Below are 72,089 nucleotides of genomic sequence, written 5' to 3'. Positions count from 1 at the left end.
TTGGTGGCTACGAGGATGGCTTCTTTTTGTTTGTCGTGGCTAAGAGGGTGGCTTCTTTCTGTTCCAGGAAGGCAGTGAGGGTGGCTTCTTTCTGTTCCAGGAAGGCAATGAGGCTGGCTTCTTCCTGTTCCAGGAAGGCAATGAGGGTGGCTTCTTCCTGTTCCAGGAAGACAATGAGGGTGGCTTTTTCCTGTTCCAGGAAGGCAATGTGGGGGTGGCTTCTTCCTGTTCCAGGAAGACAATGAGGGTGGCTTCTTCCTGTTCCAGGAAGGCAATGAGGGTGGCTTCTTCCTGTTCCAGGAAGGCAATGAGGGTGGCTTCTTCCTGTTCCAGGAAGGCAATGGGGGTGGCTTCTTCCAGTTCCAGGAAGGCAATGGGGGTGGCTTCTTCCTGTTCCAGGATGGCAGTGAGGGTTGCTTCTTCCTGTTCCAGGGTGAATATGAGGTTGGCTTCTTCCTTTTAACAATATGAGTGATGACCACTACCTATAATTTTACGTGTGCCACATCCCTGGTACTAGGTATTAGATTTACAAGTGAACAAACAATTTTTGGGACTTTAGAGGCACCAAATTCTCAATAGTTAGTACAACAAACAATCTTTAATTGATAAATGTTATACAGAATTTTTTTGTTAAAAGACCAATATTTCCTAAAAACATGTACTAATACATATAGCACAAAGTGTGATGCTGGATCCTCAACGCGTTTCGTGGAACTAGTTCTTTTCCTCAGGATTAAAAAAGCCTCCAACAATAAAAAAAACATTTTTCGTATGTATATCAACAATTAAAAATCCTTTAATACATTTAAGGTACATCAAATATATTATAATACATTTACAGATACGCATATAAAATCCACATGGATTCATGGTTACCCGAATTTTTCATTTACCAAATGGCCGGAGGTGAGCAGTTGGATGGATCTCAGTCCTACTGATCACATTTAAAACCTTCCAACAACTCTGACAAAAAAAATAACTAATCAAATATCCAAAAGTGGGGAAAAAAGGAAATCCCCTAAAAAGTTTACACTTTGACTACCTTCAGTCAAGAGAGAGTGTAAATTACTAATATACCCAGTGTATCATTAAGACACCTACTTTTGAATTTATTAAAACAACTATGTGGAAACTCATCCCATGTGGTCTTTTATATGCGTAAGTGTATATGTATTATATTATATTTGATGTTATTTTTATTTTTTTTAAAGTATTTTGAATTGTTGATATACATATGAATTTTTTTTAAATTGGTGTAGGTTTTTTTTCCTGAGGAAGTCGACTAGTTCCACGAAATATGTCAAGGAACTAGCATAACACTTTGTGCTATATGTATTAGTACATGTTTTTAAGAAATTATGGTCTTTTCTGTCTTTTAACAAAAATTTCTTTATAGCATTTGCCCCAAAAATTGTTTGTTCTCTTGTAAATCTCATATCGGTGGCTTATTCCTGTTCGAGGGTGTCTTTTTTTTTTTTTTTTTTTTTTTTGCTTCTTCCTGCTTGAGGGTGGGCTTCTTCCCATTTGAGGGTGTGCTTCTTCCCATTTGAGGGTGTGCTTCTTCCCATTTGAGGGTGTGCTTTTTCCCTTTGGAGGGCGGGGCTTCTTCGCGTTGGAGGGCGGGTCTTCTTCCCATTGGAGGGCGGGTCTTCTTCCCATTGGAGGGGGGGTCTTCTTCCCATTGGAGGGGGGGTCTTCTTCCCATTGAAGGGGGGGCTTCTTCCCATTGGAGGGGGGGCTTCTTTCTGTTTGAAGGTGGCTTCGGAGTGGCTTCTTTCTGTTCGAGGGAGCCACATCATAGCACAGACTAAACATACTTACAGCTGTACTATAAAGTAGGGAGCTACCAATAAGCCATTCCTTTCCTGACATACTAAAAAACGAAAAATTACTTCTTCCTCCAATCATACTGACTGACACCACAGCTTATAAAGCAACCCAAAACGCAGCATCAAATCTTGTTAAAAATCCAACAGAACTTAACTGAACTTTCAGCTTAAATCAGATAAATCTGTCCCAGGTGCATAGAAAAAGCTGTGAAAACTCCTACTGTTGTTTTTGGAAAGTAGCTGCAGATCAGTAGAAGAGCCTCTTCCTGCCAGCATGCTGCAGTAGAGGATGCTGATGAGGAATCAGTGGTCTGTTCGCAGAATTCAAACAAGGGATGGCAAACCTTAAAACTATGCAAAGCTCCTGTTTTGATGCACTTGGAATGTCAGCCAATTGAATCTGTTGTATTTGGCTGTGAACTCATCTATACCATTATGAAAAGCCCTACACAGGCCCTGATCTTATAAATATTTCCACCTGTAGGAGGCATTGGGATCCTATCTGCATTATTGTTCTTCACAGAAAAGGTTAATAAAATGGGTTCCTGACACTGGGCTGGGTTTGTACCCCGTGGCCGGGTTCGGATATGCTCAGAATGCTTTGCAGGTCACTTTATATAAATGCTCTGTTATTAACATTCTCCGAGCTCTCTGTTGAAGTTCCAGAAGCTTCCCAGAACTAAGGATGAGTAAGATAACGAAGCGACATTTCAGTGAATTGAATGGCAAATGTGCAGCTGCTGAACCTTCCAGTATTATGTATACGGGAAAAGGAGTATCAGAGATAATATTTATCTAGATGATAAATGTGGAAACACTGTAACAGCTGATTGGCTGAAAAAAAATTGAATTCCTATCAATGAATTCTTATCTCCCAGTATACGAAAATACATTTATTACCTACTAATGTTAATGTATTGCATAGTAAAGTTCAGCCCATTTGTTAAACCCAATGAAAAGAAAATGAAATGAAAGCCTGTAATATTGCGTTTTAGTGCTTACAGATATGCTAATATCCCTGCCAATGTGTCCAAATGTTTTTTTCTTTTTGGGGTTTTCTTTTTTATGATCCTTGTTTCATCATTATAAGTTTGTGTTTTTTTTTTTTTTTTTTATTTCTAGGCTTATGTTAATGGAGAACGTGAACAGGCCTCAGCTCTGGAACATCTTCAATCAAGTCACCGTCCATTCCCAGGATGTGAGACACCATCGCTTCTGCCTAAGGCTAATGCTGAAAAATCCCGACAATCTCGCCTTATGTGTCCTCAGTGGTCACAATGCCTTCGTGTCTGGAAGCTTCAAACACGCTCTTGGTAAATATCTTGGAATATCTAAAGAAATTAATTTTGTATTTCAAAAGTATCCGCTCTTTTGTGCCTGTATGTTCCTTTATTGGCAATATTGTTTTGCAAACATTATTTCATTTCTATGAATCTATACACAAAATTTAGGAAAGGAGGAAAAAAAACATTTTTGACCAGATTTTATTCTATTATTTGTCCCTTCATATTTTCATGCAGCACATAAAAGAAAATAATATTAATTAATATTACAAAATGGTGAAATTAAAATAAAAAATTAGCATAAAATTAGCAGCTAAGATGAAGGGAGGTGTAAAGAAATGTGTATCTGGCCAGAGATCCCGTGCCGTAAACCACCATAATGTAGCGTGCCCTGTTAATTCCCTCTGGTGGCATTGCTTGCAGCAGCAAAATGAATCAAGGAGTTAGCGGTCTATTCTCTGCAGCTTGCAGCTTCCCTTTAGCTGTGCATATGCGTATCTCAGCATCCCCAGCTATGTGCAGCTCAAGGAGGTCTTAGAGCATGTGCTGCAGCCATTGAGCGCATTAGTTGCTGGCTTTGATCCTGCCCTGCCATTGGCTGCTAGGCATATAAAGCTTCTGAGGTCCCGGGCACTAGTAGCCCGTTTAGCATGGCTGACCTGCTAGTGCTGCGGTTATGTTTGTGCTACCATTTGTTGACTGACCTTGTGATTGTCTATTGCTTGGACTAACCTTTGCTTGTGACCCCCGACTCTGCTTGTCTTTATCCTTGGACTCCCTGTTTTGCAAATGGACTTGCCTGTGTCTAACCCTTGGTTCTCTTTCTTGGACTTGCTTCAGCTGGACCCTGCTGTGCGTTATCTGTGGATCACCTGGTTACTGACCCTTGGACTGTCTTGAATTTCCATTGTGGGCTCCTTGTTCTCCATCAATCCTTCCCAGACCCCATCCTTTGTATGCAGAAGTCCTGTTGGCAGCCGCGTGCTAGGATGGCGCAATTAGCCTCCCGAGGCTATGCGGGGGCTTGCTATAGGCGAAGAAGAGGTTAGATTGGGGGTTTGGTGAGCAACCGGCGCTGGACCAGGGACTTACAGCAGGAAAGAATTAATTCCAATTAGGATTTGGGACATACTCCAGCCTTCAGGAAATGAGTTGGGCTTTATCTGTTGGGATTAATTGGCTCCAATTAGGATTAAGGACATTCTCCATCCTCCAGGAAATGAGTTGGGCTCTATCCGATGGGATGAATTGGGTCTAATTAAGATTTAGGACATCCTCCAGCCTTCAAGAAATTAGTTGGGCTCTATTTGTTGGGATAAATTGGGTCTACTTAGGATTGGGAATATTTTCCAGTCTCAAGGAATTGAGTTGGGCTCTAACTGTTAGGTTGAACTGGGTCGAATTAGGATTTGTAATATCTTCCATCCCCCAGGAAATGAGGACATCCCCCAGCTTCCAGAAAATGAGTTGGTCTCTCTGTTGGGATGAATTGGGTCTTATTAGGATTTTGAATATCCTCCAGCCTCCAGGAAATGTGTTGGGTTCTTTCTGATGGGATGAATAGGGTCTAATTAGGATTTGGGACATCCTCCAGGAAATGAGTCTGGACCCTATCTGTTGGGATAAATTGAGTCTAATTAGGATTTGTAATATCCTCCAGCTCCCTGAAAATAAATTGGGCTCTTTCTAATGGGATAAATTGGGTCTAATGAAGATTTAGGGCATCCCCCTGTCTCCAGGAAATGAGTTGGGCTCTATCCAACTGGATTTTTGGTAGCACATTTGTAAATAATTCCACTATATTTAAGACGTGTATCGCATGAATCCATTTCAGTATGTGTTCAGTGTTCTCCCAGGGCTCATTTAGTCGGACGCACCACCTGGCACTTTATAGTAACCACCCAGCCTACAACCTCTTCCCACCCAGCTTAAAAAAATACTGGGCAGAATACTGATGTACTTTCTAAAAACAATCAAGTAAAATAGTTTTATTTCATATATGGTGAAACGAAATGTAATCCGCTTGCTTTTTTTTCTTTTTTTATTCATATTGCAGCTCAGTATGTTCAAGCCTTCCGAATGAAATCAGATGATCCAATGCACAGCCTCTGTATCGGATTAACATTTATTCATATGGCGTCACAAAAGTTTGTTTTAAAAAGGCACGCGCTCGTTGTACAGGTATTTTTCTTTTTTCACAAAAAAAAAAATTTGGCTTAGAATTTTAAATGGGTGACAGCCCCCAATTTAAACTACATTCATATTTCATCAAGTATAATCCAATATTTTTTATTCTAAAAAATGCCAAGAAATAAATATCATTTTATACTCAGATCACCAGATGGCGCTGTGTTCTCATGTAAAGTGTATAACAAATTCTTGGCGTACTTTATATCACTTTACATAAGGACACAGCGCCATCTACTGGTGGTCCACAATAATGCACAAAGATCATCTTAGAGCGAGTGACCTATCCTAACAAAAAAATCTAATCTGTAAAAAATGGGAAATAGATAAACAGGCCAATGTGATTTTATTATATTCCTCTTCTTAATTTAAGTTTTTAAAAATAGCACACCATAAATGTATTTATCCACATTCATTTTATTGTCATTTCTGTAATTACTGTTTTGAATGTCAGCTGCATTTTGTACCCTGGGTTTATACTTGAGTACTTATACTTGATCTAAATTTGCTTTCGGTTTATATACGAGTATTTGGCAGTTGCTGAAGGAATATAGTTTGCTTTGCCATAGAGTCTGTATTTTTCTACAGAATTATCTTTAAATTGGAATGTTCATTTGATCATTTTGAGCAATTTGTTTGTGGTTTTCTTTGTGGCGGCATCCCATAAATGCCCCTCTTGTGTATCTGTATCTAGGCAGAACCAAGTTTTAAGCTCTTACAAAGAAATACATCTGTGAAAAGTTCATCCAGTAGTTATGTTGCTTTGTTTTTTTAGCATGTAACTCGAGGAGTATGTTGTTGTTCGTCACTCCATACTTGGGGAGTATTTATTAATTCAATAGTCTGGGAAATATTGGGCTCCTGTGCAATTAACCTATAGTTGGCATTTTTAATTTTTGTTCATTTGATGGTAAACTCCTGAACACAGGAGATGAAGGTTACAGTTTGATCCAACAGTGAGTTCCACCATTCTTATTCTGCAACCCTATGCTGCAAGGGTTGGCAGGGTTAACAACAGCCCCCATGTTGTCCTTCATATCTGCTTAGATATTAGAAAAAAATACATTTTGCCAAAATTTGTATTGTTTGTCATAGAGCTGCTTTTCTCAACTGAGCCACCTCCAGACTTTGCCTTGGTTGAGAAAACGTGGGCTGAACCAGCCATTTTTCACCATGGTTCAATGGAACTTCAGGGTTCTTCCAGAAATTCCCTGGTTGAGAAATCTTGTGCTGAAGCAGCCATATTCCACCAGGGTACCATCCAACTCCAGGGTTCCTTTAGGGATTCCTTGAGCTGTGGCTGATTGCCCTCCCAGAAGATGGCGCCTGCACAGTACCAGAGCCAACATCACTTGGCAGAGCAATCTGCATGAACCCAAGGACCATTTTAGCTGTTTATAAATGTGGCATTCTGGCCACTAATGGGTGAGATCAGGATTGTTTCCCACTGACAACAAATGCAATTAAATTTTCCCATTAAATAATTATAGCAGGGGTTCTCCGACCCGTATTGGGTGTAGTCCTTTGATAAGGTGACATCTATATTGTGAAATTGCTGTAAGCTTTCCTATGTATTTTGAATTTGCATACATTTAATTATTCTTGTTTTTTTCCACCTTCAGGGATTTTCCTTTTTGAATCGTTATCTTGACTTGCGTGGACCTTGCCAGGAAACCTATTATAATATTGCACGGGCCCTTCACCAGATGGGTCTGACCTACCTTGCCATTCATTACTACAAGCAAGCACTGGAACTTCCACCACTTCAGCTAGAGGTACAATGATAAATGTGTGCATTGTTATTGTTGGAACAAATGCAAAAAAGGAGCTGTTATTCTGGCCAATGTAGGGTTGAAGTTGACTCTTGAAAAAACATTATTTTAAAATGAGTTCATGTGCATCAAATTTGGGTTCCAGTTTTATTGAGTGATCAAAAATATCTGAAGGAGAAGTTGCCAAGTGGACTAACATGCAAGACAGAAGTTAGCGTAGTGTAAGTACTTAAACCTAAATGTTCCAACCTGTAGATGCTCAGAGTACAGTAAATAGAGATAACAGCCCAAATACCAAGCCAAGAATAAAAAAATTCACAGACTGATTCATAAACAATCAAAAGACAGATCTGAATTCAATGCACAAGCAAACAGACAACCATGTTGAATATGTCAAGTCTGAATGTCTAGCAGTCTAAACTTTCTTGATAAGAGCGGGTGTGCGCAGAAGAAAACTGAGCTGCAGTACCCATTGACAACCAGCAGATGGAGAATGCTCAATGCTTATATTTGCAATTTCAAATACTCTACTGCAGGGGTCCCTAACCTCCGGTCCGCGGCCCACTAGGAGAAGGACCCCGTTTGGGGGGGGGCACCGGCCAGAGCTGCGGACCATATACCCCGTACGGACCGCAGGCTCAGGGTGGTGGGTGGGTTCTGTCTCTGGACACAACCTGCCCACTCTCCTGTCGCAGGCACAGACCAGCGATGGAAGAGTGGGCGAGTTCTGGCATCATGACATCACTCTGGAGGAAGTTTCGTGCATTAATGGTTCGCGGACCAGAAAAGTTTGGGAACCACTGCTCTACTGGTAATATAACTGAATAAAATTCACATAACAAACAATGATTTTGTGGACTGTCCCATATTCAGTGAAATCAGATATATTTTTATAGCATTGATGTTTAATGTTGTGTGTAAGTCATGCTCAGCCAGGCAACATTGTGGGTCTAAAAATATGTCATATATTTTACCTTTTAGGGGATTGAAGAGGACCAAGTGGACCTAAAGCGAGACATTGCCTTCAACCTATCGCTTATTTACCAGAGCAGCGGCAACATCGAAATGGCTCGAAGGCTTTTGTATACTTACTGTATCATATGATGTATTTTTGTAATTTATTGTATGGAAATCTTTTTTGATAATAAAATGCAGCAAACAAATTGTTTGTGTGTGTGTGTTGATAGAATAATGTTGACCACTGAAGGCCTGCCATATTTAAAATAAAAATGGAACATTTACCTGCCAATGATGCATAATTCTCTACCCCTGGTCCAATGAGACACAATCGCCCCTTGCCCTTCGTTCTAAGCTCATCGCTGTCATGTATACCTACCTAGCCACCCATGCTACCAACCTGTACTTTTCTAAGATAAGCTGTTGGAGCCTAGCCAAGGGCAATGACCTCATGGCCTGTGTTTGGGTCTTTTGATTGGCCTCTGATTTACCCAATGGATGTCCAATGCTTGCTCAGCTACAGAAAATAAGCCGTCTGCATTTCCATGTGTACTCTGTTTGCTCTATTGCGTGGTAAAATGTATATTGTTTGCAAATTAGATTCCATCACAACATTTTCTTGTTGGTTCTTGCAACTCAATCTAGTCAACAGAGTCAGTAAAGCTGCACCCATAGGGATAGTGCCTCAATTTTTATATGGCTTTCACAATACCAAGTAATTTTGATTTTATCAGAGCAGTGTTCTGTTCAGATAAATTAAAAAGATACCTCTTCTGTTTTTATTACATTCAGACCATAAGTCAGGGCATCACCAGACTTGGTGCAAAACAACACCGTGTCTTAGGGTACCGGCAGGTATAAATTACCATTGGGAAAATACCGATCTTATGTATGGCTTGAGTTCCTGGCAATAGCCAGCTTCCTGAAAAAATTGAAGATTGAAGCATCTTGGAGACCTTAACAATATTCACTGCTTTGCCCACTTTAGGATGGGTAATGCAAGAGTAACAGGGTGGCCTCAAGCCTGTGACAAATTTGATCCAAACATTGATCATTTGGCAAAAACAAAGCCAATCATTGCCAATGATAAATTTTGGCATAGACGTCAAGTTTAGCATGGGTGAGCCAATTGAGTTGGCTGGTATAGGCAGCCAGCCAGATTTGTAAAGCCATAAAGGTTTGAAACTGCTTAAAATTAAAACCAGACTTTTTAATAAAAAGAAGGAATGGGGGAAAAAGCATGGAGACACTTTTCCTTTTGACAAAAAAACGAGACCTCCACCGGCGCCTAAGAGGAAAGAGGGCCATTGTTCGGGTTGATGGGCCTCATCCTCACAACCATACTTCTGTGTTCCCCTCCAGATAACTTCATACTCCCCTCCAGATAACCCCCTTCTACCCTGGGAATGAGTAGGAGGTACATAATATCTCTCAACCATTCATAATCAAGAATTTTCTGATATTACTCCTTAGATTTTTTTTTATTAACTATTACTCTTGCAATGTCTTGTCCCACGACCATTCCAGCATCTGCAGCTTTAAAACCCGTACCGGCTGCTTATTTATCTACACTGATAAAAGCTCTGTCCACCTGGACAAAGCCCTTGTCAATTGTCCAGCTTGGGACAGCTGTCCTAAGCTGCTTTCATGTGTCATTGGCTAAATACATGGATGACAAAGTTGACATCATCATTGTTTTCATTCCCTCAGCCAATAATAGCAAGAGGGCAGCTGAGGACAGCTGTTCAGCCAGACTGTCACAGTCCATGTTCTAATTGGCTGAGCCATGCTGTATATATTTTTGGTAAAATGTGCCTCTATGATTGACTTCAGTTTTAGATTCAAAATCAGCTCTGCACCAACCTGGACATTGGGGTCAATTCGGTTAAATGGTCAGCAAAGCAAATTTGACCAACTCTAATATCTAATGTCTACACCAGATTTCATGAATACACTCCAGTGTCTTGTTGGTTTGGGAACAATAACTGTTACTTCAATGTAATTCTAATGTTTTTGTGCAGCTAGTTTAGTTCATCAAATTACGAGAAAAGAGTGAGTGTGGGCTATCAAGATATAGCAGTCAATCAAACAAACCAAAATAAGAATTGATATCCGTTATTATCGGCATACTTCCAGTCTATCAGCTACTGGCCGGATACACATCTAGTACTGGTTCAAGTTTCGGATATCTGACTGGGGTTTGCTCTCAGTTGTGGTAATCTTCTCTGTGTGCTATGATAAACATAACTTCTTCTCTGACTTGTGTAGAGACAGCCATACAATCATCGTGTCAAGACAGAACAATGTGCAATAGTTGTATGAAAAGTGTTACAAACCATGGCAATCTTAAAGCTCAATGAAAACTTTATTATGGTTGGGTGGTTTACTTTATTATTATAGCCCCAACACCTCACACAGCACTTTACAGGACCCATAGTAGTTCACAATTCAATCCACCTACCATAGCCCTAGACATTTTTTGGGGAGGGAGGAGTAGCTAATTAACCTACACAAATATTTATAGGGTGTGGGAGGAAACTGAAGTCCCTATTAAAAAAAAAATGGGGAAAGTATAGAAACTCTATTAAGATGGTGTCCCGGCTTAGTCTCACACCTGGGACCCTCAAGTGTCAGATACTGGTGCCTCTTACAAACTGATCTTTTATTTGACAAGTAACTATTGACTTGAGCCTTTTCTGTACATTTTGACAAACTCAATAAAGTTGCATTCTGATCAGTTTTATTGATTTTTATCAAATCAGTGATTCTCAAACTGGGTTATGTAAAACTGTAGATTTCCTTCCTGGATTTTCCTTTGAGTTGCTAGGGGCTCCCTGAGCAATGAGCAATTTGTGACTCTCAGGTCAGTGTGTAAAGCCGCATACACACCTGCAATAATAGTCGTTGGAAAGGATCTTTCACCATCCTTTCCAACGACTAGCACTGCACGATGCATGAACAAGTGCTGTACATACAGCACATAGAGAGGGGAGGGGAGAATGACGGAGCGGTACTCTGCTGAGCGCTCTCCCCCTTCCCTTGCATTAGGATCATTAGTTGTCCATCGTCTGTGGATCTGCCTGGACAGTTGTTTGGACGATGGGCGACTGGCGCTGTACACACACCAGATTCTCGCCCGATATCAGCCCTGAGACGATTATCAAGCGAGAACCGTTGGACGTGTGTACGTAGCTTAAGTTACACCAATGATCTCTTTGATCTGTTTTGCAGGACTACGCCCTTCACTACCCTTTAAGTGTTTCTCAACCAGGTTGTGGATCCCTAGGGTTCCTCCAGGGGTTGCTAGAAGTTCATAGAGCAGCGAGCAGGAACAGAGGCTATCTTTTTGGCTATCTTTAAGGGTTACATTCTTCCCACTGGACAGCAATGGACATTTAAACTGACCTGAGATGTAAAAATTGCTCATTGATTAAGCAAACTCTGGAGGAACCCTGGGGATCCCCAAAATCCTGGTGGGGAAACACTTAGAGGCTAATGGAGGGAGTTGTCCTGCAAAACCTTACACAAGAAAACTTTTTCAATGTTTTTTTGCAGTTCATATGTCTTGAGACTGTGAATTACATTTTCTATTGTTATTTTAGAATGAGATTTCCTGGAAGTCAACCTCACAGAATACATAAATGAAATATATTGGCACGTGATGCACCTATGGCGCCTATGCATGCAATTACGCTATTATATACCATAACCTTCATTTAACCGTAGTTGGCAGAAACATGTCAAAAGGGATGTCTGAAGTCTACTGACTTTATCACCACTTTCCACGGCTTCCTGTAAGGGCAGAACACACATTGGGCTGATAAAACATTTTCAAGCAGAATAGAAGAGAAGCCTATTTTAGGTTTCCTGAACAAGGTGACTCATTTTTTATCTGCAAAAGACAATATTCTGAACTTTTTGTGAATGAAAGAAAAATGTAATCATTCTGGGAAACAGAACATTGGTTTAGGCAGCCAGATGGCTAAAATGGAAATGTTTAAGTGTAAGGCATTCATTAAACTTTCACCAGCAATATTCATCAAAATGTATGAGTTTAATTAGCCAATTGGTTGTTATGAGTCAACTCTTCACACAGTTCTTAGTTTTGGAAAATAAGCTTTGGATTCCTCTACATTTTGATATGACTGAGTCTGGTAGCTATGGGAAAATCGAAAAACCTTCCACTATTTTTATATTTGGTGGTGGTGGGAGGGAGTGATAAATACCTGTTCTATACCTGGATACCTCCTCTACTTTATTTTTTGCCAAGGTGGAAATGACGTAGACTCTCTTTCCCGGGAATATCCACATCATAGAAGTCTTCACTCTTCCAGTTATTGTTGGGTGCATAATGGGCCACCATGTGCACACCCAAAGGTTGAAAGGCCAGTAAGCATGTAAATATATATAGGAAGGAAGTAGTATTAGGATGATGGAATAGAAGGTCACCACCTACCCATTGACCCTTCACACAACAGCTACCTCACACAGTAGATTTATATGCTTGTCTTTGTCCCTCTAGCAGATTTTCCCTCATCTACCTGGTAAAAATCAAGACAATAAGGAGGAAATTTCTCTTACTTCTTGGAAGAGAAAAATTTGACGGGTCCTAAGGCCTCAGCACCAACACTTTGCCTGGACATACACTTTAATCAATGTATAGACTTATGGTATGCATCATATGTTTACCATTTAGAGCTGGCACCCATGGAAGTTGTACTTTTGAAGGTTCCTTGGAAGTTAAAGCTCATTCTTGGTCCATGTTTCTGTTTCTGAAAATGGGTACTAAAAGCTGATGGGATGCAGTAGTAATCTATGCAATAAGCAAGTTCCCGGGCAGCAAAGCCAATGGAGAGATGATGTGGTATAGATTAAGCCCAATTCCTGTCCAAAGCCACCACCAGTCCATTTTCTCCACCTATGAAGTTTTTAAATTTTTGGCAGATGCCATTCAGTCCAATCACATGAAGTTGGAGTCCTTTTTCTCGGTGGTGGACATTGAATATACTCATGTAATGATATGACTCTGTCTTGAAGGCCAGGGTGGCCTTAATACAGAACCAAATCATCCATTTGGCAACCTAAACAGTAGCCTTTGGTCCAGTGGATGTCCAAGGGTCTCCTGCTACAATTATTTTCTAGCAGGCTAGACCAGGGAAACAACATGGTATGGCTTTATATTGCTATTATTATTTTGTTAGGGCCTCATTCTGGCTTAAGATGTCTTTGGCTTGATGATATACCTCCAGTTGGGTGGGAAGAGTTATTGATACCATGGCCTCAGAGGTAGTGGGTTGAATGGCCCTCGGCAGAAGATGGAACCTTGTGTCTTCAAAGGACAAACCAAAAATGGAAGCTAGTACTACAACACGACCTGAGCTTTATTTATTAAAGGCCCAGGAAATTTTTTCTTAAATAATTATAACTGAAATAGAGATTTAAAATGTTTCTTCGATGCATAGCCTACCGGGGGACTTTAGAATCCCCACAAATTTTTACTGAACCAAAATCTAAGAATTGTGAAAATACAAGTGTTGACAGTTATAAATGATTGCCATTAAAACCCAGAGAAAAAGCCAAAAACAAAAAAACAGCTCTCAGTGGAAAGTTAAGGGCAACACATGGTAATAAAATTTACTCAACTGGATGTTGTTTAACCACAACACAACATAGCAAGCGGAACACAGACCGGGACATTAACCACAGATATTAGAACCATCTGCTAAACATCAGGCGGAGACCTAACACGGGGCTTTGTTTATTGGTCGCTGGTGTTTGTAGAAGCATGTCTGGGCTTCTGCCTGAAGTTTAAGTGATTTGATCTTGATATCTTTAAAAAATTCTTACATCAACCAAGCCAAAAAATATACAATGAAGAGCAACATGTACAAACTAAAGAGAAACGGCAAATGTGATATATTTCAATGACACATTGGTTGGATGGGGCCCTTCAAGAATTTATGACATGTGAATAGGCGACCTATCTTCATAAAGCTTTGTATGGGACACAGAAGGCTTCACATGGGCAATAAATTAGCAATGAATAGTGGTAAAAAGTAAAACAAACAAAATATGAAATTGACCAAGAAAGGTCAAGACCTTTACTGGGAGGTGACCCAAAATTTATTACAAGCCACCATAAACTATAAATATAAACACCAGTCCTGCTTTTACAGCAGAAGCCAAACATTGGAACCATTGAAGGTCACAAAAATTTTAACTCCATCCAAGGATATGGTTAATAACCATCTTCTTTATGAGGCCATGACCACACATGGGAAGCTGGTGGGTAGTTCCACTAAGGTGTCTAAAATGAACATATATGCTACACATTGGTTTTTGGTTCCTTTTGTACCTTCTTACCATAACATTTACGGTATAGCTTCTTGTTTTGCCCATATAGTGAGCTGATGATGGTAAAAAGTCTTGCTGTACTTTTTTTGCTGTTGTTTATTTGCATTATTTAAATTTCAAGAATTTTTTATTAGTATCTTCAACCATTTGCAGCCTTTCTCAAACTTTTTACCCTTTAGGAAACTCTAATATAATTTTCAGGTCACCGGCAACCCATCGCAGGGAGAAAAGCCTCTTAAACTTGTGGTCATTGGAAAGGGTTCCAATCTTATGGTGATGTACAACCTATAAACCTAATAAGTGTCATGCAGATGGCTCTGCCAGAACTATGTAGGCATTATCAAATGGGGGGTCAATCAGCTAGAGTTTGAGAACCCCTAGAAATCTCTGGAGGAACCATTGAGTTCCTCAAAACCCTGGCTGAGAATGGCCATTCTAGAGACTTATATGGTCTTTTTTACCTTATCCCAGCATTTCACAACCTTTTCAACATGGGTGAACCTATGAAACACCTTTCAGGTCTTAGAGATCCCATGACAATATTAACAGTATCCAAGATCACAGCATGATGAACGTTAGCTTAGTGGAAAGTTGCGAGAATGCCATCCTTACATTAAAAAAATACCACTCTTACAGTAAGAAACTCAACCTGCATAAAACAGAACTCATCATCATCCCCCCTCAAATTCCAAATCCCCCCCTGACATATATCTAACTGTTATAACACTGTTATTCGGCCCTCCCTTCAGGCACGTTGTCTTGGTGTTACCTTTGACTCGGCCCTCTCATTTACCCCCCATATTCAGAACATTTCCAAGTCCTGTCATTTTCACCTACGCAACATCTCCAAAATCCGCCCCTACCTGTCCCCTGACACCACCAAACTCCTTATACACGCTCTTATCATCTCCCGTCTGGACTACTGTAACCTCCTCCTCTCTGGTATTCCAGTAACCCGACTCTCTCCTCTACAATCTATTATGAATGCTGCAGCCAGACTCATCCATCCTTCCCTCCGCTCCTCTTCCGCTGCATCTCTTTGTAGTTCTCTCCATTGGCTTCCATTTCACCTTAGAATCAAATTTAAGCTCCTGTGCTTTGCCTTCAAATCCCTACACAGTTATTGTCCCACTTACATCTCTGACATGGTAGGAAAATACTCCCCCTGCCGCTCTCTCTGCTCCTCCAATGACCTACTAATGACTTCCTCACTCATAACCTCATCACACGCACGGTTACAAGACTTCTCTAGAGCTGCCCCAACTCTCTGGAATGGTCTTCCTCGTCCTATTCGGCTTGCTCCTACTTTCTGCTCATTTAAAAGAGCGCTCAAAACCCATTTTTTCAAACTTGCCTACCCATCTTCTTCTGTCTTTTGAAACCTTCACTACTTCCCACCACTACATATCTCCCATCCTATTGTGTGTGAAATTCCCCCACCTACTAGATTGTAAGCTCTTTGGGGCAGGGTCCTCTCCTTCTATATCACTGTCTGTATTAGTCTGTCATTGGCAATCCCTATTTAATGTACAGCGCTGCGTAATATGCTGGCGCTACAAAAAATCCTGTTTAAAATAATATTAATAATAGGCCAAAAAGACCAGTGGAGTCAATGATAACTGAAACTGAGTGAAACATATTGCTCATTACACATGGAACCCCTACAGACCTCTGGAGGATTCACGGGGTTCCTCAAAACCCTGGTTGAGAAACACTGGCTTATCTTATCTAAAGTCCCATTCAGGTTTCTCCAAAATTTTGTTCTTACAGGAAATGTACATGTTTTCTATACACACCTTACCAGTCTACAAGACTAAGTCTTTCTCTTTAAGTTTTCCTTCTCCAAGTCCCTAATGAACTTCAACTGAAGCGTTACCAAATGGAGGTCCTTTTTGCCCAAAATGTGATATGCACTCATATGATTTTGTTGATTTCTAGTGGAAATGTCAAAGACTGGAAAAAGGAGCCCTCTGGTTGTTTTAGCCATAACATTTCTAATGTCATGGTCTCGTAAAGTACATAAAAGCCTTCTATCACCTGCCCTCTACTAAAAACACACATTGTCAAGTCCTAGATGGAGTCTGGATGGTTGCAGTTGACCATAAACATACAGCTTCTGTTGGTTCTGCTCACTGCTTTCGTAAAAGTTGAAGAATAGACCTAGAAAAATGGCAGATACACGTTGTAGTAGACATGGTGGCCATTACAGTAGACATGGTTTGTAGAAGACAACTGGATCATGTTGTGGCCAAATGGTGGCCATGACCAATGTTTTTGACTTGTATGCCAATCAACTAAAAATGAACAACAATTATATAATAGGAAGACTTTTGACTCAACTATGGACAGCATTAAAAGTTACTCAAGTATTGTCCCCACCACCATAATCAACATCCTACAAGGGTTCAATGCTGAGATATATGATGAAATACCTACCTTCTTTACCGCTTGTTTGGTCTCATCTTTCTGAAGTCTTGTTGAATTCAATGATTCTGCATTCTACACGAGTCTGCCGATAACTCATCTACATTTTGGTGAATATTGAATGGTGGTGGTGGGTGCTTGTCTAGATAAGTATCTGTGGGAGGGTACTGCAAAGGCTCAAGATTTTGAGGTTGGCTCTCAACGGGGCTCAATACCAAATCTTTGCAGAATTCTGCCCGGTCTTGTGGTTTTTGTGCCTAGCTCAACCTGAACACCATCCCCCATCCCTAATATTTAACCCCAATGAAGGAAGGGAGCCATCGGCAAAACCAATCTATAGGAAGGAATTTTTGAAAACCTAATGGCCCAACGCCAATCGCATGGGTCCAAAAACAAGTTGTTTTTGTAATAAAGAAGGAAGCTGTCTCTGCAATTATTTGGATTCATTTGGCCAAAATCCACAATGAGAAGCTTATGTTCTTCTCTTGTTGAGAAAACAGATTGTGCTGGATTTTCTTGGAACAAAAATCCCAACTGAAATGTCAACAACATTTTACTTGCTGGAAATTACAGGACAGTCTTATTCATTTATTAAAAAGGCTACAGCCATAGTAGAAAAATTTGGGCCCTGCTGCCATTCTACATAAAATGATTTTATTTCTAAACAGTGCTCTGTGCTGGCAGAGCTGAGTACCAGCCACACCCCTGGTCACATGCTTCTTTACACAGATTTCTATTGCATGGGAAGAAAAGGGGGTGTATCAGATAGGGAATGTTACTAACTACTGACTGCCCTAGATCAAACTGGTAGCTTTTGATCAGCATAGCCATGTTTAGATTTCTCCGCAGAATTTCTGGGGCTTGAAAGATGGAGGGTAACAAATTGTTTGTTTTATCTGAGCGATGATACAAAAAGTAGAGTGTATGAAGGAGGGGTAAAACTTACCTTATACCTTGCTCTACCAACAGAGGGCGCTCTTCTATGCTCTGGGCAACTCTCCCATATTCTCCTCCTAACTCCACCCACTACAGAGGCAGCAAGTTGGGTTTGGCTGCACCCCTAGATGTATGAGCAATCATCCCTTACAGTTGGGGCAAAGCTCACCCCATGGCTACCCATGACTTTTGACTGTTCAGCTTTAATTAAAAAAAAAAAATGGCGCCGCCAACTAAGTCTTAAATGGACTGGAAACTATTTCGATGTGATCCTGGTTACCAAGCATCTGTGATAAAAAATAAATAGGAAATTAAAAATATTTTGACAAAAGAGGAGTGTCCTGCCAAGCCGGCAGTGTTACAATTAGCAGGCTATGAATATCACACAACCCTGCCTGTTAAATAAAACTTTTATTAAAGACAAAGAAGAATTTTAAACTGTTTTTAGTATTACATCTTTTATTTAGTATTTTTTTTTTACTGGCAGCTATTATAAGTACCTGTGTTGTTTTGGCTTTGCAGTAGAGCTCACAGTGGGGAGAGAGAAGCAGCACAAGGAGCCAATCAGGTGTGGTCCTTACAGGAGTGCCTGTAGACAGGAAGTGGGTGCAAAGAGGCTGCAGAAGACACATCATAGCAGTTCCATTTTGCAAACCTGGCTGTTTATACATCTGCTGCAGCCAGCTTTGTGCACATTCTTTATTCACAAAAATGGGAATTATACTGTCATTGTATAGTAACCCCCCTCCCTGTCTTTTATCCACAGTCCTCCCCCGTCCCTATCCCCCTCCTTTCTAAATCCCTTCTCTTTTTTTGGAACTATCCATCCTGTCCTCATCCACTATTTCCTCTCTAGCAGTGGCGGTGTCCCCATGTTATCAACGCTGTCTGCAATGCCGACATGCAATGGAAACTCCAAACATAAGAAAAGAAAATATGAAGCGGAACTCCAGGCTGTGAAAGACACACAAAGATACAACAAAATACAAAATATTAACACATTTGATTGCAAACTGGGTAAATCTGACACATTATTACCTTACCTGTACAGCAAGGCTGGGGGTGTGAAGAAGGAGCAGCATGAGAAGCTAATTTTTTTATGTGCTGATAAGAAGCATGTGCATGGCAGGAGAAAGCTGAGTGACAGAGAAATGGGCCCTGCTTTGGCTAGGAAGGGTCCAGAAAGACCTGGGCTCAGAGTATGTTGATTGAATGATGCTGGCCTTTTAATTGGGGACATCTAGTGGTAGAAAAGGAGTACTGCAGTTGAAAATTCTCTATTGGCCGTGCAACAAAAGCTGTTTTTTATCTTTTTTTTTTAATCTCTTTATTTTTTTGTGGAGTGTATTGTGATTAAAAAAAAAAAGTCCAACCAAAACTTTTGTCGATTGATTAGTAAAGCAATATAATTTAGGTTAGATTTCAGTGCAATCTGTAGCCCATCGGCCATTCCCTTCCCCGGGGGGGTGATTCACCTCTCTGTTGGTCACCACCAGAATTGAAAGTGAGAATAAAATTTAGAACAGAGGTAGAAGAGAAACTTTGGACTCTTGGGGTGACAACTGCCTTTACCTTGCTTGAGTTGTCTACAATGCAGGAAGTGGTGGCTCATGGAATCAGTTGTAAAAAATGCTGCCGGCCTTCTTAGATACTCGTTTATTTTTAACATTTTTTACATTTTTGATTCCAGCATCTCTCCAATCTAATGTTCCTTTTGTTGAGCCCTGATGAAGGTCCATTGGAACCCTGAAATGAGTCGGATGATTTCCCAAAGATAATGAAATAAAGATATTTGGATACAGCTATTGGTGTGGGTATATTGAATTTTCTCCGAAACGCCCCAATGAACTTTTTTGTTCCTTGTTTCCACCTTTTTTCCCCACTGATCTCCTCCAGCTTCCTCTTTTCTACATGCACTTCCATGATGGCTGTATGGTATTCCAAAGGATGCTTTTCCTAATGGTGACAACAGCGGAAACACAATGTGTATTTCATCAATCACCTTTGTAGGTTGACAACACAGGAGCACTATTAGGAGACGGGGCAGAGCGTTGTCATCCTACAACAGGAAGTTCCTGAATCCCGTTATATCTGGTCTCATTATTTTATCCCATTAATGTAAACATTCAGATTTATAAGTCAAATAAAAAGACAAGATTGCTATAAAAATTTATTCACGTGCGTCAGTAAATTGCAGACTGCAGCAACTCGCACACTATGACATTCTTGCTGACATTCCTGACATATTTCACCTGCTGCATAAACACGAGTCTCGCCGTGTCCCGTTCTGCTTGATATTGCAGGTTGAAAATATTCAATTTGACCTTTTTTTCTACCTTTCAATTGGCTCTGATAATCTCCTGCAGCCATAGTGGATGAATAAGTGAGGGTCGGGAGCAATTGCTGTGCATTCCTATGGAGGAGAGCACAGTGGGGTACTGGTTGCTCCTCCTCTTATTCTCTCTCCATAGGACAGGGCACTGCAGAGGTCTGACTCTCCTAAGTGCTGACAGCGCCGGGTATCTTACTCCTTTCCACAACACTTGTTAAAAAAAAAAAAAATTGGATGTTTTCAGGAATTTGCAAAAATATGAAGTAGCTGAAGGAAACACCATTCATGTACTGAGCATAATAAAATACAATGGCTGCCAATGTTCTGGATATAATGGCGTCCTCAGTGTTTAATGGGAAAGCAATATCATCACCCCAATTTCCTGGTCTGCAACACAGGAATCGGCTATAAAAGTCAGGAAATGAAAAAAAAAAAAAGAACACAAAATTAGGCTTGCTTGCTGGCTTGCAGGAGAGGTATTGAAAATCTTATAGATTAAAATCAGTCAGTATTTTGTTATCAAGGTGGATTGTTTTTTTTTTTTTTTTATTTGTTTGAAAAGAAAAGATAAATTCCCCTGGCATGTAAAAAAAAGCAACAATGTATTCATGTTTGAGCCCCTCCCCCAAGCACCATTTCTGTTATCAAGCTTTTCCTTCCCTGGTTCTAAAGATTAGCCTACACAATAGCAGCCTCTGTCTCTCTTCTTGCTCTTCCCCATAGTTCCCCCCTCCCATGACCTAACAAACACCCTACATCAGCGGTCACCAACCTTTCAGACCTCACGGATCACTAAATTCATTATTTTAAATCCTGCGGACCATTAATACAAATTTTTGTAAAAAGATAAATACATTTGTAAAATAATGATCTTCCTAATGGTGCTGACAAGGACTGTGGCGGCTCTGATTCATTTATCAGCTCACGGTTAAGTGAAGTATTACTATTGTTGCTATTATCATTAGTTGTATTATCTTTGGTATTACTAAAGAAATACAAAATATTAGTTTGCTTTTTCTCACTCATTATGTGTTTATTTCATTCTAAGACCAAACAAGAAATGATAATTATCAAAGTCAAACTATTTGATGCCAATATATATATCAGTTATAGAAAATACACAGATAAGGTCATACTTACTTAAAAGAGCATCTGAGAAATAAAATAAAATAAAACAATTGGATGTGAATCGGTATTGGCGGAGCGGGGTAATGTTGTAATGGTGGAAACAATACTGAAGCATACGGCTTGGTAACAGTCGCCTAATATTACACTGACGTCACGTTGCACCTTCCTTGTTTTTCCGTCTCTAGTACAGTCCATGAATTTAGTGCAATATAAAGGTGAAAATTGTCATTCAGATTATAAGAGTTTATTGGAGTAATATTTTTTCTTATAATAAAACATAAAATTTGCAAATATTTTCAATGGACAACCAACATTTTCTCGCAGTGTTCCATGGACAGCCATTTGGCAACTTCTGTCCTAAATTGTTTCCACCCATATCCCCTCTTCACCCCACGCAACACTGTATCCACCAGCGTCCACTTTTCACCAGATCCCAACTTACATTCCACCACTGTATCCACCATCTTTCCCTGTTCACAGACTACAACCTCCTGATATATGTTCCCCATAGCGATCCAACATCACCCCACCACAATGTATCTATCACCTTCCCCCTCCATTACCTAGCCTCTTCTTTCCAAATGCCATTTCACACAACTGATACATTTACTTTTGCTCCAAAATCCCCCGTCAACTGGTACCAATAGGAATGCATGTGCATAGATCATGCTCATCTACTGTCACCTTGGCACCCACCTTCATACAGCACCCTCATATTACTGTCCACTTCTTTTGCCGCATCCAACAGATCACCCATTACAAAATCCAACTCAACATCAATTTCCACTTCAAACTCAGCATGCCACTCCATGGAACTGAACTCATAGCCTAAAGTATGCACAATAGGCGCTTTTCTCACCGCACCCCAAGTAGCTTGTAATGCTTTCAAAACCAGGGACTTATAAGACATAAAACCTAAACAACATTGGCTTTTAGCATCAGAAGACTGTAATTAATAAAAAAAATAAAATAAACAAATTGTCTGCTTTGTACAAAGCATGCAGCAACCAGGACTCATTGATGGTCTGTTTGTACACATGATACTTTGCCCACTGAGTCACATCCTGAGCTGATTGCAGCTGCTCATAAAGAACTTCCGAAAAATTGCCTTTTATCAAACTAGTCTTGAACCCATGAACTTACTTATGCAAACTGATGCATCTTGTTAAAAATTCAGATCTTACTGGATAAGGAAATCCAACACACAACCTACATTCAGAACACTGACTTAGGGGTCAAAGTTTTAAAGAAACCATTAGATTTCAAGGGGTTAAAAAAAAAGGTAAAAAGTTTAGAATGTTAGCATGTTGCTACCATTAAACTAAGCCCACCAAATACCTGATTGAAACCCACAACCTTACCTTTACAGAGCGGATATTTACCCACTGCACCCCCTTTCTAGGGGTTAACAAATCTACCAAAAAGTCACCAAGAATTATTGTACCAAATTTGCTGAACTTAAAAGGGAAACCTATTGAATTCTACGGTGGGAGAATCTTTTATTTAAATTCTTGAAATGTTAAGCTCATAGGCATGAGGGGCCCATAAAACATGAATGATGGACTATGTTAGAAGTCACCAAAAAATAAAATAAAAAAAAGGTTTTCATCTTAGCTTGGGGGTAACAATAAAATATCAAGCTCCCATTAATATGATATAGCAGTGTAGAACTGGCCAGCGACGGGACATTTTTTTTTTGATGTTGTGGGCAATAAAAAATGAATATTTAAATAAGACTTGTTAAACCAACACATGCTTTTTCCCCACTTCATTTCTTTTCATCAGTCTTTGAAAATACCAAATGGAATAATTTAGATCAGGGGTGCCCACACTTTTTTGGCTTGCAAGCTACTTTTAAAATGACCAAGTCAAAATGATCTTTCAACAATAAAAACTTAGACTTATTAACTCCTGTGCGCGGTAGAGTTTATTTTGGAAGGCAGGGCTCCGCCATCCACTCGCGTTGCCTCTGTGATCTACCACCCATTGGGCACCCCTGATTTAGAGGATTAGTGGGAAATAATACTTTATAAAGGTTAAATATTACATTTTGTCTAGAGGTGAATATATCTCCAAAAAAAAAAAAAAATAGGAAAAGGTGCCACCGGGACAAAAAAGAGGAATCTTTCAATCAAAACACTCATTCTGGGTGGCAAGTATATAAGAGGGGAATTTGCTAACTTCCTGTTGAGATTCCAGCAAAGAAAGTGAAGGAAAATCTGCCCTGTGGTATACAGTTTCAAAAAAAATAGCAGGTCTTTTAACTCCTCATTTCCATATAAAACCTAAAACTAACAAAATACTTTTGTCTATGCATTTGCTTATAGCTGAGCTCTGTAATAGGAAAATATTATCTAAATACAAGAGCTATGTGTGTTTTATTGAATCTTTTGTGCATTTCTTCCAGATTTGTGTATTAAATTAGCATGACACTGTTTCTCTACTCAGGAACTTCCTGTTATAAAGACCAGCCACTGGTGCTCCCTCTCCTCGTGCAGGGTGGCTGGTCTTGACTCCGCCTCTCCTATAGTTTTCTGCAGGCAGCCTGTAGTGAGTGGAACTTATAGGCCCCTCCCACAACTCTGCTCAATGCACAGCACGTTGATGATGTCACATTTACTTCTACAGAGCTTGCAAAGGAATTTATATCGGTTGTGTCTATTGAAGAATGTATTTTAATGATTTTTGTGCCCACAATTTACTTCTGGAAACAAAGGTAAATGCAATACAAATAAGTTAAAAACTACAATAAATTATACAAGGTAAATGGACAGTTGGGAGCTTTGACTTTTCCTCTTAAATCTTATTCTTTACACTAATCTCTGTATGAATAACAACTGCAAAATTGTGTTTTCTGCCTGCAGCTACCTCTTTCTGCCTGCCAATCCCAGCAGCAGAGAGAGGAGGGGTCATTGCACCAAGACGTGAATGAACTGGAGAAGCCTCTTTCTTCATGAAGGACGTAACATAGCTGCAGAGATGGCTGGTGAGTTTCCAAAGATTACCTGTTTTCAGGTTCTACAAATTTACCACTGAGGTGCTTTAAATGTGAATCTGCTTGTGTTTTAGGAGGACATTTCATTCTGCTGTTGGTGGTCGTGAACTTGTCTTGGTCCTTCCAAACTTCTGACACAGGTTAGTGGTGTTTTGTAACTTTTACAGGAAATTCTTTAAGCGCTGAGCCAAGCAGTAGCTTGGAGTAACTCTGTATATTCCATGGCCGTGGGTTTAGTTTTTTTTTTGGAGAATATTAGTTGATGGGGATGCTGCTTGCGTCGAATTTCCCTTCATAATGTGCAAAAAAATCGATTTAGTTATAGTTATAGAAAGGCAATATGAGCGTTGTAGATATTCTTGCTGTTGATGCAAAAAAAAAAAAAAAAATATATACAAAACTTTCAAGCCATTAAAATGCATTTCGACCAATAATTAGATGGGGCAAGGTATTATTTTATAGAACCATGGTCCTATAGATCAATTATTAATTGAGAATTTTGTTAATTAAAATGAAGGATTGTTCAGTTTTTTTTTTGTTGATCGACAATAGTATCTAAAGAAAATTGTGTAGCACAAAGCCAAGAGGGTGGGTTTGGCATGCTCAAAAGCATCCAAATAGGACCAAAGAAACGCAACACAAAGCAAGTCAGCCTTGGAACGGTCACCTGTATTGCTCCATTGGCAGATCTACGTTTGAAGTGTGCTTTAAATGCACTTCAAATGCAAAATCAAAAAAAAACAAAACACATCTGTCTACCCAAACTTAAAAGAAAACCATTTGCCATTGCCCTATGCATTGATAAATAAAACTTTTCTGCAGCTTCTCTATTACACAGGGAAAGTTGCATTAATGAGAAATACATTACAATACAATACACAGCTTTTGTAAGTAAATCTTAAAACAATTACAACAAAGTTTACAGCACATAGATAGGGAAAAATGCACGGATGAGCAATGTATTACCTTTTGCATAATTCAGCTGGTATATATTGCAGCTTCACTGTAAAATTACAATAAGTGGAAGGTGAAAATGGTATAGATGAGGAATATGTTACCTTTTGCATAATTAAATTGTAGCTTTGATGTCATATAATACAGGAACAGTAAAAGTTGCATGGATGAGAAATAAAACTTTTTGCATAATTCAGCATCTCGGTGTTGATGCTTTTCTGTAATAATACAACACACAGATGATGAAAATTGCATGGATGAAGAACACATTACCTTTTGCATAAACAAACTTTTTAACATTGTAGCTTTGATGTCATATAACACATGGCTAGTAAAAGTTGTGTTGATGAGCAATAAAATACAATTTAATGTGATTCATCTTCTTGGCTTTGCAGCTTCTCTGTAGTAACATAACACATGGACACATTGCTTTAATAAGAAATTAAATACTTTTGCATATTTTAGCATCCCAGCATTGCAGCTTCTCTGTAAAAACACATGGACAGGGAAAGTTGCATAATAGGTAATATTGTGTTATAACGGTCATTTTTGCTCCATGTAACTCACTGAAAAAGCCTGCACCGTATAAATCTACATTTATAGGAATTCCATGTGAGAGATTCTTAATATTGTTGATGATTTTAGGCAAACAGTTTATATATAAATCTTGTACAATGGTGAGAAACCTAAAACTGGAAGTTATATTTAATACGACTATAGGTTGTATAAAATATAATATATTTATATTATAAAGTTATAATATATTAGATTATATTTAATACAACTGCCAGTCTGGTGCTCTGCTGCTTTTACATTTTATATATTTGGGCTGTGTGCTTTGGCTTTGATAGTAACCATTTCTTTGCACAATGTTACGTTGGAAAGAAGGGACAGGGGCAGTCACATTAAAATAAATGCAGTTCCTTCACATACAGTGTAACATGTTCTATATCACTGTTCTCAGTATATACCTTTACTCAGTGATAGGTGTAACCAAAAGTGGGCCCCTGGGTGAAACTGACTTGGGGCCCTTGTTGGCTGAGGATGGTCCAGGGTCCTTATGCAGCTGTACACTTTGCACCTTCCTATGTTCAGCCCTGTCTACACTTCCTTCACTTCATCTCCTTGACCACATCAAATTATGGCCTGGTCACACTGGGAAGATCCATGGGAAGGTTCATGTTTAATAATGTGATTGGTTATCAGCATCACTCCCTCAGTCCATATTGATAAATGTAATAGTTATTGTATATACTCAAATATAAGCCAAACCAATTATAATCTGAAATATCTACTTTTACCCAAAAGAAAAAAACAAACAACGAAAACTACATAGACTCCAGTATAAACCTAGGGCACATGATAGGTATTTTGCTTGTAAATTATCTTTTGGGGATTTTTGTTTGCCACCAGTTGGTGGCTCTGTGTCATGATGTAAAGTGTTTAACAAACTTTAATAAGATTTTAGATGATAATTTAGCGCCATCTACTGGTGTGACATATGCATACTTTTTTTAATGGCATAAAAAAGCTAAAAAAAAAATTTGTTTTATACTTGGTATATATGGTAGTATTCTAATCTTACACCATTTTTATTAATTTAGAGAGATCTATTTATGATCTCACATTTTGGTTCTCATACTACCATCAAGGACCCACCTTCTACAACACATCAGAAGCCTTAATTTGAGAAGATTACTATTTATATTTGATTGTACCCAAAAGCCCCAAAACTGACCCATATTCAGAGCTGGCACTCAATACCCCTTTCTGGTTCCTAGCAGCTACATAAAAGGTTATGTAGGTAGGCCAGAGGAAGGGTGAAGTAGCTGGGTCAGCACTAAAACTATTAGGACACTTTCAAATTAGAGTTTGCTGACACGGTATCTTTAATAAGGTTGCCACTTTACCGAGTCTTCCATAAGACAGGGTCACTTTGGGACAAGAGCACTGTACCAGAATGAGGAACCATTTAAGGTTAAAGCATCTTCTTCATAAATTATGGAGATCTGATGGCCACTGTCCACCGCCCTTTGTACTTCATCCCTTTTAATATATATTTGGTTATAAAATAAACCAATAAATGGGCCCATTGAGAAACCTTTATGTGACCCTTTGTATTCCCCAGAAATCTAACACGCAGTCCTAGGTGGTCATTTCTTCCAGGTTGGTAGTTTTGGTTCCTCCATTGACTTCAATGTAATTGTTACCTTGGCTGTTGATTAACTTGATACAAGTAAAATCATTATCAAATTTTATTTTACTTGCAAATTTTGGGAAGAGACGGTAGAGTAGTTGCATTGTATCACCTCTCCTCGTTCCTGTGCCAACATGATTTTAGAAATGTGTTTTCTGTATGACCATCAGCTGTCATTTTCTATTGGGGCTTATGAGGGTAACGTGATGGGTTTTTACCACATTTTGAAGCATTGATGTGGAGATTCATTGTGCTTGTCAATGGAAACATGTCATGGACAGCTATTGAGTGACACTTCCAATGATCTGGAGTGTTACATAGACCAATCTCTGGTATGTTATTAATATGCTAGTGCCAATGCTTTGTGCTTCTGGGACAAAACAAATGCCTACAAAATGTTAGGACCTAACAGTGGTTTTATTTGTTCTGGCTATGGAGGCTTGAAAGCAAAATACATACATACAAAATTGCATATTGATTTAAAAATGAATGGGTACAAAAAAATGACAAGTGACAGACGTCAGCGATTCAACAATCAGTGATGGGCCCCCAGTGATAACCTAGGGACAGAAACCAATTGATCTATCTTACTGGCAGGTCCCCACTGTCTAAATGCAGTGAACGACCCTCAGTGATGTATTCTTATTTATAGACCTGCAGTGGCATATACCCATTGGCAGATCCTCATGGTAGACCCTCAATGAGACCTATAATTACACATTATCATTGACAGACCCTCAGTGACAGATCCCTAGTTAGAGTCCCCATCTACACATTTTCATTAACAGATCCTCATAGACAGACCCCACTAACAGACCCCCCAGTGACAAATTTACAGACCTCCAGTTGCATATCCTCCTTGGCAGATACTCATTGAGAGGTCTTAGTGACAGACCCACATAATAAGTGTCCCCAGTGATAGATCCTCTTTAAAATACCCCCAATGACACATCCTCATTGACTGACCCCCAATTACAGACCCCCCTTTAGTGACAGACCCCCAGTGACATATCCTCATAGGTAGACCCTCATTGAGATCCTTCAGTGACAGACCCCTAGTGACAAATCCTCATAGGCAGAACCTCATTGAGATACCTTCAGTGACATACCCCCGGTGAAAGATCCATTTAGACAAACCCTTGATTGAGAGACCTCAACGACAGACCACACTTACAGACCCCTAGTGACAGATCTTCATAGGCAGACCACTCATTGAGAGACCCCAACAACAGACCCCAAAGACGTTTCTTTATAGACCCCAAATTAAGAGACCTTTAGTGACAGATCCCTAGTGACAGATCCTTATAGACAAACCCCTCGATAAGAGACCTCAATGACAGACCCCACTTACAGACCCCTAGTGATAGATCTTCATAGGCAGACCACTCATTGAGAGACCTCTGCAACAGACCCCAAAGACATATCTTTATAGACCCCAAATTGAGACCTTCATTGACAGACCCCCAGTGACAGACCCTCATGAACAAACCCCTCAATAAGAGACAACAACAACAGACCCCACTTACAGACCCCTAGTGATAGATCTTCATAGGCTTACCACTCATTGAGAGACCTCAGCAACAGACCCCAAAGACATATCTTTATTGACCCCCACATTGAGAGACCTTCAGTGACGGACCCCCCGTGATAGATCCTCATAGATAAACCCCTCGATAAGAGACCTCAATGACAGACCCCACTTACAGACCCCTAGTGAGAGATCTTCATAGGCAGACCACTCATTGAGAGACCTCAGCAACAGACCCCAAAGACATATCTTGATAGACCTCAAATTGAAAGCCCTTCAGTGACAGATCCCCAGTGACAGATCCTTATAGACAAACTCCTCGATAAGAGAGCTCAATGACAGACCCCACTTACAGACCCCTAGTGACCGATCTTCATAGCCAGAACACTCATTGAGAGACCTCTGCAACAGACCTCAAAGACTTTATAGACCCCAAATTAAGAGACCTTCATTGACAGACCCCCAGTGACAGACCCTCACGGACAAACCCCTCCATAAGAGACAACAACGACATACCCCACTTACAGACCCCTAGTGACAGATCTTCATAGGCTTACCACTCATTGGGACCCCACATTGAGAGACCTTAGTGACAGACTTCCCAGTGACAAATGCTAATAGACAGACCCCACATTGAGAGACCTCACTGACTGACCTTCAGTGACAGATCCTCACTGACCAATTCTTTTAGACAGACCTTCTCATTCAAGCTGCCTATTACCTATCTGTGCTTCCTTTCCTCCTAGCTTCATGCAGCCACTGCTGTCTCTCTCCTGTGCCTCTACTCCAACCCCTATCTCCAATGACTGGTCTGTGCTATGTGGCAGAGCTGTTAAATCTCAGGACTGAAAAGACAGAAATGCAAATCATTTAGTAGACAAAACACTTCTCATATTTATATATTTTCCGTGTATTTAGGTATTTGTCTGCTGTAAGCTGATAGAGGTCTATCTAGAACCTAAAAATCCTTGATTACATTTTTGCCCAGACTCGCTGTCAAAGGAATGTGTCTGGACATTGTCTGTGATCATCCACTAATGTGTACAAAGTAAATGCAGTTTAAAGTAAACTTGTCAGAAGCATTGGTATTGCAAGCTGAGCATATGATAAACTTTCATAAACAAGGCTCTCCTGCAAAAATAAGTGTATTTCAGAATGATGAGTGAAATGCAAATTCTGTCCCTCTTCATAACTCCCAACTGCCCCTGATTTGAAGGGACTGTCCCTCTTCGTGCCCCGAATTGCCCCTGATTTGGAAGGACTGTCCCTCCTCATACCTCCCAACTGCCCTTGATTTGGAGGGACTGTCCCTCTTCATACCCCTCAACTGCCCCCGATTTGGAGGGACTGTCCCTCTTCATACTTCCCAACTGCCCCTGATTTGGAGGAACTATCCCTCTTCATACCTCCCAACTGCCACTGATTTAGAAGGACTGTCCCTCTTCCTACCTCCCAACTGCCCCTGATTTGGAGGGACTGTCCCTCTTCATACCAGGGACTGTCCCTCTTCATATCCCCCACCTGCCCCTGATTTGGAGGGACTGTCCCTCTTCATATCCCCCAACTGCCCCTGATTTGGAGGGACTGTCCCTCTTCATATCCCCCACCTGCCCCTGATTTGAAGGGACTGAAGAACCAACAGTTGGAAAAAATTGTGCAAAAATTTCAACTTGTATCGTATCTGGTCGGCTCATTTGAGAAATCCAGCCAGATTCAGAAATTCCAGGTTGGAATACATATTTTTTTTAATGAGCTGTACTAAACCAGTCAATGGCAACTATATTAATATTAGATCAGAACTCATCAGAATCATTTCTCAAGTTCTAAGTTCCGATCCAAGGTCAGAAAATCTCCAAACGCAACTATGAGACCACCACCAGTTGGTATTAATGAATGTTGGGGGGGAGGGTCTGGCAGTGACTAAATGATAATGATATACTAAAAAAACTCCAAGAAAAACACAAAAACCAGGAACTTTTTCATTTGCTTTGACTTTGTCTTCTTCACCCTGTTAAAGTGCTGCACAAAGCTTTCAATCATTTTGCTTCTGGGTACTTTACCAGCCAAATAAATGCATTTTAATCCAAATCTAAAAAACGATAGGCCTCTTCAAACGAGATTGATTATTTTTTTTTGGATCAAGTTTTTCCAAAAAGAAAAAAATGTTTATATTACTAAGTAACGTAATACAATCTAGGTGTATAGGAAATGACATCCCATCCCATCTGCAGCTGATTAAAGTTCCCTTCTGAATGGGAAGTTACAGCAACATAATGGTTCTTTGTAATGAGTTATGCAAACACCGTCATTCGAGTGCAGCTGGATTTTACTATAGATGATGTCACAAAAGTCTAAAGCCTATTTAGTTTACAATCTGGTCACATTGTATATCCTAATACTGATTCTCCTAATGCTGAAGTCCAGGTTCAGAAACATCTATAAAAAAACATTTCTTAATATTTACCAGAAATATAAAACCATTATGGTGCACCAAATGCCTTTGCAAATCCAGATATTATCTTGTTAATGTAACAAGGACATAATTTCTGAACTGTGCAGAAAGAATAGCTATGGGAGGGGCCTATTAACCCCACCCACTACAGGCTGCCTGTAGGAAACTACAGGGGAGGCGGAGACAAGACCAGTCACCCTGCACTTAAAAAGAGAGCAGCAGTGACCATTTTATATTACAGGAAGCTCCATCCCAGAAGGATTTTTTTTTGGAAGGAAATGGTAATATTAACATTATATAGGTTGGGGGTTGCTTTGTTTAGGCCTAGGGTGCATTCCTCCGCTACTGATATACATAATATTTGTAAAAATAAAAATGCTGATTTCCTAAGTTTTCAAAGTGGTCTCAGCTTTAATATATGCATGCTTGGACTGTACCTTTCACATTAGTTTATGTGAATATAAATTTGATTACTCATACACACGGAGGCTGGGGAATCAGATATGCTGTGTAACTGCATGTTGTGTTGTCACAGCTGCTATGGACAGGCTGTTACATGTCTCTTGTTGTGTTAATAGCACTGTGACTGTGTAAGTGAGCAGGAAGAAAACAGCCTACAAGCCCTTTAAGAACATTACTTGCATAATGCATGCTGTCTGGATTTACTTATAAACTATTCACTGTGTGAATGTTTCAAACTTCTCATAAAAGTTGCAAATAACACTCTTTCAAAGTTTTGTTTTCAGTGCAATTTTTAACTTTTATGAAGCCGGGAGAACGTGCCCTGCTTGTGCATGCTTGGGTGTAATTTTTATTCCTGGAATCATTTTTTTAAATTATTGCTTTATTTAAGGTTGGGTGAATGTTCTTTACAGTTAGAGGATTAATCTTTGAAGTTGTGGGAATGCTTTTTAAAATTGGGTGAATGTTCTCTGAAGTTTATTAAACTTGAAACCCCCAAAAAAATCCAAAGGAGATGAATCTTTAATTTAAAGGATACTTCCCCCACCTTTTAGATTGTAAACTCTTCTGGACAGGATCCTCTCCTCCTCCTACTGTTTATTAATAAAAATAATAATAATAAGAAGAAGAACAAGAGGGATGATATTTTCTCTTCTGAATGAATGTTTTTAGTACCATGTACCATGTACACAAAGGGTCTGATTTATTAAAGCGTGTGCATAACTTTGCAGCTGCAGGAACGCATGCATTTACATACATGCTCTTGCAACAAATACATGAATAATTTAAAATTGCTTTCAATATTAAGGGATTATTTTAGGTACTAAGAAGTTCTCAAGAACAAAGTCATATATGATAAAAATTGAAATAATACCCTGTGGACAAAAGACTATTCCTAGTGTATTGTTTAAATGTGATGTTGTTGCTTTTATTGAATAATTGTTAATGGACATTTTCAATTGTTTGTGGAAGAGAACCTCATATCACCTGAAAACTCTCTCTAAATGTGATATAAATTGGGAATGTGGTACATTAATTATTAAGACTTCTTTCATTTTCAAAGGAACAAATACATGTAAATGACCCCTTAAAAACAATTTTCAGACTTTCAACAATCATTGAAATAAAGGTGTGTTCACTAAAATAATTTCAAGATTTTTTTTTACCAGATTTTAAATTTGCATTTTACCATGTGTATAAAAAAGGCTTGGGAGCAAAAGGGTTAAGTAATGACCTTGATGTAATTGAATGAATGTGGCTCCTAAAATAGTGAAGCCATTGGATTGGCATGATTGGTTGTTAAAGGGGTAGATGTCAGTAATAAGAGCTCATCCAAGCCCTCCCTACACACCTCTGAGTATAAGAACATTTACATTACATAACATACTGCTTGCACAGCAATTTTTTTTAAGTTATATTGAAATTGTATATAATTCAGTCCCAAAATGTAAAACATCTGTCATAAATTGCATTGCCAGGATAAAAGCATAAGTATCAAATAGCATCAGATGGACCTGTAATGAGAAAAAACATAAAACAACCCATCCCCCCTTCTCCCAGGAGCCCCTATTAACTGCACATAATACAGAGAGCAGGCTCTATTCTGGGGGAATTTCTGAATTGCAAAGCAAAGTTCTTATTAAATTTGTACTTACCGGTAAATGAGCTGTAATCCCTAAATCTATATTTCATCCTGTTTGGCTCACTACATGCAATTTTGGAAAAAAAAAATGTGAACTTGTTACAAAGTTTCTTACTGTGGGATCCTATTACAGCGTTCCAGCCCACGTCACCCACTGACACTGTCCTGGCATAATATGGAGACAGTTGTCTACTTTTCCCCACTTCCTTGCCCCTTATTCAGAAATAATATGGTGCATTTCCCTAGGCAGCCAGCAGGTGGAGTGTAAGCTCCTTTTACATGTTTAACAGGCCAATTAGTCTTTTTTTTAGTTAATTGGTAACATTGGGTTCCTTTGGAGTACTCAATATAAAATGTTTTTAAAGTTTAAATTCATGATACTGCAGCTATACTGCCTTTAAATTTATTATACAAGAAGGTGACTTTAACTAATGCTGGACTCTTAAGATATACAATAATTCAGCTCTGTATTTATTAAACCATGTTTTATTTTTCTTAATTTTTTTAATAAAATTACAACATATCAGAAAAGTACATGTGACAAACATACATAACAAACATAATTTAACAATATAGCATCAGAATCCAACAAACATCCTAAAATAAAACCAGTTACAGGCCCAAAACCTGGTGCCTTTAGACATATCGCATTGCCCCTCAAGACTGAAAGAAAAAAAAAATAATATAAACACACCTAACAGTGGATATACCAATAGCGAAGGGCATCGTCAACTTGTGAATATATACATTAGAGCCTCTTATAGTCTGGACCCTTAATTGAGGTTGATAATTATTATTAATCATAAGCAGAAATATAACAATCAACAAAGTAGCCCTAGAGTGGGGCAGGACCAAAAATTCTATGACCAACATGTCTTAAATGTATAAGACATAATGTAAATAATGCATAAATGTAATTGAATCTGCGGGGATTCCATAAACCAGTCCCATGCGGACCATGTCAGCTTACATTGTTCTGTGCGGTCATTATCTTCTGCCCCTAGCATATCCATATGACGAAAACCCAATCTCTTATGGAAGGAACCCTTACTTGTTTCCAAGATCGCAGGATAAAGGCCCTAGCGGCCGTGAGTGAGAAAATGGCGTAGGAGGCCTTTCTTATTAAGTTTAAGAGAGCCCGGGATCATTGAAAGAAGTGTCATTTTGGGAATATTCGGGACCGAGGACCCGGTACACATATCATACAAATGGATTACTGACTCTCAAAACTGAAATATAAGTGGGCATTCCCACCATATGTGAAGTATTGTTCCTCTTTGTGTATGGCAGCGCCAGCATCTATCGGACTGTTGAACGGAAATACGATGTAGGTCCACTGGACAACAGTACCATCTAGATAGAACTTTATAGTTTGTTTCTTGGGCTTTACACATCAGTGCAAGTTTATATGTAAGTACGAAGGATTTCTCCCACTCCTCATCTGTTATCGACCCTCCCAAGTCACTTTCCCAATATCGCTTCTATATAGGAGGGGAAAAGCTAGAGTCCCCAATTAGCAGGCCATATAATACCGAGATTACAAACAAATGATGTTAGCTGTCTATATGAAAACCACAAAACCATCCTACCAGTATTAGGTGTATTCAGGGAGGAGAGGAGGAACCTGGCCATTGAGCAATATATCCTTAAGATATCGGTCATCCTAGCCCAACCAGGATAGAAAGTTAGATGTACCCATGGCTGGCAGGAATGCCAGGCTATCAAATAAAGGTATCATGGGACCAGGTTTTGTAGATAAAGAGCCTGATTTATTAGAAACATTTCAAACATGTAGGAGATCAGAGGTGAGCTTAGGCAATGGGGCAGTCTGAGATTAAAGGGAACAATCCACCCAAGGTATGGACTTAAGGTCAATTGGTGGAAGGGAGTTTTCTATCCTCACCCATTCTTTAGAGTCACTATTATGGAACCAATCCACCACTCGAACTAAGACCGATACCCAATAATAAAAACATAATATCAGGAACCCCTACCCCTCCTCTGACCTTCGGTTTGGCCAATATACGAAGTGCCAACTGGGGGCGCCTCGACTGCCACAAAAAATGGCGCACTAGACTGCAATTTATGTAAATAATTGGCCGGTATAGAGATTGGAACTGTTAGAAACAGATACAATAACTTTGGAAGTATATTCATTTTAAGAGTGTTGACCTGTGCAAAACAACCAAGCGGTAGAGAGGTATATTTCTGGAGTTCAGATTGGGGTTTACTATAAATGGGGGAGTAATTGTAGGAGAACAAGTTGGAGGGGTTGGAGGTTATCATCACACCTAAATATCTAATCACCTCTTTGCATATTCTAAATGACCCTTGTCCTGTTCCATTCTGAATATAGAAATAATTGGACAGAGAACCATTAACCCTCACTCGAGCCCTTGGTGAGAAATAGAGTGCTGATATTCTCGCAATCATAGTAGGACCAAGACCTACTTGCCTTAGTGATGAGTACAAGAATTGCCAGCTGACTCTATCAAAGGCTTTCTCCGCGTCAACCGAGAGTAGGCACATACGGGTACGGGTGGCATGAGCATATTGAGACAATAGAATAGTTTTAATGGTATTATCTCTCACCTCGCTCTTATATATAAATCCTGTTCCTTATGAATTAAGGATGGCATGTAATGGGATAACCTATTTGCTATTATTTTAGAAAACAAAATTAACATCCACATTTACCATGGATTTAGGTCTGTAGTTAGAGCATGCGGGTGCAAACCACGCGCCAATAGCCTGCCACATTTATCGCCATACTGATAAACCAGTTTACGGAAGCGGTATCTGTAGCCATAAAAATTCAAGCAGATGCGTCCTAACTGCTGTCAGTTCCAAAAATACATCAAGGGGCCATATTTTGCTTATGCAACTGCTCCAGCAAGTGTATCTTATCAGACGTAAGTTTGATGTCCTGAGTCCTAATCTTCTTAAGTCTAGCTCCGTGCTGTATTAGGACCCCCCTAAGGACCGCTTTCATAGCTTCCCATTGCGTGGTGGTGTCTGAGAAATTATCCCTTAGGAAATTAGCTATCATATCTAGGACTGCTGCAGCACATGGAGAGTCCTTGAATAATGAGTTATTACACTTCCAGGTCCATTTGCTAGGTCCTGCTTGCGGGTGTTGGAGAGTCAGCGTCACCGAGAAATGATCAGACCAGGGGCAAGAATCTATCAGTTGGGTGCCAATCAAGTGCTGGGTGACTCACTAGTATATAGTCAATGCGAGAATACATCGAGTGCAAGTGGGAATAAAAAGTATAATCCCTAGTGGTTGGGTGAAGTGTGCGCCAAATGTCCATTAACCTAAGCTCATACAGTTTGGATTGGAAAGAGTTTAATTTAGAGTAGGACATAGAAGTTTTCCCAGAGGATGTATCCAGATGGGGGTCAAGTACAAAGTTTACATCACCTCCCACTATGATAGTGCCTTCAGCCACTCCTTTTAACATTTACAAATATTGAGAAATGACCGTTGTGGGTTGCTGATTAGGTGCATAAAAGGAGGGGATAGTTAACGTTAAGGAATAAATATCTGCCCTGTGGGTCAGAATGGGTGTCTATTTGAACTGCTAGCAATTTAGAGAATTGCTATAGAGACTCCTTTCATTTTAAAATCGGGGTTAGAGATATGGAACCAAGTAGGATAATATTGGTTACGGAGAGCTGGGATCCGGTTTGTCTGAAAAAATAATATTTGTATTCTAGCTTTAGGTTGGGCATATAATAGTTGGGAACGCTTGTTGGGGCTATTAAGGCCCTTGGTGTTGGGAGAATGAAATTTCAAAACTTGTGGATGTGTAGTGGGTGGCGACATGAGGATAAGGAAAGGGAAAGGGGTCACCAGACAGGCGAGATGGGGTAACTTCTCGCTTGTGGGGTGAAAACTAAGGTGGGATCAAAATGTCCCAAACTACCGTCCGAAGTAGATGGTGGGCCTATGTGGGAGGAAGTGTCGGTCTGTGGCAGGAGGAGGTGAAAAGTCAAATCTAATCCTGCCCGGGGGAATCCGTAAGACCAAATGTATACAAAAAATATCAAACCAACATACCACAGCATTTAAACAACATCAATAAAAGACCATAAGAAAAACCAAACATGGGGCAAGAAAGATAAAATCAGAGATCCCAAAAGAAGCTTCCGAGACTTTAACTAGGTAGGTATATACTAATCAACATCAACGCATGCACATGAATCAGGTGGGCCCAAGGCCTACCAAAGCATGTAGGGGAGGAGGATGGGGCATTTTACACAACATCTATCCACTGGTAATCTCGGTAATATCCGCTCAAAAAATTGGTGGTTGAAATGCCAACTAATGGCTCTACTAAATTTCTAGGATGCCAGTGGAGAGAAATATTAAGGAACCAAAAGAGTATACAAATATGAAAGAAAAAGCCATATCTACCAATACTGGAACCCGAATGTTCAAAAGGTAGCCACTCTTGTCCATGTTGCTGATTCTAATAACAAAAACACTGCGAAAAAATAGGATAGGAGGGACTTGGGAATCATGCTGTTCAGTAGAGTATAAAAACACATTTCAGAATGGTGAACAGGGGAAAGCTTCCAATACTGGCAAACGATAAACAGAGCTGGAGTGTGATTATGGGTATCCAGTCACACCCACATTGTAAATTCCAGTAGTGAAATTGCGGCGACTGTCTATTGATATGGAATCAACAAATTAAGTAAAATTGAGATGTTTTCAGCAGGATTTAAAGATGTCATGAAGGGGATGGCTCTTCCTGGAGGCCAGAACCAGCCATATGATCCACTACGGCTTCTGGAGGTATAGGAGGTGTAGAAAGTAAGAGATGTTGCACATCATAGGAAGAAGCTACAGAGGGGCTTCTATGTAGGGAAGGCATTGCTGATGGCCATTCCAATAGAGTAACAGGAGGAAGCTACAAATCCATCAGTAGCTGAGGAAGATCCGTAGGAGATCGATAAATATGAATTTTGCCACCTTTGCGTATAATCAAGTGAAATGGATAATCTAATCCCCATCTATTGGGTATTTCCTTCTTTCAGAATCGCAAGTAGAGGCTTGAGGGCACGCCGTTGATCCAATGTAAAATTGGACAAATCTGATAGCAATTGAAGGCATGCACCTGCATATTTAATGGGCTCTGCATCTCTAGCTTTGCGCATAATATTTCCTTGGTCCTGTAAAAATGAGTCCTGCAAAGCACATCCCTCGGTCGCTGGGGATCTTTACTCCGTGGGCCTAATGTCCTGTGGAGTCTATCAATCTCTAGGTCCACATCGGGGGGTGCCCCTAACAGGGAGGCAAAAATAAAACAAACTGCAAAATGGAGACCTGAGTTAGGAGCAGATTCTGGAAGCCCCCGTATGCAAATATTGTTGCGCCTGCTACGATTTTCTGCATCATATTGGAGTAGAAATACCATATTAAGTTGAGCTTCATGTCTTTCAAGTATGGTACTGTGGGTTGCCACTTGATTAGTAAGATGCAACAGGCATTTTGCAACAAAAGCATGGTAACTGTAACTTGCTGTATAGAGCGCTGCATAGCCTGGAACTCTGATTTACAGCTCACTTCCAACCTGCCAATACTTTGTTCTAAATCATGTCTAGTGGGTAGGGCCCTAAGGTGAGCCCTCCAGTCCAGTTACAGAAGAATTCATGGAGAGAGATACCTTTTCTATAGAAGCAGGGGTAGTCGAGCTCCAGGTTAGAGAGTTGGAAATGCTGGCCGTATGAACATGAGCCTCTATTGTAGTCCCAATAGCAGCTGTAGCTGTGAAGAAGCTGCTGGTCAGCTTGCCGAGCAGCTGCACTCCTATTGCTTCAGTCGCGGCCTGTGATAGCTGTAACTTGCTGTATAGAGCGCTGCATAGCCTGGAACTCTGATTTACAGCTCACTTCCAACCTGCCAATACTTTGTTCTAAATCATATCTAGTGGTTAGGGGCCTAAGGTGAGCCCTCCAGTCCCAGTCATCCTCACCTGTTACAGTAGAAGTCATGGAGGGAGATACCTCTTCCATGGAAGCAGGGGTAGTTGGGCCTGGATTGGAAAGTTGGGGATGCTGGCTGTATGAAGATGAGCCTCTACTGTAGCTGTGAAGGAGCTGCTGGTCAGCTTGCCGGGCGACCGCACTCCGATTGCTTTAGTCGTGGCCTGTGGTAGCTGTAACATGCTGTAAAGAGCGCTGCATAGCCTGGAACTCTGATTTACAGCTCGTTTCCAGCCTGCTGATATTTTGTTCTAAATCATATTTAGTGAGCCCTCCAGTCCCAGTCATCCTCACCTATTACAGAAGAAATCATGGAAAGAGATACCTCTTCCATAGAAGCATAGGTAGTCGGGCTCTGGATTGGAAAGCTGGGGATGCTGGTCGTATGAAGATGAGCCTCTAATATAGCCCCAATAACAGCTATAGCTCTGGAGGAGCTGCTGGTCAGCTTGCCAGGCGGCCAAGCTTCTTTTGCTTCAGTTGCGGCCGTGTAGTTTACTAGAGGCTGCAGCTTTGTGGCCTGGTCCCTCACAGAGGGGGTGCCGGGGGAAAACAGGCTGTCGAGCCCGCCTGCTGCACTCCCGCTGCTGGCGGGTTGATTCTTCTGGTTCCCCTTCCTTGGTGCAACCCTGGCATTGGTGTAGAACAGGAGGAACAACCCTGTAGTACCATAACTCACCCAACTGCTTTGTGATTCCACTAAGTTTAAACAGAAAACCCTGAAATGACAGCTTCATGACAGCAAAATAATCAACTTCAGCAAGGACAAAGGATTTCTCAGCTCCCAGCACTGCCTCTCACACACTATATTGGCACAAATGGGGTAAAGTGGGTTGGATGATCATTGTAGTCTATCTGAAAGTAAAAAAGTTTAGCTCGAGGAATTTTCTGCGGATTTTAATGCTTGTTGTTTGGAAGTCATAGTGTGGTAAAAAATTAGACTAATTGCTTTTAGGACAGAAGAGTACTATCTACAAAAATGCCAAAAGAATGCCATAGTTGGAGTTCAACTTTAACACAACATGTTTTTCAGAAGTGTTATTCCTTTGCTGTTAAATCATTTATCTCTTCTCATTCCAGTGAACCCATGCTGCTATTTCCCATGCCAGCACAAAGGTGTGTGCGTGAGATTTGACCTGGACAAATACGAATGTGACTGCACTCACACCGGGTATTATGGAAGAAACTGCACTATCCGTAAGCTATGAAACTGACGTCTTTATCATATCAAACAGTCGTTTCCTGTAATGGAATAGAAACTCTTGAGAAACTCAGCAGTTTTGGAAAGAACAGTTAAATACTGCTGCGTTCTGCAGGGCTGGTGGATGAAACTAGAATGTTTTTTTTACAGAACATGGATAATGTAAAGAAAGGGCTATGAGATGCTTTATTTTGTGTTAAATCAGAATTCAGGGGATGAAAAAAATATTCATGTTTGCAGTAGTTTCCCGCTCCCATAATAAGGGTAAACTACTTGTTTTGGCTGGAAAAAAATAGTATATTTATTTCATTTTCCTGCAGACTTCCTCCTCTTTGTGCAACCGTTCCTCCAATGTCTGCTACCATTGCTGGCAAACAGGTGTGGGTCTTTAATGTAATCCCAAAAAGTGTAGGACCAGCAATCCTGCATTGTATGGGAAGTCTTGAACCCACATCCCAGGATCTCAGGCACTGTATTACCTTATCCTTCATGGCCCAGGTGAAAAGAGACCTTAAAGTGGGAAGGGATTTTTCCTTGCCAAAGTTCAGCTTTAAAAGTCATACTAATTATTTTATTGGAAAATATGTGAAGGTTCTTTGCATTGCATTTCATTGCATTGCATTTCTTTGCATATGTAATCCTTCTTGCTTTCTTTCCCTTCCTTTTTTTCTTTCTTTCTCCCTCATTTATCCTTTCCTCCTCTTCCTTCCTCTTTGTCTTCCTCCAACTTTTCTTTTCTTCTCCTTTCCTTTTCTTTCATTTGCTTTTCCTTTCTTTCTTTGCTCTTCTTCTTACTCTCACTTTAATTCTCTTTCCTTTGTTCTTTTTCTCTTTATTCTCCTCCCTCTTTATCTGTCTCTCTTTTTGCTCCCCCTTTCTCTCTTTGCGATCTTTCTTACTTCTTACTGCTATCTTTCTTTGTTTTTTTCTTTCTCTCTTCTCCCTCTTTGTCTTCTCTTTCTCCTATTGCTCTCACTTTCAATGTTCTCTCTCCTTTTTGTCTCTCTCTCTCTCTCTCTCTCTCTCTTTCTTTCTTTGTTTCTGTCTTTCTTTCCTCCCTCTCTCTTCACTCTCGTTTACATTCACTGTCTTTTATTCATCTTTTTTTCTCTCTAATTGTCTGCCTTCCTCTTTTCTTTTCATTTCATTTTCTTTATCTTTCCCTCTCTCTCTTTCTTCTTTTTTCTTTCTTTCTTCTCTTTCACTCTCTTCACTCCCATTTACATTCTCTGTCTTTTATTAATATTTTTTCTCTCTCTCTTTGTCTTCCTTCCTCATTTCATTTCTTTTCATTTCCTTTTCTTTCTCTCTTTTTGCTCCCCTTCTCTCTTCGCTTTTGCTTTCAATCTTTCTCCTTTCTTCTCTCTCTATTTTACTCTGTCATTGTCTTTTTTCCTCTTTTATCCACTCTGCTTTCTCACTTTCATTCTCTTTCCTTTCTTCTCTCCTTCTTCCTCAGTTATCTGTTTCTCTATCTCTCTATTTCCTCTTTCCCTCCTTTTTTAGTTTTTGCTGTTTCACTTTTTTTCCTTTTTCTCTCTTTCAGCTTTTAAGAATGTCCAAGGGCCATATAAAAAAAAAAAAAGAAAAAACTGCATGTGGCCAAAAAAAACCAAACCCCACCTCTCCTATAAACCCGGTAGTATGCAAACAATAAACATGCAATCTCAGGCTGTAGCATTGCTGACATATTTTTGGCTCTGACTTTCCATGCACATGTAATAAAACCCCTAAAGAATAATCACCAAATGTTTTACTTGACCTCTCATTCACTCTCAATAAATCTTCTCTGGCAGTCATTTTAAACACACTTGATATTAAGTAGGTATTGGAGAAACACATCTGCCTGTCACTGTTTATTTATATGTCAGAGAGGAAGGTTGGATATTGAGATAAACAGCCTGTAGGCATACATCCTCTGACACCATTAGGAAAAATGTTAAGTTTATGATGATCTCCCATTCTGAGGGATGATTTTGCATTAAAACATTTGCGTAGCACCTACCTGGATCGGTGCAAAATCTATACACATTTGAAGAAGGTTGGGGTCCTGGGCGATTGTCCAGTTTATTGTGCCCTAAAACTGACCCTGATCAAGGTGAGATGACCTTGTGACACTAGTAATGGTATTTATTATTACAAAGTATTTATATAGCACCAACATATTACACAGCACTGTACAAAGTCCATAGTCATGTGACTAGCTGCCCTACAAAGAAGCTCACAATCTAATGTCCTCCCATAGTCATATGTCATTATTACAGTCTAAGGTCAATTTTGGGGGTAAGCAAAGTAACCTAACTGCATGTTTTTGGAATGTGGGATGAAACCAGAATACCTGGAGGAAACCCCCACAAACACAGGGAGAACCTGCAAACTCCATGCAGATAGTGTCCTGGCCGAGATTTCAACCTGGGACCCAGCGCTGCAAAGGCCAGAGTGCTAACCACTGAGCCACTGTGCTATCCATGGGTATTTGGGTATTTAGGTATTTAGAACATGGCAGAGATGACTAAATGAAGGAAATTTGAGTTCAGGTTTGCTTTAAATAGTCTTTCATAGGAAAATATGTATGGGGAAGCTCCATGATTTTGAACACTACAAAGGCCAGCCTACATGGATGTAGGGAAGTGACACAAGGAAGTGTCTCTTTAGTGGCCAATTAACATTTTTTCAGCATCTAACAGCTAGAAGTCTATTGGTACCAGCTGGAAGTTTATTGGTACCAGATGGAAACTTGTTGGTACTAGCCAATCAGCACTTGACTAAATTTAGCAAATGAAACGATTTGCACAATTATGAGGAGTACCAAAGGAATGTGTATTGAATTTATTGTACTGTTTTTCTCACGCTATGGAAACACTCATAACCATACTTCAATTATTCAAATATAAAGATATTGGTGGATTAGAAGAACACAACTATTAATAAAGCAATTTATGACAGATGATGGACAAAGATCAAAAAAACAAACAAAAACCCTACAATGGACAAAGCCCTACACTGCTTTCCATATCTGTTTGGAAAACTATGGTTAATTAGGAAATACCCCTATATACAGTAATTTAACTTTTATGGCTTTTCTAAAACTTTTTGACTTTGAAGGAACCTTGGAAAATTGTAGTGTCCTTCTACACTGGTGCTCATTGCAGTAAAGAACTGACCTCTGCACTGGCACTGCAGTAGTGACTTACTATAGATGTTAGTTATATCAGAGATAAAGCTACCACTGCTCAAACAACCTCTAGGATTTCACGGAACCCTGGTTGAGAAAGCTTAGACTAGAACAGTCATTCTCATCCGAGGTCTCATTGTCCAATTGACCTCTACGGTTCCTTCAGAGGTTGCTAGAGGTTCCTTAAATCTTGATGATGCCTAAATAGTTATTGTTCCAACACCACCTGGTAGAGCCATCTGCATGGCACCTGTAGATATTTTTTAGGTATGTACAACTGTAATAGAGATTTCTTCCCACTGGCCACCAATGTAAGAGAATTTTATTCGCATTGACTCTCAAAAAATTGGTTTTAGTAGGGGTTCCCTAAGACTTGAAAAATATAAGGCTTAATGTTGAGGTTATAAGGATTATTGCATTATTGTGTTGCATTATAAAGGTAAAGAATGGCTGGGCTGGAAGATGTTCCCAAAAATTGGCCAAATTTGGTACCCATAGCTAACCATTCCAGATACTGTAACATAGAATCATTGAACCGTCCTTCCAACATAGACATTAATGTATCAATTTTTCAAAAAGAATCTATTATGAATACAATACTTCTCTGATAATTAATTTAGAATTCTCCATTTTTTTCCTTTATACAGCTGAATTGTTGTCCAGAATTCGTGAATTCCTGCGTCCAAGCCCTTCATTTTATCACTACATCTTGACCCGCTTCAAGTGGTTTTGGGATTTAATAAATGCTAGTTTTATCCGCGATACCATTGTTAGGCTCGTTTTAACAGGTAAGATGTCTCGAGGCCCATTTAGGCTGAACTCCAGGCAAATATAATGGACACAAAATGAATGGATCTCCATAATTATTCTTACATCATTATATGGATGAATTAAATATTAGCAATGTAATAGCCTCCAGTGAATGATTACCCCCCTAATGGATAATTCCTACCAAGCAAAACCTGGGTTCCTCCACAGGGTGCTAGGGGTTTCTTAAAATCTAGTACAATGATCTTAAAATGGATAATTACTACATAGTTCTGGGGCCAACACCACTTGGTTGAGCCAGCTGGATGACCTCTATTACTTCCTTTATGGATGCCTGATAACCAAGGCCCAACACCAGTTGCCACTTTTTTCAACTATGACATTATAGAAACAGCAACCAGGAATCTAAAAGTGGGGAACAAAAATGGGAGCTCAAAGGTGTCCTCAATAGAAGGTTCTGGGAGTGTTACATCACAAAAAGACACTTTAAACATTTGCACACCTAACCTTGTAACACTTCGGAAGGGCCCTTTTTTTTCAGGGGGGCGCATTGGCTTTATTTGAACGTTCCCCATTGGGTTGGAGGTTGACATTATAGAGTTTATTTTATTTGCTCAAGAATCATTATCTGAACATTACTTTTTGTATCCTTTGCAGTGCGATCAAATCTGATACCCAGCCCCCCTACGTATAACTCGGCCTATGATTACATTAGCTGGGAGGCATACTCCAATGTAAGCTACTTCACGCGAGTTCTACCCCCCGTGCCTGATGATTGTCCTACACCAATGGGAACCAAAGGTAAGAAATCTGCATAGTACATTGACAGTAGGTATTCAGGTATTCAGTAGGTATTCTGTATTCAGACAATTTGTATGTTTTTTTTATATTTTATAGTATTGGCACTTCAACTGAAGCTTCAGATATTTTTTTTTCTTATGGTGTTGAGTCATCTCAAGTGCCCCAATCATTTGGTCAAATTCGGGGCTGGAAGGTTTACAGGGTCATCCAACCTTTTTTCCAGTGGCCAGGCAGTCAGAGACATCCCCTGTAGCCCGTCGGACTGACAGCCATCCTAATATAGCTGTCCAGTGACACCTAGTCCCTTTGAATGTAATGTGTAAAGAGGGACAGTTTCTCCAAATTAGGGAGAGTTGGGAGATATGAAGAGGGACGGTCTTTCTAAATCAAGGACAACTGTGTAGTATATAAATCAGGGGCAGTTGTGGGGTATGAAGTAGGACAGTCCCTCCAAATCAGGGGCAGTTGGGAAGTAAAAAGAGGGACAGTTCCTCCAAATCAGGGGCAAGTGGGAGGTATGAAGAGGGACAGTGCCTCCAAATCAGGGGCGGGTAGGGGGTATGAGGAGGGACAGTTCCTTCAAATCAGGGGCAGTTGGAAGGTATGAAGAGGGACAGGCCCTGCAAATCAGGGGCAGGTGGGGGGTATGAAGAGGAACAGTCCCTCAAAATAAGGGGCAGTTGGGACGTATGAAGAGGGACAGTCCCTCCAAATCAGGGGCAGGTGGGAGATATGAAGTAGGACAGTCCCTCCAAATCAGGGGCAGGTGGGGGATATGAGGAGGGACAGTCCCTCCAAATCAGGGGCCGGTGGGGGGTATGAAGAGGGACAGTCCCTCCAAATCAGGGGCAGGTGGGAGGTATGAAGTGGGACAGTCCCTCAAAATCAGGGGCAGGTAGGGGGTATGAGGAGGGACAGTTCCTTCAAATCAGGGGCAGTTGGGAGGTATGAAGAGGGACAGTCCCTCCAAACTAAAGTTGGGAATGATAATGCTTATATTGCTCTGAATTCTATTTCAAACTACACATTTTGACTCTCTTACGATTAGTTAGTGCTCGGAGGTGGCAAGATGTCCTCTGAGTCAACAATTTAGATCACTGTGAGTGGGCAGTCCGGTCTGCCAGACGTGTCTGTGCAATGATTGCTCATTTCTGTGAGTCATTTCTGTTTGATTTAAATTGTTATGAAAGAGGAATTCCATTAAGCTCAATTTGTATCTCAGTGGAAACAAAAGCCATTCCATAAATAACAGGGAACCCTATAACCCTTTCTAACAAAAGAAACAAAAAACTGGAAACATTTATAAGTGATGTGTTTCTGCTCCTACTGAGCTCACTGCATGACATTTCATTTAAAAAAAAATATTGTTATAACCTTTTCAATTCTTTGTTACATCTCAGTGCTGCTGATCCCACTTCCTGTCTACTTGCACCTTAGCAATGTCTACATGGAGTTTTTCCAGAACAGGTTTCCTGATGGTGACAACAGTAGACCAGGTCATCTATCAGTATTTGGGACTCATTGTGGCCCTTGTAGACTAGAGTTGCCCCCCTAGTAGACAGTGATACCTGATGGCCCCTTTAAAATTGACCCCATGTAGTCAGGTTCTAGTCTGCACATTATCTGTTCATTTGCAGCATAATCTTTGTAATTTCTTTATTCATTTGCTTTGAAGCCCAATCTCATATTTTTTGCTTGGTATACAGTGTACAGACACCATGCTGGAGAGCCAGACCGCTGCTTGAGCACAGGGCTTAGTCAGCCACGCCCCCTGCATTGTACACCAATCAACAACACATGGGCATGCAGGGGGCATGTCAGACCTCTGCTTGATGTAAGAGCAGTGGTCTGGCTCTCCAGTGTGCTGTCAGTACAAGGCAGCTTTCTACAGTGTTAAGACGATAACAAAATAACCATATTGCAATTTTTATTATTGTAGTTATAAAACGCCAACAGACTATGTAGCAAAGTTCATAGTCATGTGACTAACTGTTCTTCCAAGAGCTCACAATCTAATGCCCCTATCATAGTTATATGACGGGGTAGGGATTATTTTGCTGGGATTCCAATATACTGTTTTTGGGGTGTGGAAGAAAACTGGACCACCTAGATTAAACCCATGCAAATGTCAGGAGAACATACAAACTCCATGTGGATAGTTTGCTGCTCAAGATTCAAAACTGGCACCTTAATGTTGCAGAAGCAAGCACACACACCACTAAGTCAGCATGCTAAATGTATAACAAGTAAAAAATGTTTGGACAGGAAGTCAATCATGGGCCTGAACCATCTCTAGCTTATACTACAAGGTTTCCTCATTCACACGTCATTCACACACAGAGTTGGGTGATGAGTAATATTAAAGGTCTCTGTATCCAGAATTCAATGATGACACCAGCTGCCGTGCATTCATATTTCTCACTTTTGGGGATTATTACTTCTTTCCTGGAAATGTGGAAACCATTTCCAGATCATTAGAGCATGACCTAATGAAAAAAAAATGTGATGGCGTTATTGGAAGTCAGAGTAAACCAGAGCCATTTATTACGCCTTATCTCAGTTATGGTGAATGTGTTTGTTGACTTTATTCCGACCCAGGAATCTGCAGATACTTGTGCAGCGCATTCCCAAATGAGACTGCAAGGTGTGGGAGCCTCCTATACACTGATGGGTGGATATCCTGCATAAATCTTTTCACTCAAGATTCACTATAAATATACAATTTTAAGAAATCGGAATTAAAAAATGTATGAATCAACTTTTTTTAATTTTGTAATTTATTCCAAAGTGAAAAATGTGTGAATTGTAAATGCTTTTATTTGCTATTTTTGAGAATTGATTTTTTTTATTTGACATCTGCTAGATATATTCCAGATGTATAAATGGTGTGTCGAGCCTTATAGGGTATTTATAGTGGAGAATCAGCAACATATTCTGGCGGGGAATGGACTTGGAAGATTCTTAACCAGAGATTGTTGCTAAATGTCAAATTGAACACTAGACGTCTTAGAGTCCATTTTACTTTAAAAGTAACCGCAGTCTGTGTAGAAAAGCCTGGCATTCTGCAGGACCCTTGCTCTCCGTATGGACAAGATTGGGAACCAATCTGTTGCGCTGCATTCACATGTGCTTACATAATGATAGATGGAAAGAGCAAGATGGACAGAGAGTTACCGCTAGCTATGTTGCATGCCCACCTCAAGGTGCCAGCAGGGTTCAGACAATCCAAGATGCTCTTGCTAATTATAGCTGCATTAAAGATGGAGTGTGCACAAGGACATGTTTCACATAAAAATGCTTGATCTTTGTGAAACCAGTTGGGTTTTCATAACTTTCCTGAAAAACCTATGAAGAGCAAGAGCAATTCATATTGTAATGTGTAGACCAGATACAGTCTAAGGCCCATGGTGAGCAGAAGGTTGACTTCAAGGTTGACTTACACTAGCTAACCACAGGCTGGTGAAATTGATGTATGCAGACAGAAAGCAAAGGAGATTTGCAGAACTGAGCTCAAGTTCTGTTAGCCAGCTCTCTCCTTCTACCAACAGGGCAGGGTCCTCTCCTCCTGTATCACTGTCTGTATTAGTCTGTCATTTGCAATCCCTATTCATTGTACAGCGCTGCGTAATATGTTGGCGCTATATAAATCCTGTTTAATAATAATAATAATAATAATAATACTGCTCATCATCACACAAACCGGCATCTAAATTCTGCTGTGCAGGGAATGCATGAGGCTGATAGACACATTCAGGTGAAACACTGCTTGCATATTAAAAAAAAGGAAAAGTGTTTTAATGAATATAGATCTGAAATAACTTGTAAATGTTTTTTTTTTTTTTTTTTTTGGATTCAGAATCTATTTGCTGATGTTTTCTTCAATTCAATGTAATATGTATTTATCTTTATAGGAAAGCTGGAACTGCCCAACTCTACATTGCTGGTGGAGATGTTCCTTAAAAGGCGCCAATTCATCCCCGACCCCCAGGGCAGTAACCTCATGTTCGCCTTCTTCGCTCAGCATTTTACGCATCAATTTTTTAAGACGTTCGGAAGGATGGGGCGCGGCTTCATCAAAGGATTCGGTCATGGGGTAAGTTGCACTTTGGTTTCTCCGCATTCCACTTTAGATATCTGCTGTGGATGAAAAACATTTCTGCAAGAAGCAATTAATCATGGGAGAGGAGTCTTGATATCACTTAGTGAGCAGACCTCCCTGTTAGTGCCTGTTGGAAGGTCTGGTGTAGGGTGATTCTGCTTATATTGGCGGCTGCCAGGTACGGTTGAAGCTCCAAAGTCTGGCATGCAGTTAATTAGCAAAACCTGGGTTTTGACTGCTAAGATAAAATCTAATTAGTGTTGTAGAAGGTAAGCCAGAGAATGCTTCTCATTCCTAGAGCTCTTTCAGGAAATGCTTAGGGTACTCATGGACAACCTTTATAGCATTCCAAGTTCCTGCACCCCCTGCTATTCTGTCAACTGAAACCCAATTTTCCTTCATTTAAAAATGGACCTGCCTATGGAAGTTGGATTGTTGAAATCCTGCCATTTTTAGAGTAGAAATGGTCACAGGAGACCAATGTGGGGGACAGGAGGCCATTTATAACAGGGAGCACCCATACTATTCATACAAATTGGGGCACCCCATGGAGAAGAGAGAGTTTGATGATTCAAAGAGTGATGTGACTTTGACTGGTTACATTACAAGAACCATCGGGTTCCTCCACAGGGTCCCTTGAGCTGTTGCTAATTGACTATTCGTCAGATCGTGCCTGCCGTGTTTTGGGCCCAACACCACTTGGAAGAGCCATTGGTTTGATACAAGTAATCTTTTTAAGAATCTATAACGGTGGCATTTTGAACCACCACCTTGTTCACTCAATGAACAATGTAATTAGGGTTTTTTTCAGGGACCACCAAAAATTACATTTTACAGGGGTTCTCTAATACCTGATTAATATTGTATAAATTATTTTAGGGGTTCCTCTGGAGTAAAAAGGTGGAAACATTATGCCATAAAACGTCACTGAGTTACTGGGGATCATCACGTTCTAGATGGAGGTACCCAGCAGCAGTTTTGAGGCTGTTGGATATCTACCAAATTGTGCAAAAAAATGTCTAAAACTAATTAAAATGCACATTATCTTTTAGAAATAATGGTTTGATGAGAGGGCCTTTTTGTCCCTTTTATCCCTCTTATCCCTTATCCCTGAACCAAAAACAAAATTAAAGGGTTGGCTGGGCTTTTACTTTAAAGTTCATTTGGAAATGAAGAATAACAGTAAATGTGTAGCAGCAGGAAAAACATGAAAAGTAATCACAGCTGTGCTTATACTGTGTGCATGTTTTATTATAATAAAACGTTTCCTGTAAGGAGTATTAAGTCACCAATAACAGCCAAATGTCTCGTCCAGCTTATTCCTGTTACATTTTATTTACCCTAAAATCCATTCATTTCCTCTTGGTTTTAATGCAGTAGCTGAGATTTGCTTCAATGTTCTAGCAAAAAGCATAACATACATTCGTGCAAAAACACAGAAATTCGCAACAATGGAAGTATTCATACAGATTGAATATACAATGTGGTATCAACAGGCATGCTGTTTACAGTTCTCAGAGGAGCTCAGAAACACTGCAGTCTAATGCAAACACCATAGTCACCGTCCAATATCCTCACATAGTCACAGTCTAATGTCCCACCATAGTCACAGTCTAATGGCCCCACCATAGTCACAGTCTAATATCCCCACCATAGTCCCAGTCTAATGTCCCACCATAGTTCCAGTCTAATGTCCCACCATAGTCACAGTCTAATGTCCCACCATAGTCTCAGTCTAATGTCCTCACCATAGTCACAGTCTAATCACCATAGTCACAGTCTAATGTCCTCACCATAGTCACAGTCTAATGTCCTCACCATAGTCACAGTCTAATGTCCTCAAAATATTCTTAACACGGTATTTCAAATTTGAGTGAAATGGAAAACATCAGTGATGAAAGCTAAATATTTATTGCTGTTCTCTAGCTGGGTAAAGAGGTCATGTAATTAACAAATCCTATTTTCAGCATAATGTCGATATAAATATCTCAATGTCAGTGGTGCTGAAACCCCATCCAGCTCATCATTATTAATGTGTCCACTCCTCTGTATAATTCTGACATAAATTACCAATTACTTTAGATTTATTAATTTTCTTTGTTTTGTCTGTTTGTCTACACATATCAGGCAGGGGGGCATATTCATTTTCTTTCCCATCAGCTAATTCTGCATGTTGATCAGATCGCAATCTGTTTCATAGGTTGACCTCAGCCATGTCTATGGGGAGACTCTGGAACGTCAGTATGCACTTCGACTCTTCAAAGACGGAAAGTTAAAGTATCAGGTGTGTGAATTGAGACATACCTAGTGAATCTATTTTAGTTCATCTGTGTGTATCATAGACAGGTACCACATCAAGTTACTCCTTTAACTATGTAAAATCCCCCTGTGTGATCACACATTCCCCCTCCCAGACACTGCAGCTTACAGTGGGAGGGGTTTTTAGGGGTGTAAATCCTGGAAAACAGTGGGTGTGGCTGGGTGTGGCCAAATGGTGATTGACAAGCTGCCAATGCAGCAATGCTGATAGCTACTCTCCAAAACATCTTCTCCTATTATAGTGCAAGCAGGATGAGTCTAACAACAGTGACAACTCTGCATGGAATTCAGGTGCAATGCAGCATTGTTGTCACACCATCACAGCCAGCTGCATTGGATAGACTTCACTAACAGACCTAACAGATATTTGTGGGACTTTACTGGGTTGTGGCTAGGGGAAAACATATTTTTGTGGGAGGGAAAATGTATGGTGAGGCACTGCTCAGTCCCAGTTTAAGTACTTGATGTTGACTTGATATTGGCCCTTTTTAATCCCCTTAAAGCAGCACTAAGACTGGAAAAGGGCTAAGCAGCACAAAGAGACAAAGATCAGTGTGCTAACAGGGAACTTGCTGATTGAAGAGGAGAGAGCAGAGTGACAGAGAGATGACCTCAGAAGTCTGCTAAACAAAGAGTTGCGGAGTCCCAGGAGAGCTTAAACTATGTTTTAGTGGGTTTGGGTTGCCAAGCCTGTTATATTCAAGAGTATAGAGAAAAAAAGAAGAGAGAGAGCAGGCTTTTTGATGGCAAGGTACAACAATATAGTTTTAATGTTTTTTGTTCAAAATTAGCTCCTAACAGAGTCCAACTGAACACTATTGCATAACAAGATTCTAAATTAGTTTAGTGGTATTGCAAAATTATAGGTGGTCACATTCAGTATATATAATACAATCAAATCTCAAATTCCCCAACCCATTTCGCCATTAAGCTTCCTCGGGGGATTGCTTGAGATAACCGTAAATGTCAAACCACTTTGTCAAGGGGAGAGTAAAAACAAGTCAAGTGTCACCGTCACTGTACCCCAAATTAGGAATTTATGAATCTATTGGTCCAAGAGTCTCAAGAATGGTAAAACTCATGGACATCATTAGTGATCAATAAATAAGATTGAAGATTAAGAGCTTCAGAGGTATTGGAGAGAAGGTTTGTTCTTGGGAAATGCTTGTATTGAGTAATACTGAGATCAGTATCAAAGAATTCAGTGATCATAAATGATTCACCTTAGATGGTGTGTATGTAGCAGTCAGATGTAGATGATGTGAAAAATTTTTTTTTGGAGAAACGTTGGTGGTCTGAGTGGAGTAAGGCACGGGACGCTGACAGCCAAGCCGAAATTCCAAATTTGGGGTTCAGTGACAGTGACACCTGACAGATGTTTTTACTCTCACCTTTACATAGTGGTTTGACATTTACGGTTATCTCAAGCAATCCCCTGAGGAAGCTTAACGGCGAAACGCGTTGGTGAATTTGAGATTTGATTGTATTATATATATTGAATGTAACCACCTATAATTTTGCAATACCACTAAACTAATTTAGAATCTTGTGCAATAGTGTTCAGTTGCTATTTTCGAACACAAAACATTAAAACTATATTGTTGTACCTTGCCATCAAAAAGCCTGGTCTCTTTCTTTTTTTTTCTTTATACTCAAAAGTCTGCTACTTGTCCTTCACTCTCCAATCACAGGGCTGAGGTAAGTAGACACAGGTTAGGTATGTGGCTTTACCCCGAAAGCACCATATATCCGTTGTTTGGGGTAATAAAGTGGTACCGTAGATTTAGTATTACATTACAAAGTTCACTAACATTTGTCCATACCAATTTCTAACACAAAACTAACACAATGTGTTTCTTCATGGATTTTTTTGCACTTCAGATAATAAATGGAGATATGTATCCACCAACAGTGATCGAAGCTCCCGTTCACATGATCTACCCAGAGCATATCCCCAAAGAGAAGCAGCTTGCAATGGGGCAGGAGGTATTTGGGCTTCTGCCTGGATTAATGATGTACGCTACGATTTGGCTCCGTGAGCACAATCGGGTGTGTGATGTCCTAAAGAAGGAACATCCCACATGGGACGATGAGCAGCTCTTTCAAACCACAAGACTTATTCTCATTGGTAAGCCTCTGTGCATCTTCTAATTCAATGGAGTTCCTCAGTTGCTTTAAACACCATTTGTACTTTTACTAAATCTATTTAAGTCTTTTTTAAATATTCCAATAGAACTAAATTGAATATCAGTTGTTTGCAATCGAATCTAATCTGAATATCAACATTGAAACATTTTGTCTATCCTTGGAATCAAATAGTTAGTAAACTTGTAAAAAAAAAAAAGGTAATTTTTGCCCTTATAAGGAATTATTACAGTAAAAATGTGATATTTGTATGTTTATACTCCTTTTATCAATACATTGCTTTCATTTTATACATTCTTAAGCTGCACAATCTTTTCCAGTGACAAAGGACTGCACAAAGCAGGAACGAGTGCTGTACATACAGAACTGTTCTGCTCTATAGAGAGAGGGGAGTGGGAGAACGACGAAGCAGCACCCCGCTGTGCTCTTTCCCCCTTTCCTTGCAGTAGGATCGTTCTTCGTCCATTGTCCGAGGATTCGGACAGTCGTTCGGACGATGGGCGCTGTACACACACCAGATTCTCGTTCGATATCAGCCCTGAGCTGATTATCGAGCGAGAACCATTGGACATGTGTACGTAGCTTAATTCTCTTGCTCTGAACAAATAACTATTTAAGAGATCATTATCCTACATTTACCTAATTTAAGAAAGATAAGAAGAGAAGTGTGTTCCCCTTACTAGAGTTTAACAGTGAAGATTGAGCCACCTCTTTGATTAGTCTAAATTGAACATTCAAATCAAAGGAGGGAAAGAAAGAGGTTTTGGGCTTGCAGATAGTTTTGAGAAACAAAATTGTTGTATTTAAACACATTTAGTAAAGTAAACAAGTTTAGACAGATCTATACCTCATAACTGTTTGACACTTCACAGTATATGGGTAACAATGTACATACGTATATTCAAGGAATACAAAAAAAGGGTATTGAAGACCATGCTTAAAGTGTAATGAATCCAATGCGTTTCGCCACAAATGGGCTTCCTCAGGGATAATATAGTAAGCAAGCTTAACGGTCCCAGGTCAGGAACACTTTAAGTACTCTAAGCAGTTCTAGGACTGGGTGTGGGGGGATATAGGTGACCCCAAAAGAAAGATGGTTTCATCCAAACGTGCTTTAGAGCAAGTCAAAAGCAGGGACGGTCAATTAGCCCTCCCATTCCTGGAAACAGGAGTTGTAGATAGTTGCAAAGGTGTTGAAAGTATCAAAAAGCTCCAAAAAAAAAAGTAAGATGCTGCAAGCCAGTCCTAGAACTGATTGGAGTACTCAAAGTGTTCCTGACCTGGGGCCGTTAAGCTTGCTTACTATCATATCCCTGAGGAAGCCCATTCTGGGTGAAACGCGTTGGATTCATTACACTTTAAGCACAGTCTTCTTCATCACTCTTTTTTGTATTACTAAATGTGTTTAAATCCAACAATTTTGTTTCTCAAAACAAATCTGCGAGCCCAAAAACTCTTTCTTTCTCTCCTTTGATTTTAATGTTCATTTACCTAATTAAAAACCCTATATAGGCTCAGCTTGTTTTGTTAGCAATCTAATTTAAATTAATTTTTAACAGTCCCAAATTTTGATGTTTACGCCATTGTGCAGAGCTAGAAAATCACTTATTATTTTTAGGGTATTAGCCCAAAAAAGAAGGGGTAACACCTCTTTGACCTAGTTTCTTTTTTTGATTTTTCTTTTACTTGCAGGAGAGACCATAAAAATCGTCATCGAAGACTATGTCCAACATCTCAGCGGCTATTTCTTGAAACTGAAATTTGATCCAGAATTACTTTTTGGTGTGCAGTTTCAGTACCGTAACCGGATTGCTGTGGAGTTTAACCAGTTGTATCACTGGCACCCCCTAATGCCTGACAACTTCATCATTAAGGGTCAGGAATATAACTACAGCCATTTTATTTACAACTACACCATGCTGACAGACTACGGGGTGGAAGCCCTCGTGGAATCCTTCACCAAGCAAATTGCCGGAAAGGTAAGCAATGCATGGGTAGATTCCTTCAAAATGAAACCAAGGGCCAAACTTGCATGGGGTCTGATTCCTTAAAAATGGGACCCGAGACAAATAAGAAGTGGGCCCAAAATGCCCAACATTCCAGCTCCTTGCACCCCCTGTCTCTTCAAGAGGCTCGGAGAAGGTGGGTAGCTCAATTTGCCCTTTAAACTGTCCTTGCCCTTTGTATATTGTGTGGGGGTGTAAAAATGTAATCCATGGATGCGTTCACACGGCACGAGCTCTGCTCTATTTATAGACAAATTGGCCAAAAGGGAATAGGTGGGGAGCTTTTATTTCCTGTTGGCCAGGAAACATTATATAACACCTTGCTGGAAACAAACTGCATCCTATTCGGGTCTGTGGATGGTTCTGGGGCTGCGAAAGACGACCGGTTACAGCCAATGACGTAATGGTGCACGCAAGTGAGCTTGAGTGAATTGAAAGCTCCCTGTAGTTTATCTCCTCTTTGATTGGTGGAAATACCCAAAAGAGAAAATATGTACTGTAACATTGTAAAGTGCATGAAATACTGCCCCCTACTGGCCCACCCATGGTAATACTAACTAGGTCTAACCCAGCTTAGCTTCTGACTCCAGCGACGGGAACCTGTGCAGCAAGGCAAAGGTGTAACCACAGCTAATGTACACAAATGCTGTTTTGCATTTTTGTCCATCCAGAGATTTTCACTGACAGCACAGCCAGGCAGATGACGCCACTCTCTCCATAGATCGTATATGTCTTCTGTAGCCAATGCTTCCATCTTTATTCAGAGTCTGTATGCATGTGCACCTTGATAAATAATAGTAGAAATAGGTGCGACGGGTTAGTAGAAACATGTTTTCCAGAAGAAACATTATGATCTCTTTTTTTTGTGAATCAGACTTTACATGTATTTTAATTAAATGCAACGTATAATCAGAATAAATCACAGCTGTAATTACATAACCTACAAACCGTACCCATAATAACCTGTACATTATGGGAGCAGAAAAAAGTGAGCCCCCACCAATCATAATGAGGGAGGAGAAGCGAACATGCTCAGGCCGCGCACTTTCCATAGCCTATAGGCACTTTGCAGAAAACCTGTTTATTATGGGTCTAGTTTTTTACTGTGATTGTCTTGTCTTTTATATATGTTTATGTTGTAGGATAGTCTATCTGATTATAAGTATATATATAAATATATATATATATATATATATATATATATATATATATATATATTATTCATAATAATAATAATAAACAGAATTTATATAGTGCCAACATATTACGCAGCGCTGTGCATATGTATTCAATGTATTAGTTTTGAGTGGAATTCTACTATTTATTAGAATATGACACAGTGCTTGCTTGCTGTTATTTTTTTGCTGATGAGTGAATACACCTAGACATTATATTTTAATGAAAAATGTATGATTATACTCGAATATAAACCGAGTTTCTTTGTTTTACCTGAAAAAAACAGGGAAACTACATTGATTTTAGTATAAACCTACAGCACAAAATGCGGCCATCACTGCTAACATTAAAAATGATAACAGAAATGTCAATAAAATGAATGAGAATGAATCAGACAGGTGTAGTCTGTACATCTTTTTTATTTTGTAATTCAGAGGTGGTTATGATGAGTCACTTACTAATATTATTATTATTACTACACAGTATTTATTTATCGACGACATATTACGTGCTGATGTACAATGTCCATAGTCATGTCATTAGCTGTGCCTCAAAGGAGCTCACAATCTAATGTCCCTACCATAGTCATATATCATTAATACAGTCTAAGCTCAGTTTTGGAAGAAAGCCAATTAACCTAACTGCATGTATTTGGAATTTGGGAGGAAACCAGAGTACCCAGAGGAAACCCACACAGAATATATTTTGTGCATTATGGCTGACCACAGGTAGATGGCACTGTGTCCTCGTGTAAAATGTATGGCAAACTAATAATAGCTCATAATGGTAAGAATTCTTTATACACTTTACACAAGGACACAGCTCCATCTAGTGGTGTGACGTGTAACAAACTTTAATAATGTCCTGAACAGCAAGCGTTTGTTATATACTTTACATGAGGACACAGCACAATCTAGTGGTGTGACCTGATAAAAAAACAAGATTCTTTACCTAATGGTATTTTCAGGTAAAAAACCTGAAAATACTATTAGGTATCAATCAGTTTATATTCAAGTATATACAGCATTATATACATGATATAGGGCTTTTTCACAAAAAATACAGTGGCAATGCAACCACTGTCTTAGGGATGGTTCTTGAAAAAAATGGTGGGCTAGAAAGTTGGTGCTCTTTCCAAGAGCTAACCTAACCATAATAATAATAATTTTCTCTACTGCAAGTTAAAATACAATCAGGTCAGGTCTCTGTCCCCGGCATGTGATTGGCCAGTGAAGGAGAAGAGCTCAGCATGCTCCTTGCATTGAGTCAGTTGAGTGGAGTACAATTGTACATTTGTAAAAAAATCTCTAATCTGCTCTGTTATTTCCTTTTAGATTGGGGGCGGAAAGAACCTCCATCCTCGTCTTCTCCATGTAGCAGTAGGGGTTATCGAGGAGTCCCGCAAACTAAGAGTGCAGTCCTTCAATGAATATCGGAAGAGATTTGGTTTAAAAGCGTACAAGACTTTCCAGGATTTAACAGGTGATATAATTACTGTGGATGGAATTGCCTAATGTAGAAGGTTTAGTAAAACAGAGGCTGGGGGTGCAGATTTAATGAAGGAAAGGTTATAGGGCAGGTGAAGTATAGGCAGAAGGGCAGATTTAAAAGAGAAGGCTATGGGACAGGTTTAGGGAAGTGAAGGTTGGAGGGCAGATTTAGAGAAGGCAGGTTATTGGGTAAATTTAACAAAATGGAGGCTGGAGGGCAGATTTAATCAAGGGAAGACTGGAGAACAGGTAAAGAATCCTTCCATTACAGATAAAAATAGTTTAGCTGTCCTGCTACTTACTCTTCCAAGTGACATTGGCCATCAAACCATGAGATTGCCGTTAGACGAGAGGTCAATCAAATCAAGGAACGCTTGGTAACCTCTGGAGGAACCCTAGAATTCTACAGAACTCTGGTTGAGCATTACTGCCTTAAATCCTTCACCAGAGATCTTCTTGGGGCATCTCCTCGTGGACTGTTAGAAGTCTCAAATCTATGACACTTTCACACTATGATATATATCTGCCTTTTCCTAGTATACCATATCAGTCAATGTTGTCATTTTAGATACAGATGGGGCTTTGGGAAGTCCTTAAATCGAACTTTATCAACCTTTTTACCCCTGAGGAACCCTTAAAATAGGTTTTGAGGAACTTTTTTAAAAATATGAGGTCAACAGACAAAGATATACCTTACATTAGTGGTCTTTGGACAGACAGACAAAAAAAGCAGTACCGATAGGTGTCCTGCTACTGATCTTGCCAAGTGGCATTGGCCATGAAATTATGAGGTCAATCAGCCAAAACTCAAGGACCCTCGGCAACCTCTGGAGGAAATCTGGTTGAGAATGGCTGCCTTAAACCCTTTAATAGAGATCAATGACCTAGCAGCAATAGTTGCTGGACCTGGACGTAACTCTATAACCAATTTGCCTACTTACATTTTTTGTTGGTCTATTGTGTAAACCAACCTATGTGATCACCATGATTGCCCATCAGCCGGGTTCTGGTGGTTCCTGGAAGACTAGTATGGAGCACATACAGCACCAGGCTCCTAGTTCTACAAGTACCATAGTTTTTACCTCCTCTTGGTTAGGACCAATTATTTACATTATTTAATCAGATTATTTATTTATTTAATCAGATACCTCTAGTTGAAAATGCTTTTCTATTTCTGTTGCCCTTAGGAGGCAAATCAGCAAATGACACATTGTTGTCTGTGCTTTCCTGGATTTAGAATGAGGTCAGATCATTTTCCCTGTAAAGGGATTTGCATAGTTTCCAGACTGTTCCTTAGTTCTGCACTGAGGGATGGTATTTTATATTTACATGTTGGCCACCTTTATTGACACGGTGCCCATTCACGATGAATAGCAGATACTCATTTCTGTACTGTGACTATGGAAATCCTTTTCTGGGAACACTTGTAGTCATCATATTACACTGGACTAGCTTGTCCAAGTCACTTCTTTAAATTTACCAATTGTCAGGAACAATTCCCACCTTTCTGGGAACATGAGTTCTATAGCCAGTCATTGCAACATAATACATTTGCTGGAATTGCAGCAGGTGCTGGAATGTACTGCTGTCATGCAAATTGCTGCTTTGCCTGAATAATTCTTGATACTTTGTATTTACAAAGTCTTCAAAGCTGAACTTCCTGTAATACAGACTGATCTTGCTTCTCTCTCTCCTTTTGCAGGGGGACTGGTCTTGTATCCGCCCCCTCATGTAGTTTTCTGCAGACAACCAGAACTGGGTGGGTCTACTGGGCCCCTCCCACAGGTCATATGAGAGTTTGCCAACTATTGGATATTGAGAAGAATGTATTTTGTGTTCAAATGAACAGTTTGTTAGGTCAAAAGATGTTAGATTAACACAGAACCTGAGATTTGAGGTGTAACTATGGGTGGATTCCTTCCTGTGCAGGAACAGCTTCTAGGGAACAATAGATGAGGGTGGGGGGACTTGCAAAAATAAAGCTGTGGGAGAAAAAAATTGTGCAGCAGTGCTGATTTTAAATTGATCCAACAAATGTAGAAACCATCAATTACTTCTATGACTTCCTGTCTCACACAATACTGATTAATCCTGCAAATGTCCAGGCAAATGGCTAAATACACAGAAAAAATTAGGTACATTGGAGCTGTTTTTTTTTTGTTCAGTCTTTACAGCTCTGCCGGGCAGGATGGGTGACCTGATATTTCCATACTGCTATTTAGTAACATATACAGGTCGTGTCCCACCTCCAGCCTGTAACTGGGTGATGAAGGGGAAGAAGGAAACTGATCTGCTCACTTCTATGCAACTTTGCTCTCCCATCCTATCAGCTGCTTGCACTACTTCCCTACTTCTACACAAAAGTAGATATGTGTGTGTCTTTTACCTCAATAGATATTCAGCCCAGCATTGTAATCTATGATCTGTGTTGAGGGTTTGCTTTTAAAAGATGAGTGACTGAGGCCAAGCAGTGTATGGGACTTTGCATTTACACCCAACTTGTCTTCTGAATTACGGTACCTCCATCAAAACCACCAGGCCCTCCAGAGTACAGAGCCTAGTTCTCACACCCCTTATCCTCCTGACTATAGAACCTCCATCACACTTGCCTCGTCCTCCAAACTAGAGCCTCCATCACACCAACCTCGTCCTCCCGACTACAGAGCCTCCATAACACCCACCTCGTCCTCCCTACTAGAGCCTCCATAACACCCACCTCGACCTCCAGACTATTGTCTTCATCACACCCAATTTGTCCTCCAATTACAGAACCTCCATTACACCTGCCTCATCCTCCAGACCACAGCGTCTCCATCACACCCACCTCATCATTGAGACTACAGAACCTCCTTAGCCCTACCTCATTCTCCAGACTACAGGGCCTCCATCACATCCACCTCATTCTTCATAGTACAGCACCTCCTTTATGCCCTCCCATCTTTTGAAGTACAGTGCCTCCTTCATGCCCACTCCATTTTTTAGAGTACAGCACCAACTTTACAACTACAATGTCCTCCTGCTTAATTAGTAACACAGATCCTGTCCCTCCTCCACCCCAAAACTGGATGGTGAAAGAAAAAGCAGGAAACTGATGAGCTCATCATTTTGCAATTTTGTCTTACAATTCTATCAGCTGTTTGCACTGCCAGAGGTAAAATTGGTTCCCTGTGCTGCCCTTTTCTCTCCCAGTTCTACACAAAAGTAGATCTTACATCGCCTCCTTCATGCCTATTCCATCTTTCAGATTACAGAGCCTACCTCTCACCTACTTTATCCTCCAGAGCACATTTTTGCACACCCACATTGTCCTCTTGCTAATTGTTTTTTTTTCCAGGAGAAGAAGAGATTGCAGCCCAACTTGAAGAGCTGTACGGCGATATAGATGCACTGGAATTTTACCCCGGCCTTCTGCTAGAAAAAACTCACCCGAATTCTATCTTTGGAGAAAGCATGATAGAAATAGGAGCTCCATTTTCACTCAAAGGACTTATGGGGAACCCAATCTGCTCCCCGGAGTACTGGAAGCCGAGCACCTTTGGCGGAGAAACGGGATTTAACCTGGTAAAGACTGCTTCACTGGAGAAGCTGGTGTGCCTGAATGTAAAGAAGTGTCCCTTGGTTGCTTTCCATGTGCCAAAATCTGACCAAGAAAGCCATATATCTTCCCAAGAAAAGAAGAGCGACGAGCTTTAGGGTCTGGAGTATTGTTCAACAGATGAAAATATTTTGTGATCATTTTTAAAAGATTTTTTTTGCTAATAAATTTGACGTACGTTGTTACATTTGGAAGGTTTTTGAAAAATGTTTTATTTTAGTCTTGTCAATATGTTCACCGTCAATAGGGGTGTCAATAGAGAATCAACACCCCAGGCTGCTCTCCCAATTCTGACCAAACACCTCACTTCATATGCATTACACAGGGAAGAGGGGGTTTGATTAGATAGCTGGGAAACTTCAACAAAATAGTCCCGATTTATTTAGGCTCTCTATGTCTGCAGAAGACAAAGAATCATGGAATCGCCGGGTGAAAAAAGCCTCCCGGGATAACTATGTCATGCATGCACTCTTTCTTAAAAGTCTTAATAGGGAGGTGCTACAATTTTTTTTTTTATTAAAAGGGTGTTGCACGTTAAAAAAAATACAATTTTTACTTTTAATGAAAGAGTTGTCTACCCTTATATGTAAAGTAAAAAAAAAATGAGTTTAGGTCTGCTTTAATGCATTGTTCAACCTTTTGTCCAACTTATTGTATGCAGCCTACTGAATCTCCAAATCAAGCACACAGGCTCCTTCTTTTTATCCTAAGCTATTGTTATGTGCATCAAAGTTGGCTGTGCTCCACTGTACATTGTGATGGGATGAAATATGGACATTGAGCATTATCTAGTCTGCTTGCAAATCCTGAGCAACATCCAACCGTGAAGATCTGATCATTGCATAACTCCCCCCAAGACCCAGCCTACTGCTTGCTAAATAGTTGGGGAGAAAAAATTACACTTAAGCTTTAAAAAGAAAAAAGATTTTAAGATAAAACAGGTTACATTTTATTTTTACCAAATAACCTATTACAAATTAAATATCATTTAAATAAAATTGCAACTATGTACAATTCCTCCTACATGATCACACAATCCGATAGCACCCATCAGTCTATATCCAAGTCACTGTCATCACTGTCATAGCACTGGACGGCCGGATGACGAATAACAGAACGCATCAGTTCCTTTTCGGGTAACAAGCTGCACTCGCGCAAAAACGCTTCCAGGTCGTTGGCAAAGAAGTCATCCCCGAGCTGGTCTGTTATCCGAACGAAATTCCCAATCAGCTCCCCCGATTTGTACACCAGTAAAGCCGGAAGAGCGTTTTGAGTGAATTTTGTGCTTGTGCCCAATAGGGAACTTTTCACCCGGCAGAATTTGACTCCGGGATACTCGGTTGCCAGGCAGATGAGGCTGCCGTTTGCTGCCTCTGCACCGGGGATATCCTCTTCATATATAAGGATTAGAACGAGAATGTTTTTCTGCTCTTTATCGACAATGTCAAGGAATTCCTCTCCGCTGTTTATGTCAAACACCACTTTAAAATGCTGAGTTTGACACAGCTGCTTCTTCATCTCCTCTATCCTCTGTTTTCTGTACTGCTGAAGGAACTCCTCGTCATCCCCCTCGTTCAGCATGTTGTATTCTTGCATTGTCATCTAGAAAAGGGATTACATAAAATTATATAACATCACCAATATATAAAATTTTTGCTGCTTGGTTAATGAAGAAAATGTCTCCATTCTAAACTCTAAAAAATGCTAATCTGCCCTGTCAAAGATTTGTAGACATTTGTTCATCATACCAATATGAGGTTGTTGGATAGCATTGCCATTAAAATGGAGTTGGTTCCTCTCGACCACAATTTTTCTCGAAAGGCTTTGAGGGCCATTGTGGACATTTTTATCTTGTCTGTGATGTCAGGGTATTGATGTTGGATGAGAAGGCCTTAGCCGTGGCTCGGTGCGGGGATGAGGCCATGGCTTAGTGCAGCACACTTGAATTCCCCATCTCTAAAAAAAAATCACCTCACCTATAAATAATCACCCAACTCTACTGCCTGGACCCTCACCATTTTCAGGTGCAGGAGCGGCTAATCCACCATTTTTGATGTACCCATACCAGACCATCCCCCTCACAGTCCCCTGCAGGCTTTGGCCCTGAATCTAAAATGGATCCCTCTGCTACTCAAGCCAATAGAAGTGTCCCAGGGTTCCCCCCTAAAAGCTGGGTGGGAAGAAGCAGGTGGTGGACCCTGTATTGTGACCCAACTTTTAAGTAACTGCCCATATACAGCTGGGTGGTTACTGAAAAGTGCCGGGTGGTGCGTCCGACTAAAAGGGTCTGAGGAGAACACTGTGTCCATGTCATGCAAGTAATGATGTGGACTCCCGAAGAATGACCCCTCCTCCTGTACACAGTGGAGAGGTATGTGACCACGGCTTTATATGAGCAAATGTTTTTTTTTTAGTAATGCCAGTAATCAGTTGGAGGATGGTAGGGAAGCCTGGCTTTTTTGCTAGTTACAGACTCCATTATATACAGCTAGGGAGATTCTGCTTGGAGGGAAGCACATTCCCATACGTCTTTTGGAGTACTATTGCCCATTAGAAGTGCTTCTTGATAATTATTAGAATACAAGCTTGCTCTCAATTACAGAATAAACAAACCCTAAAAAACTCAGATTAGTATTCAAAATTATCCACAGAAGTAAACCAGAACTGCCGGCATATGATAAAACTGAACCCATTTTACCTTCCCATTTAGCTTCTCTTCCAGCTCCTTCTGCATCTGTTTGTCTTTCTCTTCATCCAGATGAGATTTACAAGTCATGGAAAGCTTCTTAATGAGCTGCTCCATCTCCCTGCGCTGCTCATCGTTTTGCTCCGTTTCCATCTGTTTATACCGCCGCCAGTCATTAATGACACCTTTCGGACCTAAACAATCAAGTGTAACAAAACTCTTAGTAAGCAGGAAAAAAAAGGAAATTACATTTTTGGCAGATTTTATTTGCAATATAGGTGACGCACTGCAGATATGTTTTTATATTAGTAAATCATATTTCTTTGAAAAGGATTTGCCTTGCACAAAATTGCAAAAAAAAAAAAAAAAAAAATTAAAATTGATTTTTAAAGAGGAACTTCAATTAAAAAAAGGGTTGGCTTAAGCTGGCCAGGCCCTGTCCTCCTTGAACCTCCTACTATATAGGTGTAATATACATATACCTGTAAAGTAACAATTAGGATTATACTTATTTTACCCTCGTCTTCCACATTACTGGGCATGACCTCATTAAGCTGAATCTTTTGAAACATAGGGCAGGTGAAATCTCGCCAAAAAAAACAAGCCAGTCGATTGCAATATGATCTTCTAACAAGATTTGGTCTGCTTTGCAATGCATAAGACAGGGAAGGGAGAGGACTTTATCCCCACCTAGGATCTATGGGTGAAGGATGAGTAAATGCACCTTTATCCTTCACAGGTGCATTTTCGTCTTACATATAGTAGGGGAATTGGGAAGGGGCCTGCCTAGTGTAAATGAACCTTCAATGTTAGTGTAAAGCCAGCTTTATTTATATAATAATTAAATATATTAATGAAACTGAAGCACAGGGATACATACACGCTCCATTTCTGATCCTCTGGTCGGAATATGAGGAGACACAGCACAGAAGACACAGTGCTCTAAATTCTGCTCATTGTTGCCCGGGTATTTATACTCAATACATCCCGGGTAGATAGGCAGGTGGAAGCAATCGCTGCTCCATGGATTCATGGTGGTCTCCTACATGTTGCCATATCACAGTGTGCACGGTTTATGGACTTTGCATAGCTCAGAACCAGGACTTTTTTTTTTGCAGTGCAATCAGTGAATTAATGCTCCTTTCTTTGGCACACAGGCATCAGCTGGGTCTCCTGGGCTTTGAGGTGCAAAAGGTGTCCCTGGGTCCAATGCTCCTTACCTAAATCCAGCACTTCTCAGAGCCCACACTGGTCCAGGCCGTGCTGCCAGCACCAAATTTCCTCCTGCACTGAGCTGTTGGTGTATAGAATAGTTTCATGGGTCCAACAATTTTTTGATGCTGAAGATGCAAAACTTTTTTTTTTTCATGGACCCCAAGCACAAAAAAAACTACACACATATGGCAGTGTAGGCTTTTCATACCAACAGAGAATAAAGCTACAATCTAATGTAGGCATAACCTGTATTAGTGGCTCCTTCTTCTTTGCTCCCTTCTGACTCCTTGACCGAGCCTTGCCGTATTTTCCGATCCTGTTCGCTGTCCTCATCATCACTACTGCTGCTGTAGTAGTACTGACACTTCTCTCCCAACAGCTTATCATCAAGAGTCGTCATTGTGTGCTAAATATAAAAAAAAATTTAAAAAATAAACATTCAGTCACCATAGAATCTTTATATGAAACTGCATAGTCAATGGTTAGTAAAGGAAATACAATATTTATCTGGGTACAATTAAGGAGAACTCTTACCAGTATAAAGGTTTCTAAGACAGCCAACCAGTCTTGGGCTGTCTTGGACAAGGAGGAGGAAACTCAGGAATACTCTTACCAAAGTTTGGTTTTCCAAGACTCCTCCATGACAGTCAACCAATTTTGGGCCATCATGGTGGAGGATAAGAAATTTAGGACTACAACTACCAGTACATGAGTTTTCATGGTTCCTCCATGACAGCTAAGTGATCGTGGTCAGTTTTTGAGGAGGTGGAAATTCAGGACTTTTATTGGTACTTTAGTTTTCCATAACTCCTTTAACACTACCAAATAATCTTGGCTTGTGATGGAGGAGAAAGGTTGAATTTCAGGACTACGCTTACCAGATGTTCACACAGTTCTTCCATTACAGCCTGAGATTAGTTGGCTGTCATGAAGAAGGAGAAAATTCAGGACTACTGTTGCCAGAACTTTGGTTTTCCATAACTCCTCCACTACATCCAACCAATTTTGGTTTCCAATGGAGGGGAAGGTGGAACTCAGGACTACTTTGATCATCAATTCACTTTCCAGGACTCCTTCAGAGAAGGCCAAGATCATTTGGCTGTTGTGGAGGAACAGAGGGAAATATATGGTCATATGAGGGTCAGAGGGACATATATGATCACATGAGGGTCACCTAACTACCACCTTACTGGTACTTCAGGTTTCATGCCTCATCAATGCCGGCCAACCAGTCTTGGGCTGTCATAGATGGAGGGGGGAGAGGTGGATTGAGGACTAGTCCTACCAGATATTTGTTTTTTTATAACTCCTTCAAAACCACCAATCTTCGCATGAAACAGAAGAGAAAGTGGGAATTCAAGACTGCTCTTACCGAAACTCAGTATCCAGGACTCCTTCACAGCAGGCCAAGATCATTTGGCTGAGGTGGAGGTACAGAGGGAAATATATGGTCACACGAGGGTCACCTACCTACCTCCATACCCGTACTTCGACTTTCATGTTTCATCAATGCCAGCCAACCAATCTTAGGCTGTAATCGAGAAGGGGAAAATTCAGGCCTACTCTTACCAGAACTTTGATTTTCCAAAACTCCTCCAAGACCACCAACCAATCTTGGCTTGCAATGGAGGAGATGGTGGAAATTCAGGACTTTGCTTTCCGGAATTTCAGTTATCAGAACTCCACAACAAGCCAAGATCATTTGACTGGGGAAGAGGGGGAAACATATGGTCAAGTGAGGGTCACCTATCTACCACCTTACTGGTACTTTGGATTTATTGTCTTCTCAACAACAGCAAACCAATTTTGGACTATCATGGAGGAGAAGGGGGAAATGTAGGCCTATACTTATGAGAACTTCTGTTCTCACAGTTCCTCCATGACAGCCAACCGATCTTGGGTTGTCATGGATCGGCTGACATGTCATGTCAATTCAGGACTATTATGATCAGCAATTAACTTTCCAGGACACCTTCAGAAAAAGCCAAAATTATTTGTATGTCGTGGAGGAAAAGAGGGGAAATATATGGTCAGATGAGGGTCACCTACCTAGCACCTTACTGGCACTTCAACTTTCATGTCTCCTCAACAACAGCCAACAAGTCTTGGTCTGTCATGGAGAGGGAGGGCAAAATTCAGGACTACTCTTACCAAAACTTTGGTTTTTCAGAACTCCTCCAAGACCACCAACCAATCTTGGCTTGCAACGGAGGAAAAAGTAGAAATTCAGAACAATTCTTCTCAGAATTTTAGTCTTTAGGTCTCCTCCAAGATCATTCGGCTGGGGAAGAGGGGGAAATATAAGGTCAGATGAGGGTCACCTACCTACCGCCTTACGGTACTTCAACTTTCATGTCTCCTCAACAACAGCCAACCAATCTTGTGCTGTCATGGAGGAGGAGGTGGGGAAAATTCAGGACTACTCTTACCAGAACTCCTCCATGATCACCAACCAATCTTGGCTTGGAATGATGGAGAAGGTGGGACTTCGCTTCCTGGAATTCCCAAGACTCCATCACATCAGGCTAAGATCATTTGGCTGTCATGGAGGAAGAAGGGAAAATATATAGTCATAGGCGGGCCACCTACCTACTGAACAAGCCAACAACACTCAACACCAAGACAACTACCAAACGGGACCCCTTTGCTACAATGAAACTACCAAAAATATATCATACATTTGATGGAATCTTCTTCTGACCTCTTCACCTTCCTAAAACTCAGAAGGACAAATAACAAATTTGTGCAGGGGCTCTGAAAACTTGAGCAAAATCAGGGTAAATCCAGGGATTGGAAGGGATTACAAGTCTTAACCATTCAATAATTCTAGCTTTCTAGAGATTATAAATGCGGCCTTGCCCTGCCAAGTTGTCATGGATACTGGAGAACCGCTCCAGATGTTGCATTAGGGTAAAAAAAAATGTAAGGGACCTGCCAAACATTTCGTGTTTACTGAAGCAACGGTGACAACACATTCACTCTACAGAAGGTTGTATTCAATGAGTATGACCTGGAGGTGGAAGATTTCACAAGTCCCTAGTGTAGCTTCTAGGAGTCTCTATTTATTGTCTATGCTGCTCCAGCTGCCTTTTATAAAGCTGCCGGGGGTGGAGCAAAGGGAAATACTGTCAGGTGTTATTTGAGTGACAGCTCTGAGCCTGCAGGTGCTGCTGACGTCACATCCAATATGGCAGCACCCACCAACAGTGTCATGGCTTTCGGAGACATATACGGGTAAATATCCAGAATTAAGTGAATGCATATAAACTTTTTTGGAATATTTTTGGTAAAATAAATGATCTGGGGATAGGGCTCCAGTAGAGGGCAGCACTGGCCCACATTTTAGCCTTACCCAAGGTTCCTAAATGCCTAACTGGCTGGGTTGACGTAGCTCCTGCACATGCACACAGGAGTTCATTCAGTTCCTGCAGCCCTGGGGGATGCCAGGATACCCATTACATCCTGGCACCCTACACCGAATTGAGCGTGGGGGAGGGAAAACATTGAGAAAGTTGTAAAGCATACGTATTTGGGGAAGGATTTGACTCTCTGATAGGTTGTTATTGCTTTCCGTGTCCTCATTAGGGACATTTACCTTCTTTGTCCGTGATAGGAATCCAACAGAATGCAACTTACACCCAGCACACCTAGAAGAGCTCGGTAGCGACCTCTAGAGGCCACTGGGTGGAACTACAGCCAATGAAAGGGGCAAAGTTGGGATTCTTAGGAGTGAAGAAAGTAAAATAATCCACAAACAGGCAGTGGGACGGGAAGATAGAAGGACCTACATCATCTATCCCAAGATCGGCTTTTTTTACATTCTGGCAAACCCCTTCTGTGCATGCTTGAGGATGGGCATGTGCAGAAGGGGATCTCACGCATGTGCAATGAGATCAGCACCACAACGGCCTAACAGCACATCCCATATACAGGGGGTCCTTTACAGATCCACACTACAGGTTACCAATATGGCGGCGTTGGACATTTACCCGACAACGATGGGTTGGTCATGGCTGGTTACCAATATAATCCGCAGTTGCAAACATAAATAGCAGTCAGTGACCCCACCTGGGAGAGCTGCCTGCTGTTTACCTTAGCAATGGGCTCACGGCTGCATTGGTCACCAGCCAAGTTGGACCTGGTGCCTGGCTTACAGCCAATGGCAACACGGACTGATGCTTACCCAAACAAGGGGCTAATTAATTTAGCCATTTAAACCGTAGTGAACTTCTAGCTCCAGCTGCCATTCTCATCTCCTCGCTGCAGCTGTCCATCCTCCTTGGCATCACGACGCATGCTTTTTTTGGCCTCAGGATGCCATGCATACATGCGCCATCACACCGCCACCTCCATATAACACATTGATGATGGACTGCCCAGCAGCAAACAGCGCCCCCTTGCTGCTGGGAGGACCTATGACACGACAAGACGGATCCAAAGACCATGATATCGGTATGGCAGGCCCTGAGAGCTGCAATAAATGCCAATTGTGCATGCAGGCTGCAAATTGCAATGCAGCACAAAGAGAGGGGGAGGGGGGCTCTTTGTGTTGGGAGAGGGAGTGACATCAAAAAGTGGAGTTATGCTTTAAGTTTTTACATGTTAGTGGTGCCCAAAATTTTCATCGTAGGGTGAAAATTTTGAGCAAAATAAATGAAAAATTTAAATAAAAATAAATCAGAACACAACCGGCCGAGCGCCAGCACAGAGCTGCCTATCTCCCCTATTGTAAGCACACGTGATCTCTCTACACACGCACATACAGGCCTTATAGATGTGTATATACACCGGATACACACCGAATTATACCCACAAACACTTACCGTCCGTTCCCCGCTGCTTTCCTTCGCTCAGCTCGGTACACTCACCACCCCCAGCCGCTCCTAAAATCCCAGCCTCTGATTGGCTGCCGCTGCATCCTCCGCACAGTTTTAGCATCTGCGATTGGCTACCTGCTACTTCCTGCTTCGAAGGGATAACAGGGGATTAGCCGGCCGCTGATTGGTTAAAGGATTACGCTACGTTCCTGTGATTGGCGGCGGCGATTTTCCTTTCTTCTAGGCTAATGAAATATTACTGTCTACCACAGCGACGCCTGCTGGTGAAATAGAATAATAGCATGTGAATTTCAGGAAGTAGAGGGGATGTAGTGAGCAATTAAGGTGCATGAAAAGCTGAATTTTTATTAACAAAGAAAGGAGAGGAAAGAATATTTAATGTGTGTTAAAATGTTTTATTGGTCATGCAGAAAATGTGATCCCATGCTTTATATAACCTACAGGCCCACCCACCATACAGGCAATGCACAGTATCACATAGTATGATGTCACCTTTCTGTATTACATTTCTAGGCCACGTGGATGAGCTTTTGTTTCAAACAAGTTTGGCTTTTCTACATCAGCACCTGCTCATTGCAGGTCAAGTTCAGGTCAGGTCAGGAGATAAACTGTATGCAGTCAGAAAAAAACATATGCAGCTCAAAAGAAACTTTAATGCAGGTCGGTGTGGGTCAATAAGAGGTCAACTTGTGATCAGAAGTCAACTGCAGTTCAGAAGGAGGTCATCTGCAAGTCCAAAGGAAGTCAGCTTAGCAGGGTGGAGTAAGTGTTTGAAAGCAACCTCTGGGTCCCAAGTGCCCTTGTTAAATACAAATTAATATTAAATATTAAATACAAAATAAGTTTATAAACCATAGTTTAGGTACAATTGGAAATTAAATGGTGAAGCCTCTGCTGATTTTTTGAGTTAATTGCAAAGTCTGTGAACATAGCATAGCCACCAAAATGGTTTGGAAAGGATCTATAGGAACCTGTAGCAAGTGAAAAAATAAAGGCTAGGCTACACCTAGCTTTTAAAGCTAACTGCAAACAACCTGATTTATTAAAGCTCCTAAAGACTCCAGAAGAGAGACTATCATGGAAGAACCTGGGTGATGCAGCAAACCTGACAAGGTGAAATTCTTCACTACACTAATATCTTTGTGA

General features: G+C 40.4%; 3 protein-coding genes across 3 annotated transcripts in view; 2 read left to right on the top strand and 1 right to left on the bottom strand.

Moving 5' to 3' along the window:
* The window catches only part of GTF3C3 (general transcription factor IIIC subunit 3), a 31,207-nt gene extending 22,888 nt beyond the window's left edge, over positions 1-8,319 (top strand). Inside the window, exons 16-19 of the mRNA XM_072429800.1 lie at positions 2,955-3,145; positions 5,172-5,296; positions 6,925-7,077; positions 8,056-8,319. Of these exons, the coding sequence (XP_072285901.1) occupies positions 2,955-3,145; positions 5,172-5,296; positions 6,925-7,077; positions 8,056-8,178 (592 nt within the window). The 3' untranslated portion in view covers positions 8,179-8,319. The remainder of the gene's footprint in view (positions 1-2,954; positions 3,146-5,171; positions 5,297-6,924; positions 7,078-8,055) is intronic.
* Positions 8,320-24,109: 15,790 nt separating this feature from the next.
* PTGS1 (prostaglandin-endoperoxide synthase 1) lies at positions 24,110-62,398 on the top strand. Its single transcript, XM_072429449.1, has 11 exons — positions 24,110-24,191; positions 24,275-24,340; positions 40,510-40,626; positions 44,453-44,593; positions 45,231-45,374; positions 49,286-49,467; positions 51,674-51,757; positions 53,674-53,920; positions 55,630-55,916; positions 58,454-58,601; positions 61,944-62,398. Exons 1-11 carry the CDS (start codon positions 24,134-24,136, stop codon positions 62,300-62,302), a joined length of 1,833 nt encoding a protein of 610 aa, XP_072285550.1. The 5' UTR covers positions 24,110-24,133; the 3' UTR covers positions 62,303-62,398.
* Positions 62,399-63,129: 731 nt separating this feature from the next.
* On the bottom strand, positions 63,130-71,052 carry PDCL (phosducin like). The gene is made up of 4 exons (XM_072429450.1): positions 70,929-71,052; positions 66,352-66,511; positions 64,903-65,084; positions 63,130-63,806 (listed from the first exon to the last, which is right to left on the bottom strand). Exons 2-4 carry the CDS (start codon positions 66,503-66,505, stop codon positions 63,255-63,257), a joined length of 888 nt encoding a protein of 295 aa, XP_072285551.1. The 5' UTR covers positions 66,506-66,511; positions 70,929-71,052; the 3' UTR covers positions 63,130-63,254.
* Positions 71,053-72,089: the final 1,037 nt, after the last annotated feature.

The sequence above is a fragment of the Pyxicephalus adspersus genome, chromosome Z, assembly GCF_032062135.1.
Source record: "Pyxicephalus adspersus chromosome Z, UCB_Pads_2.0, whole genome shotgun sequence".
Classification (NCBI taxonomy): domain Eukaryota; kingdom Metazoa; phylum Chordata; class Amphibia; order Anura; family Pyxicephalidae; genus Pyxicephalus; species Pyxicephalus adspersus.
This window is presented reverse-complemented; position numbering and strand designations above follow the sequence as displayed.

Coding starts and splice junctions, on each gene's coding strand:
- PTGS1 (XM_072429449.1), top strand. CDS start 24,134: ATGAACTGGAGAAGCCTCTTTCTTCATGAAGGACGTAACATAGCTGCA. Junction 45,375..49,285: donor TACACCAATGGGAACCAAAG/GTAAGAAATCTG, acceptor TTATCTTTATAG/GAAAGCTGGAACTGCCCAAC. Junction 55,917..58,453: donor CCAAGCAAATTGCCGGAAAG/GTAAGCAATGCA, acceptor ATTTCCTTTTAG/ATTGGGGGCGGAAAGAACCT.
- PDCL (XM_072429450.1), bottom strand. CDS start 66,505: ATGACGACTCTTGATGATAAGCTGTTGGGAGAGAAGTGTCAGTACTAC. Junction 65,085..66,351: donor AGAAGGAGCCACTAATACAG/GTTATGCCTACA, acceptor TTGATTGTTTAG/GTCCGAAAGGTGTCATTAAT. Junction 63,807..64,902: donor AAGAGAAGCTAAATGGGAAG/GTAAAATGGGTT, acceptor TCCCTTTTCTAG/ATGACAATGCAAGAATACAA.